The sequence below is a fragment of the Dendrobates tinctorius genome, unplaced genomic scaffold, assembly GCF_039654945.1.
Source record: "Dendrobates tinctorius isolate UK_male_01 unplaced genomic scaffold, ASM3965494v1 ptg000200l, whole genome shotgun sequence".
Classification (NCBI taxonomy): Eukaryota; Metazoa; Chordata; class Amphibia; order Anura; family Dendrobatidae; genus Dendrobates; species Dendrobates tinctorius.
The window spans coordinates 141,367-213,455 of record NW_027361867.1 but is presented as its reverse complement, the minus strand read 5'-3'; the positions used below and the strand labels follow the sequence as shown (position 1 = coordinate 213,455).

At 45.2% G+C, this 72,089-nt stretch overlaps 3 protein-coding genes across 3 annotated transcripts; 1 reads left to right on the top strand and 2 right to left on the bottom strand.

The window, feature by feature from the left end:
* Positions 1 to 26,811: 26,811 nt before the first annotated feature.
* Positions 26,812 to 32,533, top strand: LOC141056840 (uncharacterized). The gene is made up of 2 exons (XM_073553309.1): positions 26,812 to 26,900; positions 31,123 to 32,533. The coding sequence occupies exon 2, from the start codon at positions 31,275 to 31,277 to the stop codon at positions 32,478 to 32,480; it is 1,206 nt and encodes a 401-aa protein (XP_073409410.1). The 5' UTR covers positions 26,812 to 26,900; positions 31,123 to 31,274; the 3' UTR covers positions 32,481 to 32,533.
* Positions 32,534 to 42,601: 10,068 nt separating this feature from the next.
* Positions 42,602 to 55,022, bottom strand: LOC141056803 (uncharacterized). Its single transcript, XM_073553286.1, has 7 exons — positions 54,925 to 55,022; positions 53,061 to 53,210; positions 52,752 to 52,931; positions 52,403 to 52,526; positions 52,222 to 52,319; positions 51,933 to 52,023; positions 42,602 to 44,852 (listed from the first exon to the last, which is right to left on the bottom strand). The coding sequence occupies exons 2-7, from the start codon at positions 53,136 to 53,138 to the stop codon at positions 43,645 to 43,647; spliced, it is 1,779 nt and encodes a 592-aa protein (XP_073409387.1). The 5' UTR covers positions 53,139 to 53,210; positions 54,925 to 55,022; the 3' UTR covers positions 42,602 to 43,644.
* LOC141056839 (gastrula zinc finger protein XlCGF66.1-like) lies at positions 54,952 to 68,062 on the bottom strand. The gene is made up of 4 exons (XM_073553308.1): positions 67,754 to 68,062; positions 60,812 to 60,961; positions 59,768 to 59,947; positions 54,952 to 55,229 (listed from the first exon to the last, which is right to left on the bottom strand). The coding sequence occupies exons 2-4, from the start codon at positions 60,887 to 60,889 to the stop codon at positions 55,089 to 55,091; spliced, it is 399 nt and encodes a 132-aa protein (XP_073409409.1). The 5' UTR covers positions 60,890 to 60,961; positions 67,754 to 68,062; the 3' UTR covers positions 54,952 to 55,088.
* Positions 68,063 to 72,089: the final 4,027 nt, after the last annotated feature.

Genomic DNA, 72,089 nt, shown 5'->3' with positions numbered 1-72,089 from the left:
TTAATGACTTGTATATAAGGCAAAATAATTAACCCCAGACCAAAACGTTCCTCCACCACTTGGGCTATGTTCAGACGCAGTGGTTTTGAAGCGTTTTTCAACTTTTACATTACTTTGAACCAAAACAAATGCATTCACTGGGAAATGTCATTGTAACATTTACCAACCCTAGCTGGCCATGTGGTGTGTGACACATAAGCAGACACATCTTGTTTCCTTTATGAAGGAGGAGCTCTTGCAGTGAGTGGGTGGGCTGCCAAGAATTACGACGCACCCCAATACCCCTTTCATAACTCACCTACTGGAGCATTCACCACAGAAGATAAAAGACTGTAAAGAGGACCTGTCACCAGGACAACAATGGCCAGGTTTACTCTTATTTTCTCCCTGCTGTTCCCCAGAGTGTTCCGTAGCTTTTCTGTATGTATCGGGGATATGGGCCTTTTTATTTAGTACTGACTTTACCATGGGGCGAGGCTCACAGGATCCTCTGGGGCGGGTCTTTGGGCTGCTCTGCATTATATTTCCTTGTAAGTCACCTCTCCTTAGTGAAGAGCATAATTATAGCAAGTAAATAAAAAGGCTCATATTTCTGGAACAGTATAGCAAATTTACAAAAAAATTACATACAACCCCCCGCTACCAAAAAGAGACCAAAAAACTGAGCTGGACTATAAGCTGGCATGTGTGCAAAGTGTAAGAGCAAGTTCACACTGCGGCCATTTCACAGACAGAACCTAGGAAAAAAAGAAAATGAGCCCATACCCTACAGAAAATAAGCAAATACTAACAGCACGTCTTATATATATAACACAGGGGACTGAGCGCTGTTTGGATCAAATACATATTTTGTGTGTTATTTTCCTATGGGTTTTGTCTGTGACATTGCCGCAGTGTGAACGCGCTCTTACACTTATGTACTGGGGATTACACATTATAGTCCAGATCAGGTTTTTTTTTTGCTGAAAAAATAAAATAGGAAAAACTCTCTTGTAACCCTGACAACCCCCCTGTAACTTGTACCCGCGGCTCTGAATATTTCTGGCCATGCATGCGCTGAGAATGATGAAAATGTCTATAGGACGCGGCATCGCCCCCCATCCAGCTCAGGGGGTAGAAGTCTGGGGAAACTGTGGGGTCTTGCAGGGCAATGCAGACAATTCTCCGGGGTTTGGTAAGGGAGAAATAACAGAATAAATGACTCTTTATGCCCCAATATGCGCAGTGATCTTTAGGCTGCTGCCTTCTTATACAATGCCAAACTCCTATAGGGATTTTATGGTTTGTCCATTACACAACGTATATATACACCGATGATATATCGGAGAACACGGGGCACCTGGCGATCAGTGATCAGCTGTGGATCATGTTCTTCTGAACAAAAATCCCCTGCGCCTCGTCCGTTCCCACAGTCCTCCCATCCGGAGAACACAACACCTGCATGTCCTGGGCTATGTAGGACGCTGTGCACTGGAAAGCGAGGCTGTCCCCTCAGACACAACCTGACGATGGGACGGGGTCATGGAAAATGAAGGCAGCTCCAGAGTCTGAAAAGTGGATACAAAAAGTGAAAAAATTTAAAAAAAACCCTAAAATCTTCTGTCACCAAATATAGAAGATTTTATTACCTCGATTGTAAAATCCAGCCGGCTCCAGAGGCGCACGGCGCATGTGCAGAAGTTTGGAAGATAACTTTTGGTCATGCGGAGTGCGTACACCCGGCTTCCGAGACGCAGTGACGTGGCCGGAATGAGCGGCGCATGCGCCAGATCCGCATAAGCGGTGATGACACCGCGTGTGCACATTATGTTATCACGCCCACAGGGGCCCGAGAACATGGAAAGAGGACTGACTAGTCCGGGGCAACGAGCGCCATGTGACTCAAAAAATGTTATCTAGGGCCGGATAGGCCGGGAACTTACTCATAAGTGAGTTAGAGGGAATGGGGACCCGACAGCTTCACTTTACTGGGGTCGCAGCCTCTGTGGACTCTCCGAAAAGGTGTGTGTATACTGACAGACCATGTGACCCTGAGGAAGACCACCTGGGTGCAATCTTTCACTTATGAAAGGAATCGCTTGCACCAGAAAATTTTAGGGGCTTCATGGCAAAAGGCGTGAACACATATGCACAGGTAGATTTTTAGATCCCAACCAAAAAATTATTGTATGCCTATATTGTTCTCACTTCACCAACTTAGACTATTTAGTGCTGATTTATCACCCACAAATCAGATTACAAAAATATTTATACACAGGTAACAAGATAGGTAACAAGCCAAGAGGGGTGAAAACTTTTGCAAATCACTGTATTTCTGTGCAGCTGTGACGCTAGAACCAGGAGAGCAGACGGCCAGTCTTAGCACTCGTCCGAGTTATACGGCGTCTGACTCTTCCCTAACACAGAGAGAAGAGAGGGAGAGCAGTCACAGCCAGGAGCGCCGCCGGATTTGTAGCATTTTTGCAGGGCGCTCTGCTAGATAACAGGACTTGCAGACACTGATGATAGAACATTTCTAATGAAGACTATTTAGAAAGTTGCATTTAGCCAGGAAATATTTATCATCAATGAATTTTCACCTACTAGCCAGCACAGCACTGTATATATCCCCCTGCGGGGACTGTTCACCGTCAGCACGCCATGTTTCCCTACAGTACGTGGCCTCCTGGAGGCGCTCTAGACGTCTAGTCTTCCGTCTGTGCAGATACATATCTCCAGCAAGTCAGGTCCAGTCTACACATATCTCCAGCAAGTCAGGCCTGGTCTACACATATCTTCAGCAAGTCAGGCCTGGTCTACACATATCTCCAGCAAGTCAGGCCTGGTCTACACATATCTCCAGCAAGTCAGGCCTAGTCTACACATATCTCCAGCGAGTCAGGCCTAGTCTATACATATCTCCACCAAGTCAGGCCTAGTCTACACATATCTCCAGCAAGTCAGGCCTAGTCTACACATATCTCCAGCAAGTCAGGCCTAGTCTACACATATCTCCAGGGAGTCATGCCTAGTCTACACATATCTCCAGCGAGTCATGCCTAGTCTACACATATCTCCAGCAAGTCATGCCTAGTCTACACATATCTCCAGCAAGTCAGGCCTAGTCTACACATATCTCCAGCGAGTCATGCCTAGTCTACACATATCTCCAGCAAGTCAGGCCTAGTCTACACATATCTCCAGCAAGTCAGGCCTAGTCTACACATATCTCCAGCGAGTCATGCCTAGTCTACACATATCTCCAGCAAGTCAGGCCTAGTCTACACATATCTCCAGCAAGTCAGGCCTGGTCTACACATATCTCCAGCAAGTCAGGCCTGGTCTACACATATCTCCAGCAAGTCAGGCCTAGTCTACACATATCTCCAGCGAGTCAGGCCTAGTCTATACATATCTCCACCAAGTCAGGCCTAGTCTACACATATCTCCAGCAAGTCAGGCCTAGTCTACACATATCTCCAGCAAGTCAGGCCTAGTCTACACATATCTCCAGGGAGTCATGCCTAGTCTACACATATCTCCAGCGAGTCATGCCTAGTCTACACATATCTCCAGCGAGTCATGCCTAGTCTACACATATCTCCAGCAAGTCAGGCCTAGTCTACACATATCTCCAGCGAGTCATGCCTAGTCTACACATATCTCCAGCAAGTCAGGCCTAGTCTACACATATCTCCAGCGAGTCATGCCTAGTCTACACATATCTCCAGCAAGTCAGGCCTAGTCTACACATATCTCCAGGGAGTCATGCCTAGTCTACACATATCTCCAGCGAGTCATGCCTAGTCTACACATATCTCCAGCGAGTCATGCCTAGTCTACACATATCTCCAGCAAGTCAGGCCTAATCTACACATATCTCCAGCGAGTCATGCCTAGTCTACACATATCTCCAGCAAGTCAGGCCTAGTCTACACATATCTCCAGCAAGTCAGGCCTAGTCTACACATATCTCCAGCGAGTCATGCCTGGTCTATACATATCTCCAGCAAGTCAGGCCTAGTTTACACATATCTCCAGCAAGTCATGCCTAGTCTACACATATCTCCAGCAAGTCAGGCCTAGTCTACACATATCTCCAGGGAGTCATGCCTAGTCTACACATATCTCCAGCGAGTCATGCCTAGTCTACACATATCTCCAGCGAGTCATGCCTAGTCTACACATATCTCCAGCAAGTCAGGCCTAGTCTACACATATCTCCAGCGAGTCATGCCTAGTCTACACATATCTCCAGCAAGTCTGGCCTAGTCTACACATATCTCCAGCGAGTCATGCCTAGTCTACACATATCTCCAGCGAGTCATGCCTAGTCTACACATATCTCCAGCAAGTCAGGCCTAGTCTACACATATCTCCAGCAAGTCATGCCTAGTCTATACATATCTCCAGCAAGTCATGCCTAGTCTATACATATCTCCAGCAAGTCATGCCTAGTCTATACATATCTCCAGCGAGTCATGCCTAGTCTACACATATCTCCAGCGAGTCAGGCCTAGTCTACACATATCTCCAGCGAGTCAGGCCTAGTCTACACATATCTCCAGCGAGTCAGGCCTAGTCTACACATATCTCCAGCAAGTCAGGCCTAGTCTACACATATCTCCAGCAAGTCAGGCCTAGTCTACACATATCTCCAGCGAGTCATGCCTAGTCTATACATATCTCCAGCGAGTCAGGCCTAGTCTACACATATCTCCAGCGAGTCAGGCCTAGTCTACACATATCTCCAGCAAGTCAGGCCTAGTCTACACATATCTCCAGCGAGTCAGGCCTAGTCTACACATATCTCCAGCGAGTCAGGCCTAGTCTACACATATCTCCAGCGAGTCAGGCCTAGTCTACACATATCTCCAGCGAGTCATGCCTAGTCTATACATATCTCCAGCGAGTCATGCCTGGTCTACACATATCTCCAGCAAGTCAGGCCTAGTCTACACATATCTCCAGGAAGTCATGCCTAGTCTATACATATCTCCAGGAAGTCATGCCTAGTCTATACATATCTCCAGGAAGTCATGCCTAGTCTATACATATCTCCAGGAAGTCAGGCCTAGTCTACACATATCTCCAGGAAGTCAGGCCTAGTCTACACATATCTCCAGGAAGTCAGGCCTAGTCTTATTTACCCACCAAGTCCTGTGAATACCAGACACATTCTTCTACCCAGAGGAGGTGAAGTCATGCCTCAGCTCCGTGACAGACATCCACATAGGAGACGTGATGTGTGCAGCTTAGCTGCCGAGGATCAGAAGAAAAAGAAAAGCGCTCGATGGGTGAAACCCGCGCAGGATGATTTACTCTCAGTACAAGTAAGAACCCAGACTTGTGATCTTACAGGAACGGCTCAGTTGCCGGAAACATCAAGGCTGACGTGGTGGTGGATTAGAGAAGAAGTGGATGGAAGCAGCTGTGACGGTGAACGCCACCAGCGTCTATATGTCCTGAAGCCACGTTCTGGAGCCACACACAACCTTCAGGGCATCCTCACAGTGAGCCGTCACAGCTCCACCGCTCTGCCCAGGAAATCTTATTTGTAAAATTCTAGAACGCCTTGAAAATAACAATAAACTGACAACTGGGCGTTACCAGCTAGGGGTGAGTCCCTACACTGGACAATATCATTCAGGAGCGACGATGGCTGCTCTGTGCGCACAGGACCTGTGATGAGGTCACAGGAGGGGAGGAGTCAGGAGTCACATGATCAGGGGCCTCAGTGTGTGCAGGACTCTGCTGTGCTGGTTGTCATGGTGCCAGATGAGGGGAAGTTTCTTTGTGGGGTCAGGAGGGGTTTACAGGGTGGATGTAGCAGAGCCGTGTGTGTACAAGGTGTACGGAGCGGAGCCGTGTGTACAAGGTGTACGGAGCGGAGCCGTGTGTACGAGGTGTACGGAGCGGAGCCGTGTGTACGAGGTGTACGGAGCGGAGCCGCGTGTGTACGAGGTGTACGGAGCGGAGCCGCGTGTGTACGAGGTGTACGGAGCGGAGCCGCATGTGTACGAGGTGTACGGAGCGGAGCCGCGTGTTTACGAGGTGTACGGAGCGGAGCCGCGTGTGTACGAGGTGTACGGAGCGGAGCCGCGTGTGTACGAGGTGTACGGAGCGGAGCCGCGTGTGTACGAGGTGTACGGAGCGGAGCCGCGTGTGTACGAGGTGTACGGAGCGGAGCCGCGTGTGTACGAGGTGTACGGAGCGGGGCCGTGTGTGTACGAGGTGTACGGAGCGGAGCCGTGTGTGTGCGAGGTGTATGGAGTGGAGCCGTGTGTGTACGGAGCAGAGCCGTGTGTGTATGAGGTGTACGGAGCGGAGCCGTGTATGTACGAGGTGTACGGAGCGGAGCCATGTGTGTACGAGGTGTACGGAGCGGAGCCATGTGTGTACGAGGTGTACGGAGCGGAGCCGCGTGTGTACGAGGTGTACGGAGCGGAGCCGTGTGTGTACGAGTTGTACGGAGCGGAGCCGTGTATGTACGAGGTGTACGGAGCGGAGCCCTGTGTGTACGAGGTGTACGGAGCGGAGCCGTGTGTGTGCGAGGTGTATGGAGTGGAGCCGTGTGTGTACGGAGCAGAGCCGTGTGTGTATGAGGTGTACGGAGCGGAGCCGTGTATGTACGAGGTGTACGGAGCGGAGCCGCGTGTGTACAAGGTGTACGGAGCGGAGCTGCATGTGTACGAGGTGTACGGAGCAGACCCCTCAGTTGCAGACCCCTCAGTGTACGCTGTATACACCTGTATTCCCCCAGCTTCGGTCGCAGACCCCTCAGTGTGCTCTTTATACACCTGTATACCCCCAGCTTCGGTCGCAGATGCCTCTGTATACGCTGTGTTCACCAGTATACCCCCAGCTTTGGTCGCAGACCCCTGTGCACACTGGATACACCCATATACCCCCAGCTTCAGTCGCAGACCCCTGTGTATACTGTATGCACCTGTATACACCAAGCTTCAGTCACAGACCCCGCGTCTCTCACACTGTATACACCTGTATACCCCCAGCTTCAGTCTCAGAACCCTGTGTTTATGCTGTATACACCCGTATATCCCCAGCTTCGATCACAGACCCCTCTCTTTACGCTGTATACACCCGTATACCCCCAGCTTCGGTCACAGACCCCTGTGTTCACTGTATACACCTGTTTATCCCCAGTTTTGGTCGCAGACCCCTGTGTACGCTGTATTCATCCATATACCCCCAGCTTCAGACGCAGACCCCTATGTATACTGTATTCACCTGTAAACCCCCAGCTTCAGTCACAGACCCCGCGTCTCTCACACTGTATACACCCGTATACCACCAGGTTCAGTCGCAGACCACTCTGTGTATGCTGTATACACCCGTATACCCCAAGCTTCGGTCACAGACCCCTCTGTGTATGCTGTATACACCCGTATACCCCCAGCTTCGGTCACAGACCCCTCTGTGTATGCTGTATACACCCGTATACCCCCAGCTTCAGTCACAGACCTCTCAGTGGACGCTGTATACACCCGTATACCCCCAGCTTCGGTAACAGACCCCGCATCTCTCACACTGTAGAACTGACGCCGGACACACGCGGTAAAACTGCGGTCGTCGGTCTCTCATCTCTCGCACTTATACTGATAACATAAGATGGAGTCAGACGAACCCTCCTACAAAACGTGAGAACAAAGTCATTACTACAGGACTGTGTGAGAAAGGGATTTATTCTACAAGAAACGCTGGGGCCACAAATGAGAATAACATAATGTCGTTCATCTTCTCTTTCACCATAGATCTTGGCAGTGAGGGCGACTTCCACTTTGCCGTAATGTGGATTTTAGTGGCCATACATAAGTAGTTTACTAGCTTCTGAAAGCTTTCTGGAAGCCGGGAAGGCCTGGTTCCCAGTAAAAGGGTAGAAGGTTCCAGAACAACCGGTCCACCATACATCTGTGCTATCAGACGCTTCACCTTCTCCCAAAGCCCAGAAACCACCATACAAGACCACCAAATATGTCTCATGTCACCAGATTTTCCACAGCCCCCAAAACAGTCTCCCGAGATTTTAGGAAAAATGCTGTGAAATTTTTCCGGTGCATAATAGACTCTGTGCAATAGTTTTAAGGAGGTCTCCACAAGGGAAGTCTGGTGACTACCTTCTGATATGGTGTCACAGCTACGATACCATTCATCAATTGTCTGTTCAAACCCCAGATCCTCTTCCCACTGTAACATATACTTCAATTTTTTATCATTTTGTGGAGAATTTATTGCATAGTAGATCAATGAGATCGTTCCCCTGCCCAAAGGGTCATTTAGACATTAATTTTCAAAGCTGGTTGCCCTGAGAGTAGTAGCGCTCGGGAGGATCTGCTTTGCAAAGTGGGAGATCTGGTTCAATCGAGATGGAATAAGATTCTGCAGGTGAACAACTGGCTACGTCGATGGTGCCGTCAGCAACGATTTGGATTTATGGATCATGGAGTGAATTACCTTTACGATGGATTACTTGCTAGAGATGGGGTGCACCTTACGAAGACTGGAAAGCATGTATTTGGAAGTCGCCTTGCTACACTTGTAAGGAGAGCTTTAAAATAGAACAACATGGGAAGGGAAGCAAAAGACCAGAAAAAGCCATACGCCTGACAAATGCTATTGAGAACTCTGCTATTAGAAGTGGAAGAACAAAGACAAAAGAATCTAATTAATAAAAATATTGGAGAAAGAGAAACCAATCACAAACTAAAATGTTTCTATACTAAGGCACAAAGCATGGGCAACAAACAAGGAGAATTGGAACTACTAACACAGGAAAAGAAATATGATGTAATTGGAATCACTGAAACTTGGTGGGACGATACACATGATTGGAATACAAGACTAGAAGGATACAACTTATTTCCAAGAAACAGACTTGATAAACGAGGAGGAGGTGTCGTATTGTATGTTAGAAAGGCGTATATCTGCACAGAGATTGAAGCTTCAGAGACTGGGAGTTCTGTGGAAACTGTTTGGGTAAGAATACAAGGACAGAACAATGGAAAGGACACCATTGTAGGCATTTACTATAGGCTGCCTGTGCAAGCTGAAGATATGGATGAACTCTTTATGCATCAAATGGCCAAGTTCTCCAAAAAATATGACATAGTGGTCATGGGAGATTTCAACTATCCAGACATTTGTTGGGAATCTCTCTCAGGCAAAACTAACAGGTCAAGGAAATTCTTATCCTCTCTTGCTGACAACTTTATCTTCCAAAAGGTAGGGGAGAAAACAAGGGGAACTGCTACCTTGGATCTAATCCTTATAAACAGGGAGGAAATGGTTGAGGAGGTAAAAGTGGCTGGGACCCTAGGAGGTAGCGACCATGCTATTTTAGAATTTTGGATAACTAGAGGAGGAAGACCTGTGAAGACTCAGACGTCAAGGTTAGATTTCAGAAAGGCAGATTTTAAGGGATTCAGAAAGAGAATTGGAGGGATCCAATGGCTGGATATCCTTAAAGACAAAAATGTCCAGGAAGGATGGGAAATCTTGAAAAATGAAATTCTCAAAGCACAATTGTTAACAATTCCGAAAAGAGGGAAGAATAGGAAGCATTTAAGGAAGCCAGGATGGATGAACACAGAACTTAAGCACATGCTAAAAAGGAAGAAAAAATGTTTATAAAATGGAAAGAGGGAGGCATATCTAAAGAAGAATATAATGCTGTCTGCAGAAACTGCAGGGCACAAATCAGATTATCTAAAGCTGACAATGAATTGAGTCTTGCAAGAGATGTCAAAAGCAATAATAAAGGATTTTGGGGATATGTCAAAAGTAAAAGAAAAGTCAAAGATGCTATAGGATTTTTACAGGATGAAAATGATGAAATGGTAAGACAGGATGTTGAGAAGGCCGAACTTTTAAATTCCTATTTTGCATCTGTTTTCTCTCAGAAAGGAAATGTAACATCAACTGTTCTTCACTGTCCTATTAAGGGAATTAAAGAATCCAGGATATCTATAAACAGAAAGATAGTGAGGAAACACTTAGCTAACCTAAATGAATTCAAGTCTCCAGGTCCAGATGAATTACACCCCAGAGTACTGAAGGAGATAGCAGAAGAAATTTTTGAACCCCTCTCCATAATCTTTGAAAATTCTTGGAGAACAGGAGAAGTGCCAGAAGTCTGGAGAAGAGCAAATGTTGTTCCTATCTTCAAAAGGGGGAAGAAGGTGGACCCAGGCAACTATAGGCCGGTGAGTCTGACTTCTATACCAGGAAAGATCTTTGAACAAATTATTAAACAACATGTATGTCAGTACCTGGATAAGAATGAAGTGATTAAACAGAGTCAGCATGGGTTTGTAACTAATAAGTCATGTCAGACTAACTTAATTTCCTTCTATGACAGAATCACTGATTGGGTGGATCAAGGAAATGCTGTAGATATAGTATATCTTGACTTCAGCAAAGCATTTGATAAAGTATCTCATACAATCCTTGTTGAAAAAATGACTAAGTATGGAATGGACAAGGCAACTGTTAGGTGGATTCATAACTGGCTTAGTGATCGGACCCAAAGAGTGGTCGCAAATGGCTGCACATCCAGTTGGAAGAATGTCTCAAGTGGGGTACCACAGGGCTCTGTCCTGGGCCCTGTATTGTTCAACATCTTTATCAATGATTTAGATGAAGGAATTGAGGGTAAACTGATGAAATTTGCTGATGACACAAAGCTAGGAGGGATAGCTAATACTAGAGAAGAGAGAGAGAGGATTCAAAAAGATATAAATAAACTGGAGAAGTGGGCAGCAACTAACAGAATGGTTTTTAACAGGGAAAAATGCAAAGTACTACATCTAGGCAATAAAAATGAAAAAAGCATATACAGAGTGGGAGGAATAGGCCCAACCAACAGCACATGTGAAAAAGACTTGGGTATACTAATAGATCACAGACTGAATATGAGTCAACAGTGTGATGCAGCAGCAAAAAAGGCAAATGCAATTCTAGGATGTATTAACAGAAGCATACAGTCTAGATCACGTGAAGTCATTATTTCCCTCTACTCCTCTTTGGTCAGACCTCATCTGGAATATTGTGTCCAGTTTTGGGCACCACATTTTAAAAAAGACATCAACAAACTGGAGCAAGTTCAGAAAAGAGCGACCAGAATGGTGACCGGTCTGCAAACCCTGTCTTATGAGGAAAGGTTGCAGGATTTGGGATTGTTTAGTTTGCAAAAGAGAAGACTGAGAAGAGACTTAATAGCTGTCTACAAATATCTAAAGGGCTGTCACATTGTAGAAGGATCAACTTTATTCTCATTTGCACAAGGAAAGACTAGAAGCAATGGGATGAAACTGAATGGGAGGAGACACAGATTAGATATTAGAAAAAACTTTTTGACAGTTAGAGTAATCAATGAGTGGAACAAGCTGCCACGAGAAGTGGTGAGTTCTCCTTCAATGGAAGTCTTCAAACAGAGGCTGGACAGACATCTGACTGGGATGATTTAGCGAATCCTGCTTTGAGCAGGGGGTTGGACCAGATGGCCCAGGAGGTCCCTTAAAAACTCTACGATTCTATGAAATCCCTAGCTAGAGGTTCAAATTTTTGAACAAATTCCTGTCTGTCAAGTAAGATATTAAATGGGGAACACAAATGTTTAAGTATATGAATACCTTTCAGCTTCCACCAAGAAAAAATTTGTGGTTCAAGGCCAGGCAGGAACATGGGGTTTTGTAATATAGCTGTCAGGGGAGAAGGGCTTGATTGTAAGTTATATTTAAACCGGACTTTTCTCCAAAGAAGCAACGAGTGGACTGTAAAAGGAGCCACATTCATTAACCCCCATGGAAGTCGGTCTGTGGTCCACATGAGGCCTGATAAAGAGAATGGTTTGGAGAGAAATGATTCCAGAATAACCCATCTCGGACTATTGGGATATGAACACGCACTTATTAATGGAGCAATCTGTGCCGACTTGTAATAAAGTGTAAAACTAGGGAGGGATAAACCCCCTTCTTTTCTGTGATGGAACATAAGTTTTTGCACAATTCTGGGTTGTTTTCCGAGCCAAAGAAACTTAGACATCATAGAGTGTAACTGAGTGAACGTTTTGGGTGGTACCATAATTGGGAGGGACCTAAATAGATATAAGAAGCGAGGCAGTGACACCATTTTTAATGCATGTGTTCTGCCGAGCCAGGATAACTTTGAGGAAGCCCATCTATCCAGGTCCCTCTGGAAGTTTTGGATCAGTGGAGTGTAATTCCACCGAAACAGAGTTGACCTGTTGGCTGTTAAGTTGATACCCAGATATGTTAGATATTGTTCTTTGTGTATAAACCCAAAATGGGAGGCTATATTAGTTTGCTCTTAGGAAAATTTACCAATAATGCTTCGGGTTTATCAATGTTAATCTTTAACCCTGAGATCTTCTCACATTCGTGAAGGAGGGAAAACAAGTGAGGGAGTGTAGTGTGGGGACTTATTAATGTTAGCAGGAGATCATCCGCAAAGAGGCTGACTTTATATTGGTCTCCCATATTCTCAGGGCCCAGGATATTCTGATCTCTCCTTATTGCTTCCGCAATGGGTTCCATTGCAAGTGCAAAAAGATCCGGAGATAGAGGACAGCCCTGCCTGGTACCCTCTGAATATTAATTGGAGTGGGATGTGGTGACGGGAGTTTTACATAAGCGATAGGGCTATCATATAACAATTGGAGGCACTTTATAAGTTTAGGGGAGAATCCGACTTCCGATAGAACCGTAAAGAGATACGTCCAGGACACCGAATCGAAAGCCCTCTCAATATCTAATGCAAGCAGGAGAAGTCGCTTTCGCTGTAGGTTAGTTGTATGAATAATATTTAACGCTCTCCTAATATTATCTGGGGCCTGTCGCACTGGTATAAAACCAACCTGATCCCGATGGATGAGGTGAGGGAGGATTTTATTGATCCTGTTAGTCACAATGGATGTAAAGATTTTGAAGTCAATGTATAAGAGGGATATAGGTCTATAATTTGTTGTGAGATGATCTTTCTTAGGATTAGGGATTACGGTTACATGCACCACGTAGAGCTCAGGGGGCAGCTGTGAGCCATTTAGTAGTGAATTACAGAGGTTTTTATATGTGGTGTCAGCACATCGCTGCATTTTTTATAATATATTGCTGTAAGACCATCCGGCCCCGGGGCCTTTCATCTTTTTAGTTTTTTGATTGTTGAAACTATTTCCTCCTCAGAGATGTGTAAATGGAGTTGTTGTGCCGCGGACTCAGTCAGGTTAGGTAGATGTAGTGTGTGAAGGAATGACTCCAGTAGTGGGGGGGTGATTGTGGGGGGAATACAAACTCTGGGAGTATTCATTATAAGTAGTGTTGAGCATTCCGATACCGCAAGTATCGGGTATCGGCCGATACTTGCTGTATCGGAATTCCGATACCGACTTCCGATATTTTTTCAATATCGGAAGTCGGCATCGGAATCGGAAGTTCAAAGTTGATTGACAGCCTGACGTCATCATGATGCGCGGTGTGTGCGCATCATGATGCGCCGTCATTTCGGGCCTTCCGGGGGTCTCTGCCGGCCTGCCGGGGGGCTGTGCCGGCCTGCCGGTGGTCTGTGCACCCTGTGGGGGTCTGTACCGGCCTGCCGGGGGTCTGTACCGGCCTGCCGGGGGGCTGTGCCGGCCTGCCGGTGGTCTGTGCACCCTGTGGGGGTCTGTACCGGCCTGCCGGGGGGCTGTGCCGGCCTGCCGGTGGTCTGTGCACCCTGTGGGGGTCTGTACCGGCCTGCCGGGGGGCTGTGCCGGCCTGCCGGGGGGCTGTGCTGATGTCCGGGGGTCTGTGCAAGCATCGTCCGATGGGACAACAAGTCCCATCTGGCGATGCCTGCTACCATGACAGTGAATGACACATTAGCCAATGATGGGACAGTAGTAGTCCCATCATCCGGCTAATGTGTTAAATGTTAAAAAAAAAAAAATACTACATACATACTACATACATACTACATACATACTACATGCTACATACATACTACATATATACTACATGCATGCTACATACATACTACATGCTACATACATACTACATATATACTACATGCATGCTACATACTACATGCTACATACATACTACATATATACTACATGCATGCTACATACATACTACATACATACTACATGCATGCTACATACATACTACATGCTACATACATACCACATACATACCACATATATACTACATGCATGCTACATACATACTACATGCTACATACATACTACATATATACTACATGCATGCTACATACATACTACATGCTACATACATACTACATATATACTACATATATACTACATGCATGCTACATACATACTGCATGCTACATGCATGCTACATACATACTACATGCTACATACATACCACATACATACTACATATATACTACATACATACTACATACATACTACATGCTACATGCTACATACATACTACATATATACTACATGCATGCTACATACATACTGCATGCTACATGCATGCTACATACATACTACATACATACTACATGCTACATACATACCACATATATACTACATACATACAATACATTCATACAATACATACATAGACATACAGTACATATAACATAGAGTAACATACTTACCAATACTTGTCACATTGTTCCCCGAAGCCATTGTCTTTTCCGGAATAAATATTAACATAACAAACCACAAAAATACTCACCCACGATCCGAAGCAGTCCACGAGTGTGTCCCACGACGATCTTGGGTAGAGAACTGCAGCATCAGATGATGCTGCCGTTCTCTACGGGCTGCAGGAATCCAATGACGGAAGGTAGGTATCCTTCCGCACTGTATTCCTCCGCCACTTAAAAAAAAAAAAAGTCCCTAGTCTCACTTTATGCCATTGCTGCGTGGGAAATTCCCACACAGCAATGGCATAAAGTGAGACTAGGGACTTTTTTTTTTTTAAGTGGCGGAGGAATACAGTGCGGAAGGATACCTACCTTCCGTCATTGGATTCCTGCAGCCCGTAGAGAACGGCAGCATCATCTGATGCTGCAGTTCTCTACCCAAGATCGTCGTGGGACACACTCGTGGACTGCTTCGGATCGTGGGTGAGTATTTTTGTGGTTTGTTATGTTAATATTTATTCCGGAAAAGACAATGGCTTCGGGGAACAATGTGACAAGTATTGGTAAGTATGTTACTCTATGTTATATGTACTGTATGTCTATGTATGTATTGTATGAATGTATTGTATGTATGTAGTATATATGTGGTATGTATGTAGCATGTAGTATGTATGTAGTATGTATGTAGCATGCATGTAGCATGCAGTATGTATGTAGCATGCATGTAGTATATATGTAGTATGTATGTGGTATGTATGTAGCATGTAGTATGTATGTAGCATGCATGTAGTATGTATGTAGTATGTATGTAGCATGCATGTAGCATGCAGTATGTATGTAGCATGCATGTAGTATATATGTAGTATATATGTAGTATGTATGTAGCATGTAGTATGCATGTAGAATGCATGTAGTATATATGTAGCATGCATGTAGTATATATGTAGTATGTATGTAGCATGTAGTATGTATGTAGCATGCATGTAGTATATATGTAGTATGTATGTAGCATGTAGTATGTATGTAGCATGCATGTAGTATATATGTAGTATGTATGTAGCATGTAGTATGTATGTAGCATGCATGTAGTATATATGTAGTATGTAGCATGTAGTATGTATGTAGCATGCATGTAGTATGTATGTGGTATGTATGTAGCATGTAGTATGTATGTAGCATGCATGTAGTATGTATGTAGTATGTATGTAGTATGTATGTAGCATGCATGTAGTATGTATGTAGTATATATGTGGTATGTATGTAGCATGTAGTATGTATGTAGCATGCAGTATGTATGTAGCATGCATGTAGTATATATGTAGTATGTATGTAGTATATATGTAGTATGTATGTTGCATGTAGTATTTATGTAGTATGAATGTAGCATGTATGTAGTATGTAGTATGCATGTTGTATGTATGTAGCATGTATGTAGCATGTAATTTTTTTTTTTTTTTTTACATTCAACACATTAGCCGGATGATGGGACTACTACTGTCCCATCATTGGCTAATGTGTCAATCACTGTCATGGTAGCAGGCATCGCCCGATGGGACTTGTAGTCCCATCGGACGATGCCTGCACAGACCCCCGAAGCCTGCACAGCCCCCCGGCAGGCCGGCACAGCCCCCCGGCAGGCCGGCACAGCCCCCCGGAGCCTGCACAGACCACCGGCAGGCCGGCACAGCCCCCCGGCAGGCCGGCACAGCCCCCCGGAGCCTGCACAGCCCCCCGGCAGGCCGGCACAGCCCCCCGGCAGGCCGGCACAGCCCACCGGAGCCTGCACAGCCCCCCGGCAGGCCGGCACAGACCACCGGAGCCTGCACAGACCCCCTGGCAGGCCGGCACAGCCCCCCGAAAGGCCCGTACAGACCCCAGAGAGGCTGTACAAGGCAAAAACAGGGTTTTTCTTATTCCGATACCGGAAGTCCCATAGACTTGAATGGGACTTCCGGTATCGGAATCGGCGATACCGATACTTTTTTTAAAGATCGGCCGATCCATTCCGATCCGATACTTTGAAGTATCGGACGGTATCGCTCAACTCTAATTATAAGTGCTATACATGACATCGGGGTGGGCTGAGATCTGACCCTTAGGGTCTTTTATAGAGGAGATTATATGCAGTGACTCTCTCATTCTGAGCTTACGAGCGGCATCTTATTAGGCTTATTGGCATGGTGATAAAACGCGGCTTTACTCCAAGTTAGCGCCTCTCCGTTCTGGTGGTGAGAATGGCGTCTAATTGTCATTTCATATCTTGTATTTGTGTAGATAAGTATAGGGGTGAAGAGCGCTGATTGGCCAATTCTCACTCCTGCAGTTTCTCCTCCAGTCTGGGCTGTAATTCAGACCTTTCTTCTTCCTGTCGGCCGATAACTTAATCACAGAACCGGGAATAGATTTTCTGTGCGCGAGTCACATTGCTCCAAGTGAGGCCTCCTCCGCTGTGTGAGTTTAGGGGAAATTTGTTATATCTTCTCTAATAGCGGTTACATTAGAGATTTGGGAATTTTAGCTCCTGGTGCGGAGTCGATAGCACAATCATATGCCGCCATATAGTAGACGGTCGGTAACCGGTGAGAATTCCCTCCTGTGTGGGGTCTATTTCCCTCCAGAGAAATCACACGTTACATTCCACACATAACACTGTGTAGAGAAGGCGGCGCGGGGTAATTGTGCCAGTAGTGAGGGGCGAATAATGGCGGGAATGTCACTGACTGAGGAGAAGTCTCCATGGAGGTCTGCACTCCGGAGATCATGTGACCCCTGACTCCTCCCCTCCTGTGACCTCATCACAGGTCCTGTGCACAGAGCAGCCATATATGTGGAGTGCGGCTCTGCAGGTTAGTGATGGGCAGTCCGGCTCTTCTGGCTCCTTTCTCCACTTTTCTACCTCCTGTCCCTTCACTATAAAGCCTGAGCCTCATTATACAGCTGTACAGGGGTCTAGTGAAGGCTTTTTAGCCCTTTCCTCAGACTGTAGCTCCTGGGATCAGGCTCTCACTCCTGTCCCTTCACTATAAAGCCTGGGCCTCATTATACAGCTGTACAGGGGTCTAGTGAAGGCTTTTTAGCCCTATCCTCAAACTGTAGCTCCTAGGAACAGACCCTCACTCCTGTCCCTTCACTATAAAGCCTGGGCCTCATTATACAGCTGTACAGGGGTCTAGTGAAGGCTTTTTAGCCCTTTTCTCAGACTGTAGCTCCTAGGAACAGGCCCTCACTCCTGTCCCTTCACTATAAAGTCTGGGCCTCATTATGCAGCTGTACAGGGGTCTAGTGAAGGCTTTTTAGCCCTTTCCTCAGACTGTAGCTCCTGGGATCAGGCTCTCACTCCTGTCCCTTCACTATAAAGCCTGGGCCTCATTATACAGCTGTACAGGGGTCTAGTGAAGGCTTTTTAGCCCTATCCTCAGACTGTAGCTCCTGGGCACAGGCCCTCAACTCCTGTCCCTTCACTATAAAGCCTGGGCCTCATTATACAGCTGTACAGGGGTCTAGTGAAGGCTTTTTAGCCCTTTCTTCAGACTGTAGCTCCTGGGCACAGGCCCTCACTCCTGTCCCTTCACTATAAAGCCTGGGCCTCATTATACAGCTGTACAGGGGTCTAGTGAAGGCTTTTTAGCCCTTTTCTCAGACTGTAGCTCCTAGGAACAGGCCCTCACTCCTGTCCCTTCACTATAAAGCCTGGGCCTCATTATACAGCTGTACAGGGGTCTAGTGAAGGCTTTTTAGCCCTTTCCTCAGACTGTAGCTCCTGGGATCAGGCTCTCACTCCTGTCCCTTCACTATAAAGCCTGGGCCTCATTATACAGCTGTACAGGGGTCTAGTGAAGGCTTTTTAGCCCTATCCTCAGACTGTAGCTCCTGGGCACAGGCCCTCACTCCTGTCCCTTCACTATAAAGCCTGGGCCTCATTATACAGCTGTACAGGGGTCTAGTGAAGGCTTTTTGTCCCTTTCCTCAGACTGTAGCTACTGGGAACAGATCCTCACTCCTGTCCCTTCACTATAAAGCCTGGGCCTCATTATACAGCTGTACAGGGGTCTAGTGAAGGCTTTTTAGCCCTTTCCTCAGACTGTAGCTACTGGGCACAGGCCCTCACTCCTGTCCCTTCACTATAAAGCCTGGGCCTCATTATACAGCTGTACAGGGGTCTAGTGAAGGCTTTTTAGCCCTATCCTCAGACTGTAGCTCCTGGGCACAGGCCCTCACTCCTGTCCCTTCACTATAAAGCCTGGGCCTCATTATACAGCTGTACAGGGGTCTAGTGAAGGCTTTTTGTCCCTTTCCTCAGACTGTAGCTACTGGGAACAGATCCTCACTCCTGTCCCTTCACTATAAAGCCTGGGCCTCATTATACAGCTGTACAGGGGTCTAGTGATGGCTTTTTGTCCCTTTCCTCAGACTGTAGCTACTGGGCACAGGCCCTCACTCCTGTCCCTTCACTATAAAGCCTGGGCCTCATTATACAGCTGTACAGGGGTCTAGTAATGGCTTTTTGTCCCTTTCCTCAGACTGTAGCTCCTGGGCACAGGCCCTCACTCCTGTCCCTTCACTATAAAGCCTGGGCCTCATTATACAGCTGTACAGGGGTCTAGTGAAGGCTTTTTGTCCCTTTCCTCAGTCTGTAGCTCCTGGGCACAGGCCCTCACTCCTGTCCCTTCACTATAAAGCCTGGGCCTCATTATACAGCTGTACAGGGGTCTAGTGAAGGCTTTTTAGCCCTTTCCTCAGACTGTAGCTCCTGGGCACCATGTGATCTCACCATAACCCTAACAAGCTAATTAAGGTGTGAAATCTTGGTCAAAATTATCTCAGTACACAAATCTCCCAGGGTGCTCAAAGTTTTGCATCGCCCCTTTTTCCTTTTTGAAATTATGAAATTGTAATAAATGTCTCTCTCTCTATATATAATTTTTTATTATTATTTTTGCCTAAAATACAAAGGCCATGTGTCATCTTAGAGGTTCGGCCTTTTAGAGATCATTTCATCTTCATCTTACTACTGCTCACAATAACGGTCATTTTGACCCGGGGCGCCCACACTTTTACATGCCGCTGTCAATGCTTCATCCCGCTGGTGCTCAATATTTAATAGGGTCTTACTATTAAACTTAATGAAAAGTTTGGTGAATTCCTTTGAGCTGTTATTACTAGAGATGAGCGAATATCGTCGGAGAAGTTGTTATTGGCTAATATCACTTACCGAATAGCTGCATCGGGACCCCGGATCCCTGGAGCGCTCCCAATAATCAGCTGCATGTGTCGCCCTCCATGCAGGTGCTGTGACTATCACACAGCGCGACACACGCTGATTATCGGGAGCGCTCCAGCACACTGAGTCCTTCACACACTGAGGCCCCGATCATGTGACCCCTGACTCCTCCCCTCCTGTGACCTCATCACAGGTCCTGTGCACAGAGCAGTCATATATGTGGTGGACACTCCTGGACCTTCTGCTTTCTGGGCCGGTTCCTCCTGTGAGTCCTATTAACCCTTTCGCTCCCTGTATTCTCCTTTCTGACAGGACAATATCTGAATTCGGATAGTGTGACAGGAATTTAAGCAATGTGGAAGGAAAAAATGACAATTTTACTTTATTTCCTCACAAAAATGTGACTTTACCCCAAAATTGTCAGCGTAACAAATCCTTATTTTCCCCACTGTAGTTTGTAGACTCCATATACAGATCCCTTAAGTGTGAAAAGAGCTGAATTCCCCACTTAAGTTATTGCATTTTGGAAATTGCCCCCACTGGGAATTTATCTCCAGGTAAAGGCACAATTGTGTCTCCATGGGGGTTGTGCTCACAGCCCAACATCGTGTGGCCTCCAAAGAAATGCCACCCCACACCATTACTGACCACTGCCAAACCGGTCATGCTGAAGGATGTTGCAGGCAGCAGATCGCTCTCCACGGCGTCTCCAGACTCTGTCACGTCTGTCACGTGCTCAGTGTGAACCTGCTTTTATCTGTGAAGAGCACAGGGCGCCAGTGGTGAATTTGCCAATCCTGGTGTTCTGTGGCAAATGCCAAGCGTCCTGTACGGTGTTGGGCTGTGAGCACAACCCCCATCTGTGGACGTCGGGCCCTCAGACCATCCTCATGGAGTCAGTTTCTAACCATTTGTGCAGACACATGAACATTTGTGGCCTGCTGAAGATCATTTTGCAGGGCTCTGGCAGTGCTCCTCCTGTTCCTCCTTGCACAAAGGTGGAGGTAGCGGTCCTGCTGCTGGGTTGTTGCCCTTACACGGCCCCCTCCACATCTCCTGGTGTACTGGCCTGTCTCCTGGTTTCACCTCCAGCCTCTGGACACTACGCTGACAGACACAGCAAACCTTCTTGCCACTGCTCACACTGATGTGCCATCCTGGATGAGCTGCACTACCAGAGCCACTTGTGTGGGTTGTAGAGTCCGTCTCATGTTACCACAAGTATGAAAGCACAACCAACATTCAAAAGTGACCAAAACATCAGCCAGAAAGCATTGGTACCGATATGTGGTCTGTGGTCCCCACCTGCAGAACCACTCCTTTATTGAGGGTGTCTTGATAATTGCCAATAATTTCCTTCTGTTGTCTATTCCATTTGCACAACAGCATGTGAAATTGATGGTCAGTCAGTGTTGCTTCCTAAGTGGACAGTTTGATTTCACAGAAGTTTGATTTACTTGGAGTTATATTCTGTTGTTTAAGTGTTCCCTTTATTTTTTTGAACCGTGTATATAGATAGAGAGATTTTTTTTCTTTACGATGGAGGGTCCAATTCCAGCTATTGCTGTGTGATCTGTGATTTCTATCTACTCCACTGTGTACAGGATAATAGAGTATAATAAAGTAGTTATGGACGTGACGTAACTAACACTGTGCAGTGACTCTGCTTTCCATATAGTGATGGATATTTCTTGTTGCTGAAGCTGTGATATTTTTTTTTCACTTTAAACCTTTTTTAAACCCCTCTGATCAGTGCGATCACACAACATACAAGCCTCTGATGGCTCCGGTGATGCCCTGTACTACTGTAGTGCCGTGTATCATCACTGCCTGTCAGTGTAATACTAACGGCCCCATACGCATGAGATCAGAGTTGGCTGAAAGGTCATTTGGCAGACGGTGATCTCTCCCGACTCCCCCATACACACAAATATTCCAGCTTTCCTGTGGTCTGTATGAGAGAGTCGCCTCCAGACTCCTCCAGCGGAGGATTATCTACAGGAAGAACAAACGGATTATCCTCTGAAATTCAGGATGCCGGATCCTTCTCTGCCCTGACATCATCTGTCGGGAGGCCCCCAAATACATTATATGGTCGGCCAAACCCCCCGAAATCAGTGCTTTCATGGGACTTTAGCCTAATGTGTATGGGGGCATTATAAGGTAACTTATTGGACGATGCCTCTGGCCCGGCCTAATAGACCTTCATACATTGCAGCCCAGACCCCGTTATTAGGCATGTAAGTATCGCAGTAACTAGGCCGCCCCATACTATCGAGTACTTGGGGCGGGGGGCATTCAGCCAAACTCTGTCACACCTTCTTAGATGCCATGTTTGCTTTTCAGGGTTTTTGTTGATGCCTCATCTGTGCCGTCCCTGCGGTGTACATCTATGTTCTGGGGCCCAAAAAGATTCATTTCTTTTTAATAAATGTTTCACGTTAAAATTTATAAAATGTGTCTTCTGCTTTTTACATATTTTTTTCTTCTTACAAGAATTGTTGGAGCCAATTTTTCTTTAGAAACATTTTAATATCGGCTTTTTCTGGTGTTTTTCTTGTAATATAGGAAAGCCTAAGGCCAGAAATAATCCCCATAAATCACTGTACATGGAGACTTTGGGATCAGATCATTTCTGTCCGTTGTGATTGTGGAAACAAAAAATCTTTTCTAAAAGCCTCAAACTTCTGTGTGTGACTCAGAGCTGAGATCTAATGTGATAGAAGATTCCAGTGAGGGGAAGACGGGAAACCTTCATATAGACGGCCGGTGGGGATGGAGGCAGTGACCGACTCTGGCCAAATCTGTCTCTAGAGCCGCAGTAGAAGATGAAGATGTCGTCCTCATCATGAAGGAGTTATTTCTCATGTCGCGTGTAATGAATATCTCCTGCAGTATTGCTAATGCCGATTCCAGTGTCGGTAATGAGACGAGAATTAGCGTTATGGAAGATGAGTCTATGAGGAACGTGTTCAGCTGCCGACTCCGAGGAGGAAACTGCTTGTTGTCTGTGGCCTAAATATATAGGTTTTATTAGTAGATGTCAGGGAAGAAAACAAAACCCTGTAAGATAATAAATCTCCTCATATGTTTCCCTTATTATCTCCAGTAATTGTATTATTACACAGGATTCTTATGATGTTACATCGGATCATCTTCTTCTCATTCAGGTCTCTACAATATCGGATCCTCTCAGTGAAGATCTTCTACAAAAGAGAATTTTCCTGATTTACCCATCAAGGATGGATATGGACAGAGACAAGATGACGGAGAGGATGTTACACCTCACCCTAGAGATCCTCTCCCGTCTCACTGGAGAGGTGAGAGATTCTGATGACGTCATGGATCGCCCTCACCCAGGGCGGCGGGGTACTCGGTACCGGGCCCGTTGATCTCAATGGGAGTTGTCACGGTAGCTGTGACCCGGTCCGTGGCCCTGGGCGTCCATTGTAAAAGGGGGATGATTGCAAGTACTTGTGGATAATGATTAAAGTTTATGAGTGGATGATTCGTGATGCCACCTGTGGTGTTCGGCAATGAAGATTTTAAGCCGACGTTGCAGACAGATCCTCTGGGACAGATGGTGTGGTGCAGCAATGATGTTGTGGCCCTCCACAGGTAGGGCTGCAGTCCCAGGGCAGAGTAGACATAGAGACAGTGAAAAGAGGGAGATGGTGCGGTGTTAAGCACAGAGATGTACCAGTGCTGAGTGTGTTGGTGCAGGAATAAGTGGAGGACACCAGGGCATGTAGTTCCAAAGCTTTACTCACAGTCTGTTGTGCATACAGGTGCCCGCATCCATGCCGTGTCCTCCAGGTCAGGAGCTCAGCCAACCTCCAGGCAAGATGAAGTACTCCATTCCAACACTCCGCCAACATATGTCTTTTCTGAACATCTCCCTTATAGCGCCTATTTGAAGTACTCCTAGTACTGAGTTACACTGGAGTTCCTCCTGTCAGATGTTCCTATGAACTCTACTTGTACGGCAGACAGCTGTAGCCTGCTTCGGGGACTAATTGCTACAAAGTCCCGGCTCACTCACGTTGCTGTTGTGCCCCCAAGTCTTGTGTGGGAATAAAGTGGTGACAACTTCTATTCCTCCGGTGTCTGCTGCAGGACCATTAGTATCCATACAACCTCAGGGACCGGACCCCGGCCATTCGCTTAGAACTTGAGGAAGGCCTCTGCTCTAACCCTAGTCCTTAGTTCTCTTCTTCTCCTTACGTTCCGAACAAAACTATCTTTCCTATGGAGAATTAGGCTTTCTGAATATCTCTTTCCTGTGCCAGCAGACACAGGTCACTGAGGTCTGCTGCAGCACTTCCTTCAATCCATCCCACTCAGAGGATCTTATCTCACAGACTACTTAGTCAGACCGCTGATGCCTGGTTCGTCACCTGTATTCAAATCTTTATTCAAATTTTACACATCCTTATCAAAGTGCTACCATAAGTCTAAATTCTGTAAAATATTCACTCCTAATCAGATACCTAGATATTACTACCAGCTAAACTCTATATAAAATCTGTTCTATTGCTATCAACATTTTTATTAAAGACCACTATAAAGTTCTATAACTATACTCTATTGCTATTAATATTTTTAAGGCACATCATATAATACTTCACATTAAGACGTCAATAATTCTTGCACTTGTTGGACACCGCTCCCAGCCGGGATTTCTTGCAGTGTCCTTTGGGTGGGAGCCATGCTCCAAGATGAGGTAGTTCTTATCTATAAAAGACTTATGTAAAACCAAGAGAGGGCACCTTAAGAGGCTCAACTATTTACAAGGACAGTTTGTGGATCACTCATTGTCCATGATCTCTGCAGTTCAATAAGAAATGCTGCCAACGCAACTAAGCAAAAAGAAAACTGAAGAAAACATGATAACAAAAAGGCACAACGGTGCTAATACCCTCCTGGGTAACAGTTAGTTATCGTGGACATGTTCCTTAATGTGGGTCTCCTCCTTGGGTGGTGGAAGCAGGTTTCTTGGGCTGCTTCCAGGGGAAAACTTCAGTTTTTCCTCTTCCTGTTGATGATCTACAAATTGCAGGTATTCCTGCTCCCAAGGAGTTAAGGTGGTGGCTGGTGCTGCCTGTGTAGATGGGGTGGCAGCTGATGGAACCATTGCCTGGGGTACAGCAGGGGTGGCAACTTGTACCAATGTGTGTTGTTCCTCAGCTTCAGGTGATATCTCCGCTGCTCTGCTTTTTGGTCTGACAGCTGGTGAAACTTGAGTGCTGCCGCTTAAGACCTGAGCAAGCACTGGACCATTTTGGTCCACAGGTACAGTTCCCAGCACCAGGATCATGGCAGGGGCAGTGATCATACCTGGTGCCTCCTGGTGATGTTCTGGCTCCGATGCAGGTACCGGGTGGTGAACGGTGGCAGCTGCAACCTCCGGAGCTGCTTGGTGAGCGGGTGACAGCTGGATCTGAGCGGGCACAGGACTGGTGCCTGCCGATGCCTCCGGTAGGGACCTGCGCGGCCACGCCGGGTCCGGGCGGGGACACAGCCCTTGCCCCACAGGCTGCTCTGGGACTCTCATGTATCTCCTCCTGGCAGGCCGCATCCAGTGGCAGTATCGACTTGGAGGTTGTGGCGGGTCCTGCAACTGGTATCGCAGCGGCCGTGGGCTCCGCAGGTGCTGTCTCGGAGAGAGTTGTTTTTCTCCACCGTTTTCTCCTGGCCTCCATCCTTCTTCCATCATGGTGTCCTGGCATTCTCTCTCCTTCCTGGGCTCCTTTCCCACCATGGGGCTTCACTCCTCCTTCTGGGGGCGGCATCTTCTTCCTACTCCTCCATAACAGGCCAGTATACGAACCCCTCTGGGGGTGGGCCATGTTGCTGTAGCATAGAAGTTTAGGCAGGGGAGGCCCAGAACAGTTTGCGCGCTTTTCTTAGGACCACCCATGTTGTTCGTGTTCCAAGCAGGGAGCCACCAAAGGTGCTTTGCTACACTACTATGTTGTGTGGGATGCAGGTGTTGGAGCGTGGTCAGGTGTCTCCACCTTACCTGGATGGTGGGGCACCACACCTCAGGAGGAGGTGCAGTACCTCTGTGACGACTGAACCCTCAGGGGCACCACAGTCACATTGCATCATTCTTATCTATGGGAATAACAGATGGACAGAACTGGAGAGGTGAGGACTCTGGAAATGTCTTTAGTGAGATTTATTAATGTGTCTCTCCATAACCAGGATTACACAGTGGTGAAGAAGACCTCTAGTGATCGCTGTCAGGACCCTGTGTCTGAGGGATGGGGAAGACCCCTGAGCCCAATCACAGGGCCTCCACCTCACCCCCTGATCCATGAGGACATCAATGACCAGAAGATCCTAGAACTCATCTACAAGATGATTGAGCTGCTGACTGGAGAGGTGACACTGCTGGGAATGCTGGGACATTATACAGTAACGCTATGAAGGGATCGGGGGATGACGGTATCATTGTATGTGTCAGGTTCCTATAAGGTGTCAGGATGTCGCTGTCTATTTCTCCATGGAGGAGTGGGAGTATTTAGAAGGACACAGAGATCTATACAAGAATGTCATAATGGAGGTTCCCCAGCCCCTCACATCACCAGGTAATAGACAGGACTAAATACACACGGCCTATAATTATCTGTATGTAGAGAATGAATTCAGTCCCTGTATGTGTTTCCTCCAGATCTATCCAGTAAGAGGACAACACCAGAGAGATGTCCCCGACCTCTTCTTCCACAGGACTGTAACCAAGAAGATCCCAGTGCTCCTCAGGATCATCAGGTAGATGGAGAGAAGGTGTCAGGAGATCTCCCCTATGATGTGTAGACGGCTGTGAAGGTCTTGTGCTCAGTCTTGTTTTATCCACCAGTATTATATGTTTTATACTTGTGTAATGAGAGCGGTGGAGATGGCAGGATTAGAGCTGATCATAGATGGGACTTCTCCATCTGTCTGTGACTTTTACAATATTTGTTTCAGGGTGAAGATCTGACCCATATTAATACTACAGAGACATATGTGAGGGGTGATGAGTGGTGTAAAGAGGAGATTCCCACATATGACTACCCAGGTGAGTAGTAACCACTGAATGCAGAGAAGTCACAGATTCCTCTCAGTCACCGGCTGTGGCTGCTTTATCGGTGTGGTTGTCCGGCCGTATTACCATGATCACCATTTTGCCTCTAGACCACAACATTCTCCTCCACCCAAAACTGTTCAAATGACTTTGGGCAGTGAAAGCCCTTTTCTATAGAACTTACAACCTGGAGGATCCACCTACTCCCTGGTATTAGTGTGAGGGTGATCCCTTAAAGCGAGATCTATATGATTGCTTGTATCTGACCCAATATAGGCCGAGTGCGCGCTTAAAGAGTCACACCGAACACAGAGTTAGGCCGGATTCACACTACCTTGTGTGATACGAGAAACTCGCACGAATCTCTCGTAATCAACATCCGGTGCTACCGCTGGTACTCAGGACCGGAGATGCGGCTGCATAGAAATCAGCAGACTTAATCTTCTGCTCAGGATCCATAGTAGCTCCAATGATCCACCATAAATGAGAGCAACTCTGGTTTACTGTTGTTTAATTTGCATTTGTAGTTTTCAGTTAATGAGATTCTCGTGCTCTGGGGCGGGGCTGTGGGTGGGGCTTTATGTGGTGCTCTGATTACATATTCATCTGTATTGGCTTATGACAGGTCGCTGACCCCTCACTGACCTGCCCCCATTATTACATAATGCATATAATAGCATTGATATTATTGGTGATAATTCCTATAATATTGTGGCTATTGTGATGCTTAGAAAAAAATTACATCTAGCAAAATGACACCAGCAGCGCCTGTCCAGTAGCCTCTATCTCTTACTTATATATGCTACTGCGCAGGCGCCGCCATTTTACTTTTGAATGTAAAATATGCTGGACTAATTAGCGGTTGCCATGTCACATTTCGAGAGCCCCTAATGTGCCTAAACAGTGGAAACCGCCAACAAGGGACCCCATTTTAGAAACTAGACCCCTTAGGAAACTTATATAGATGTGTATGGAGCACGCTGAAACCACTGGTGCTTCACAGAAGTTTATAACGTAGAGCCGTGGAAATAAAAAATACAATTTTTCACAAATCTTTTCATCTCCATATTTTGCATTTTCATAAGGGTAAGAGGAGAAATTGCTCCATGCAATTTCTCCTGAACACGTAGATACCCCATATGTGGGAGAATACTACTGTTTGGGAGCATGGCAAAGCTTGGAAGTTAGGGAGACACCATATTGGAGAGAAGATTTTGCTGGAATTGTTTGTGGGTGACATGTCACATTGTCAGAGACAATGACGTGTCTAAACAGTGAAGTGACCCCATTTTGGAAACTAAACCCCCCCAAGGAACTTATCTAGATGTGTGGTGAGCACTGTGAAGCCCCAAGTGCTTCACAGAAGTTAGTTACATAGAGTTGTGAAAATAAAAAATCATATTTTTTGGACAAAAAATGAACTTTTCGACCTCAAATGTTTTTTCCAAAATGGTAACAGTAGAAATTGGACCCAAAAAGTTGTTTTGCAATTTGTCCTGAGTATGCTGACACCCCATATGTGGGGGTAATCCACTGTTTGGGCGCATGGCAGAGCTCGGTAGGGAAGGAGCGCCATATTGGAGAGCAGATTTTGCTGGAATTGTTTGTGGGTGACATGTCACATTGTCAGAGCCCCTGAGGTGCCAGAACAGCATAAGCCCCCAAAAGTGACTGCATTTTACCAAATACTTCCCTGAATGAATTCTTCTAGTGGTGCAGTGAGCATACTGACCCCACAGCTGTTCCATAGAAAATTATACCATTGGGCAGTGAAGAAAAAATAATTACATTTTTACCACTAAAATGTTTTTAACCCCAGATTTTACATTGGAAAATAGGTAGATAGGTAAATGGTCACTACACCCAGAGATGAATTACCTCCTGAAGTGACCCCATTTTGGAAATGACACCCCTCTGGGAATTCATCTATGGATATAGTGACCATTTTCACTACATGGATGATTTCCAGAAACACGTAGAAGTTTCAGAGCAAAAATTGCAGCAATGTTATGGTAGTGCCCAATATATTGTGCCCAGCTTGTGTCTCTGGAGACCTCCCCCCACCTACCCCCGGAAATTGTTAAGTCAGCTCCACTCAAATGTGTCTGTCACTAAATAAACCAAATGCTTGAATCTCAAAACAGTTCAAAACCGTGGTTCTGTGTGGAAGATTGTAAAGCCGTCATGGAGGCATAAGGCTGGCAGTGATGGGCATTGTGGGTAATAATAGCGGGTATCATGCCTCATTCCTCTCTAGGAACATACACGACATCTTCTCTGAGGTTCTTTCTTGTCTCAGTTACTGGGATGAGTGCAATAAAATGTCGCTCAGTGAGTCTTCTGACATCTTCACATTCTAAAGGATTGGCGGGGAAAGAATTATCAAAAACAAGATTTTCAGTGACCTTTTCCTGATAATCAAGGAAAGTGTCTGCATTTCCGGCTTTTTTGTATAACACAAAAGAATTATATGTGGCCACCTGCAACAAATACATGACTAACTTTTTATACCAGAGATATGATTTGTCTGATACCTGGTATGGCTGTAGAACCTGATCTGCAAGGTCCACACCCCCATATATTTGTTGTAGTCAGTGACAGACACAGGTTTTGGAGTAGTGGATCCCTGTTGGTCTGAAGTGGCACTTGTGGCATCTGTGTGGATCGAGCTCAGGATAAAAATATCTTTTTTATCCTTATACTTAATGGCAAGCAGCTGTCCATTGCGGAAAGCCCCTGACTGCCCCTTTCAGAACTTTTTGCTGACCATTGATTGTGGAAACCCCTGATGGTTTTTGCGAATGGTCCCACAAGCCCCTAATGTTCAACCAGACTTTTTAATAGAGATATGCTGGTGTAATAGTTATCAACATACAGAATGTAGCCTTCTTGTAAAAATGGAGTTATCCGCTCCCAAACGATTTTTCCAGATGTCCACAGATAAGTAGGGCATCCTGGTGGGTTTAGTTGGCTATCATTCCCCTCATAAATACGAAAAGCTTTCATAATAGGTCCTAGGAAGAATGGAAGAAAACATAGCGGTGGCTTGAACAGGGCGGTTGGACCAATAGGACCGAATGCTCGTTTTTTTAACAAGCCACATAGAGAATGTAAGTCCTAAAAATGTTTTCATTTCTAGGAAATTAGTTGGTGTCCATAAATTTGATCTAGCATAATAGGATCGTGGATTCTGGCTGATGAATTGGGACACATATAAATTTGTAGGACAATATGCTCTAGCAAGCTATCTGTCATAAACAAATTAAAAAAAATAATTGGTCCAAAATGTTCCACCTCCACATTTATACCAGGAATGGCATTAAAATTAGGGATGAATGGAGTAGCCGAATCTGAAGCCTCCCATCTGGGAAATGCTACATCAAGAGGCAAAGCCCCTTGGACATTGGTGTGCGCCAATTCACGAGCACTAGGGACAGCGCTAGTACTGGGCATTGTTCCCTGAGTTGGAGACATTTCTCCAGAAGCGCTATTTGTCCTTTTTGTTGTACTGGTCCTTGTGTGTGAGGATGGACCAGAATCACTGCTCATTTCTGAGCTATCACTGTCGCTGCTACTAAAACCCTCGAAATCCACATCCCCATCTGACACTGCACTTTCTTCACTGTCAGAACATAAAAGTGCATAAGCCTCCTCTGCACTATAATACTGACGGGACATTTTATTTGTTTTTATTTTTTTTTTCTGGAAATAGAAAACTCTGACATGACTGACGTGACCAAATTATTTGGGAGACAATTGAGAAAAGCCTAATTCTTTAGCCTACCCCTAACTTTAGAATAAACCCTAACTTTAGCCTAACAGTAACCCTAACAGTAACCCTAACTTTAGCCCCAACACTAACCCTATCTATAGCATTAACTGTAACCTGCCTTATCTGTTTTCCCATTAACAAATGATGGACCTGAGTGGGGACTTGTTTTTTGTGAGATGAGAATTGGTATTACTTTCGACTACATAACATTGATTGGTTTCTTTTTATTCGATATTTGGGAGGCAGAATGAACAAACAGTTGAACACCACAAACTACTGGCTCATCCAACACGGTTTTCTATTAGACTGTGAACTGTCATTGTCTTGGTAAATAATTAAAGTTTTTTACATAGCTTGCAATTTTTATGGACAGTTTAAGTAGAAATGTTCAAAAATATAAAACTCAAGGATATTTTATTAAAAAAAATTGTTTTTTTATCTTAGCAGATGACTATAACAGGAGATCAGATGGACAGCTGACATCTTCAATTTTTAAATCTGATAATCTTGAGATCCTACAAGATACAAGTGAAGTGATTGCTGTTACTCCAGATATATCATCATCTATTTACAGCAAAGATCTGTCATCTGGTCCTATGAAACAGGTCCCATCTCTTGACTCATTACTGATTACTAAGGGAAATCAAGGTCACAAAAAAAGCAGTAAAAAACAAACTTCTCCTAAAGTAAATAAGTCATTTTCATGTTCAGAATGTGGGAAATGTTTTAACAAGAAATCTCTTGTTACTCACCAGAGAATTCACACAGGGGAGAAGCCTTTCTGCTGTTCAAAATGTGGGAAATGTTTTAACAGTAAATCAGAATGTGTTAAGCACCAGAGAATCCACACAGGAGAGAAGCCTTTTTCATGTTCTGAATGTGGGAAATGTTTTAGCCAGAAAGTGATTCTTGTTAGACATCAGAGCAGTCACACGGGGGAGAAGCCTTTTTCCTGTTCAGAATGTGGGAAATGTTATAGTCAGAAAGCGATTCTTGTTAGACATCAGAGCAGTCACACAGGGGAGAAGCCTTTTTCCTGTTCAGAATGTGGGATATGTTTTAGCCGGAAAGCGATTCTTGTTAGACATCAGAGCATTCACACGGGGGAGAAGCCTTTTTCCTGTTCAGAATGTGGGAAATGTTTTAACCGGAAATCAGATTTGTTTAATCACCATAGAACTCACACGGGGGAGAAGCCTTTTTCCTGTTCAGAATGTGGGAAATGTTTTAACAAGAAAGAGCATCTTATTACTCACCAGAGAACTCACACAGGGGAGAAGCCTTTTTCCTGTTCAGAATGTGGGAAATGTTTTAACCGGAAATCACAATTGGTTAATCACCAAAGAACTCATACAGGGGAGAAACCTTTTTCATGTTCAGAATGTGGGAAATGTTTTAACCGGAAATCACAATTGGTTAATCACCAGAGAACTCACACAGGGGAAAAGCCTTTTTCCTGTTCAGAATGTGGGAAATGTTTTAACCGGAAATCACAATTGGTTAATCACCAAAGAACTCACACAGGGGAGAAACCTTTTTCCTGTTCAGAATGTGGGAAAACTTTTAACCAGAAATGTCATCTTTTTAGTCACCAGAGAATTCACACAGGAGAGAGGCCTTTTTCCTGTTCAAAATGTGGGAAATGTTTTATCAATAAATCAGAATTGGCTAGGCACCAAAGAAGTCACACAGGGGAGAAACCTTATTCATGTTCAGAATGTGGGAAATGTTTTAACCAGAAAGCGCTTCTTGTAAGACATCAGAGCAGTCACACAGAGGAGAAGCCTTTTTCATTTTCTTAAGATAGGAAATATTTTACTTGGCAATCAAGTGTTAATAAACATCAGAGACGTCACATAGGGGAGAAGCCTTTTTTATGTTCATAATGTTGGAATAGTTTTAACCAAAATGAATCTTCTTAAATGGGTTGTCTCTTGTCATTCCTCATGTTTGCTGACAAAAGGATAAAACTAAACATTATTAATTCCAAAAGTAAAACTATACCCATAATTCACCCCCTGAAGGTTAGTCAGTAGGTGACTAATAGAAAAAACATGTACCCCACAGTTCAGTATATAGGGTGAGGTGACGTATACACACTCACTCTCCAAGCCTCTCATTTCTATGGGTTTCATCGTCCTCTCCAAAGGCGACTCATAAGGAGACTATTTAATATTGACCTATATTCAAGCGAGACTAGACAAAAAACTAAAATCATGTATCATGTTATCTGAAAAAGTCAGAAAACTAGCCACATATTGGCAGATCCCAGACCTCAAACTATATACTGTGTAAGTTTATAAGCCCCTCCAGTGTCAGGAATAGATAGTATGTGACAATACAGTATAATTCTTGTGTTTTTCTCCTATAGGGACTGCCCTAGTTTGGTAATGTAACTGCTGTTAATTAGTAGTGCAGACAAATTGTCCTAGACTAAACTCAGTCTTCAGACGGCCCAATATGTACCACTCAGGGAAAACTTACCTGCTCCAAAGATCATTAGCAGCTTCTAACTAATGGCCATGCTGCGGTCTGTCAGGGAATGAGTGCAATATCGGTATAAAGACTAGGGATATGTGCAATCATAATGTCTGGGAGATCTGTGCCATTATTTAGTATGAATATGGAAATTATCTCTGAAAGGTAAGTGTTCCCTGAGCAGTATATACTGTATTCTCACATACTATCTATTCCTGACACTGGAGGGGCTTATAAACTTACAAAGTATATAGTTTGAAGCTGGAGTCTGCCAATATGTGGCTAGTTTTCTGACTGTTTCAGATAACATGATACATGATTTTAGGGTTTTCTTCGTCTAGTTTCGCTTGAATATAGTTCAATATTAAATAGTCTCCTGATCAATGAATCCAATGAATATTCATTTCTCATAAGTAGCGGCACACATGACCACCGGCAGCAGCAGGATGCCGGTGGCTGACTCTGCACGCTACTGAAGAGCAATGAGTACTCACTGCGATCTCCGATGAACAGTCCTGGCGAGTACTCCGGCAGCTGTGCTCTGCTTGTGAGCAGCGTATGATGTCCCTGCCATGTGCTGCTTACAAGCATATAGCAGTTACTGACACTGGAGCAGGACGCTGTGAGGGAGCGCCGGGTAGGTAAGTGTAATTTTTTTTAATGTTTTCTGATGGTGCCATGCATACCAGGATGGGGGAGGAGGCCCTGCATACCAGGACGAGATGGGGGCCCTGCATACTAGGACGAGATGGGGGCCCTGCATACCAGGATAGGGATGGGGGGGTTGTGTATCGGATGGGGGTGAGGGGACCATATATACCAGGATGGGGGATATTAAGTACAGAATTGACCACATTTTTTGCATTAATTTATTTTCCTAATTTCCTGCTCTAAAACCAAGTGCGTCTTATAGTCCAAAAAATACGGTATATACATCTTTTTTTTTTCTCAGTGAACTCGTTCCTCATGTTTGGCCTCTTTAAAATAAAAACACACATACTCCGCTGGCGTGCCGGCTCCACTTCAGTGGTGTTGAGACTCACTGTCCCGGGGCCTATGTGAGGTTCTCACATCACACGAGCCCTGCACCCAATCAGCGGCAGCTTCACTGTTCCTTCCTTCGGACGTATTGAACATGAACATGAAGCCAGGGCTGCGGCTGCTCTCTGACGGCCTCATGATGCTTGATTTGTCCGAAGGTGGGGACAGTGACGTCAGCGCTGATTGGGCACAGGGCTCACATGACGTAAAAACCTCAAAAGAGACCAAAGAACGCAAGTGCCGACACCACTGAGACGGTGCCAGCATGGGAGGTTTGTGTAAGTGTTTTTATTCTAACAGGACCAAACATGAGGAATGAGAAGGGGTTGTCCAACTAGTTGTCAACCTTTTTATCAAAAATCCCACAAAGGGAAAAGTCATTATATAGGTATTATTATACCTAGAGTGAATTTAGACTTTTCAGACCATTTTACATCTTTCATATAATCTATTACTGATGACGGATCTTTTATAACCTGGGCTTCTGGGAATGAATGGCTGTAGATAAAAATCTACCCATCGGCTTAAATTCTCATTCAAGGAAGACATGCTTGAAGTAATGGGACGCAGGGGTGTAGGAAATTCTAATTTATGGGTTTTTGGAAGCCCATGAAATATTGGTGTTTTTCCTCTATGGTTAGATTATTTCTTTTGAGTGATACATTCTGTTTATTTTTTTGGAGAAAGTTCTATCAAATCTCTTTCAATTAAAGACTGAAAAGTTGAAATACATTCTACCTTGGAATCTTTTCGGTAAAATAAGAAAAAAGCAATCACCAGCTTATCCCAAAGAGATGACCTGGTGATTAAGAAATCCGATAAAGCCGACTGCATGGTCCTTATGGATAAGAAACTTTATGGAAAATGGGTTTATGATATCCTGGATTCAATTTGACCCTACAGAATCGTGCAGAAAAACCCTGGGTAAACTGGTAGAAGATGGAGGGAAAATGGGGGTGTTCTCTAATAAAATAAGTTGCAGTATTATACCTGATAATCCGATAACACCAATATTCCATGGGCTTCCATAAATTAGATTTCCTACACCCTGCGTCCCATTATATCCAGCATTTCTTCCTTGATTTTTATCTACAGCCATTCATTCCCAGAAGCCCAGGTTATAAAAGATCCGTCATCAGTAATCGATTATATGAAAGATGTAAAATGGTCTGAAAAGTCTAAATGCCCGCTGTGTGATGTGGTGAACCTGTTCTCATCTATTCCACAGAATTTAGCACTGCTGTGTTCCATAACCTACAAAAATACAGCGGATACACGGATGAAACAAAGGAAGTTATTCTCCGCAGCACTGAATATCTGTTAGAGCATAACTTTATGTTCAATGAGGAATATTACTTCCAAATCAGAGGTTGCCCAATGGGCTCGTGCTTCGCTCCATCTTTAGCGGTACTTTTTGTATCGTGGTGGGAAGAAAACATTATTTTTACAGACAAAAATCCATTCAAAATTGACCTTGAACTATATGTGAGATATCTGGATGATGTTCTATTAATATGGGTCGGGCAAGTGGAGAAAATCCCACATTTTGTATCCTATATCCATGCCAATGATGTAAATGTAAAATTTACATATACCGAACCACAGGGTAAAATCAGTCTCTTGGATTTGTTTCTTATGGGAGATGTAAAACAACAAAAAGTCAGATATCGGAACTATAGAAAACCAGTGGGAACACCACCCTTAGAGCGGACAGCTGCCACCCTGCACACACTGCGAATTCATCCCTTATGGGGACTAAATAGAATCTATAGAAACCGCTCTGACATCACACTACGCCATGAGCAAGCAGAGACAGCGACATCGAGACTGATGGGGACACAGGAAGAAACAAACTGATACAGCAATAACAAAAGTTCTTGTAAGAAACACTCGAGATGACGGTATAAATAGTAATAACAAACTAATAACATGAAAAATAAAACCATTTTTAGTTCTCCATATAGTGGCCAATTTCAGGAAATAAAAACATTGTACATAGATATGTCCCTATATTATTCCAAGGTCAGGACTTATATAAAATCCTGGAAAATGGATTAGTATGTGTGCCGAGAATAGGGCGGTCAGTAGGTGCTACTCTTTCCCCAAGTCTATACAGGCCTCCAATAAGTGATAAAGAACCTTGGCTAAGCTGCGGAGGTTTATTAAATGTGCATGTCCCAAATGCGCCATGTGTCAGTATACCCTGCAAACGCCAAAGATTGATGCCGCCAATGAGATCAAACGATTCATCAATTGTAGCACAAACCATGCTGTGTATTGTATATTCTGCAAAGAACGTAAAATGAAATCCATGGGCCGCACAATGCGTAAATTACAGAAAAGGACACAGAACATGTTACCAACATCAGAGATAAGAAGGCCTCCTACTCAGGAGCAGGAAACACTGTACAGAGAGACAGAAGGGGGAACAACCAATGTTTCACTCTATGGGATAGAAAGAGTGGAGAATCCTATCAGAGGCGGTGAGTGGAAGAAAAACTCCTCCGAAGGGAACGATTTTGGATCATCAGACGTGACACAAAATGCCCCAATGGTAAGAGTGATAGAAATGACACTATCTAGATTAAATTCCGGTGGTTTGATTATGGAGTGTGATTTTTTTTTTCCTTGGGATCTAGCTTGCTGATTATGCAAATTATTCTCAAAATGTGATTGATTGCTAACATGTGTGTTCATTGATCAGCGGTTGGTTACCATTTGTTTTTAGACCATGTATCATAAGGAATCTGTATCTCAGTGAATAAGGGCTTTTGCCAGAAACGCGTTGAGATGTATCCCCAACCTGTATGAGCTTTTAAAATATTTGAAATAAATTTGAGGATTTTGTCCATTTTTGGGACTCGCCAAGATTTCTTTCTTGTGATAAGTCGCAAGTCACGACTATTGGCTGGAGACCCACTACATTGCAAGACGGACTGAATCCTAATATAGGACACAGTGAGGCTAATTTTTTTGTTTGTTTTACCTTGTTGTTAATGTGACTTTATTTAAATTTAAATAAAATCTTATGGAAAAAAACAGAGTTCTATGCCTCCAGGAGACTCATTTACAGAGGGAAAAGGTGGAGGTGGAAGAGGAGGTGGATTGGGAGAGCCTATCATTCCACGTATTCTTCATATGCTAGAGGGGTCTCGCCATTAATAGGAGCTTCTACGCCATGTGAAGAAATTGAAAGCCATGTTGATAGTGAAGGACAGTATATTTTTGTTATTTGTAGAATCTATGGGCAATCACTATGTATAGCAGCTATGTACATACCACCGCCATATAGCGGGAAAAAGCTATGTGAGGTTATGGAATTATGTAAGCGGGGTACGGGATTACCACTACTTATTATTGGTGATGTCAATAATGTTATAGATGAGGGGTGGGATAGACCTAAACAGAGTGCAGGTAAAAGCATTAGGAAACTGACAGCATTTGGGAATTATATTACAGAGATTGGAATGATGGACCTGTGGAGGGTGAGTAATGAGAACGCGGTGTGCTACTCTTGTTATTCGGCGACACATGGGTCTCTCTCACGAATAGATATGGCACTGGGACATGAACTAATGACACAACTGGTCTGTGGAGTGGAATACCCCCCAAGGGTGATTCCAGACCATAAGCCTATAGAATTGTCCATTAGACTGATGGGGGGGAAGAATGGGAAGGGAGGTGGGTGGAAGTTGAACCCAGTGTGGCTGGAATATATTGATATGAATACTATAAAGGAAGAACTGGAGGAGTACTGGCGGATTACTGAAGGCAGTGCTGATAGTCGGGTGGTGTGGGACGCTATGAAAGTGGTCCTAAGGGGTCTTTTGTTTCAAGAGATGTCCAGGTGTAGGTCGAAATCTCAGCTAGAAGACAGGAAAATAATAGAAACTTGGGAGAGGGTGGAGAGGGATGTGGTACTGGACCGTCAGCAGAAAATCAGAGTAGGCCAAGGGGTGCACAGGAAGAGGTTAATAAGGTGTATCTGAGGAAAGCAGAGAGGAGGAGGGCCTTCCAGAAAACACAATTTTATGATGAAGGTGAAAAAGCGGGGCTCTGTTGTCAGTGGTGGTGGTGGCGCAGAGGGAATCGTCTTATGTATATAAATTGAAGACTGATGAGGGAAGGGAGGTGGGGGACACAGAGTATTTTGGAGGAATTTAGACGATTCTATAATCAGTTATATTCTTCGGGATCGGGGGACTCATTTAGGGACATAGAGGGTTTTCTTCAGGAAGCAGGGCTCCCGAGGATTAAAGACAGTGATAGGGGGAGACTGGAGCTGCCCATAACAAAAGAAGAGATAGAAATGGCTATTACATCTATGGCTAATAATAGGGCCCCGGGGCAGATGGTATCCGAGTGAAATCTACAAACAATTGAGATGGTGACACTCAGACTGCAAAAGGTTTTTGAAGAGACTCTTCAGCAGAGTGAATTACTGGCGTCCATGAGGGAGGCGGTGGTGGTGGTTATTCCGAAAGAGGGAAGAGATCCGGGGTTGGCAGAATCTTATAGGCCCATCTCGTTGCTGACGGTGGATGTAATGATTTTGGCTAAAATTTTGGCTAGCCGTTTGGCGAGTGTGGTTCAGGATCTTGTCCATCCGGACCAATACGGTTTTATGCCAAAAAAGTCTACGGCGATTAATTTGCGTAGAATTTTTCTGAACTTGCAGCTGCCGTCACACAATAGGGGCAGTAGGGTTGTGGTATCATTGGATGCGCGTAGAGCATTTGATAGTGTTGAGTGACAGTATCTTTGCAGGGTATTGGAACGCTTTGGTTTTGGGCCAACCTTTATTTCATGGATACGGTTGCTATATACTTTCCCGACCGCTAGGGTCAAAGTTAACGGGCAAATGTCTGGGAGTTTTTCGCTTCATAGGGGGACTAGGCAGGGGTGTCCACTGTCCCCCTACTTTTTGTATTGGCAGTGGAGCCCCTGGAGCAGACAATTAGGAGGACGGCTTCGGTTAAAGGGTTCAGATATGGCTTGGTAGAAGAAAAAGTATAACTGTATGAAGATGATGTGTTGCTTTTTTTGGAGGATTCCGGAGAGTCGTTGTTGAGAGCAATGGATATTATTAAAACATTTGGGTCCATATCGGGATTAGAAATTAACTGGGAAAAATCCACTGTCATGGCTGTAGATGATTGTATTGTTGATTTGCCAGTGTTGGGGGAGGGTAGTAGGTTGGCAGTGGTGTGACACTTTAAATACCTGGGCATTCAGGTGGCACTTCTGATTTTGAGCTAGGCAGATTTGAATCTGATTCCACTGCTGAGTAAGTTTTGGAGTAAAGTAGGGGCGTGGTGTAAACTGTATCTTTCAGTAGTGGGAAGAATTAATCTGATTAAGATGATTTTGATGCCCCAACTGCTATACATCTTGCACAATGCCCCTATCTGGTTCCCTAAGCGGTGGTTTCGTACTATTGACTCTATATTTAGGGATCTTGTGTGGGAAAATAGCAGCCAAGGATCAGACTTGAGATATTACAGAGGCCCAAGGATGGAGGGGGACAGGTGCTTCCGAACCCTTGGATTTATTACTTAGCTGCTCAGGGCCAACAGATGAGGGGGTGGAAGGATGTGTCTGGGGCTGGTTCAATACAAAGGGTCTTGGTCCAGGTGACGGGGAGGGATCCCTTGGTTCAGGGGTTGGAGGCAGGAAGGTTTAGGAAGTTGGGTTTGATGTATCCTACTTTAGCGCTGATACATAAAGTCTGGGAGGCAATTAAAAAGATGAGGGGTTTGGAACACTTGACAAATTTTTCCCCGATATAGCAAAACGAGACTCTACCGGAATTTGTTAAAATGGGAGAATTTAAAAAATGCATGAGACTGGGAATACAGTACATGGTTCAGGTGCAGGACGCACAGAGACTGGTGCCGTTTGGAAAGTTCCAGGAAGATTATGGGCTACGGGAGGTCTGCAGATTTCAATATGGGCAGTTTAGGCATGCTTATGTTACGCAGAGTAGGACGATGAATATGGAGATTCACAAGGATATATTGATTATGTCTGTGCAGAGGGGGGAACAAAAGGGGTAGTGTCGGGCATTTATAAGGATCTAATGCATACTTTTTTAAATAATTATCCTATTAGAGCACAGGGGAAATGGGAGGAGGAGTTGGGTAAAATAGAGGAAGATAAATGGGAAGTGATTATGGAATATATACCCCAATTATCGCTGAGTGAACCGGGCAGACTCTCGCAGATATATGTACTCCATAGAGTATATAGGACTCCTGGATGGCTGTATAGAGCGGGTCTGAGACAGACTTCTGGGTGTCCTCGGTGCCGAATGGAGGGGGCTGGAGTTCTCTATATGTTATGGCAGTGTCCAAATCTGAACCCATATTGGACGGCGGTGCGTAATGCCATAGGAGGCGCGTATGGTTGTAGGATTGAGAGGGATCCTGTGGTGTGTATACTGGGATATGTGGAGGAGGTCCAGGTACATAATAAATATAAGGTGGCTATAGCTAGATTATTATATATTGCGCAAAAACTGATCGTCAGACACTGGATAAATGAAGATCCGCCGACACTGAGGGAATTTTTCAGACAGTCTGACTATATTAAAACAAAAGGAAAAAACAATGTGTGTATACCCTAATGAAAATAAATAAGTAAAAAAGCAAGTGCATTAAATAACATAGGGTACTTAGTAAACACTATTTTGATCAAAAAAGTATAAAGCTGTCCCACCACGGCAAGGTGTACCCATTTGAGACAGTAACTACACTAACGGTTAAAACCTACCTAGTGTGAACAGTGGCAGAGTCTCTGGGTCCCCACGGACACCCAGCTTCAGAGGGACTATAAGTGAACTACACAGCTCAGTATATTTTTTTGATCAAAACAGTGTTTACCAAGTACCCTATGTTATGTAATGCACTTGCTTTTTTACTTATTTTCATTAGGGTATATACACACATTGTTTTTTCCTTTGTTTTGCTTGCTTTTATGGCCAGTGTGAACATGCTTTTACATCATGCATCTCATTCAAGTCTACTCCAGTTCAGTTTTTTTGTTTTTTTTAGTCTGACTATATTGTGAATATGGAAAAACATTTACATTAAGAGAAAAGGCATAAGAACATCTGAGACACTGTGGACAGCTTGGGTGGAGAGAAGATGACCCTGAACTTAGGTTACACCATGCATTATTTGCTGCTCTTGTATGTAATGGGGGGAGGGGAAGGAATTTCTGAAACTAATGCCCATTGTTAATGCTGTTCTCATTGCGATTTTTGTTCTTTTGTTTTGTACCTTAAATTTGGTTAAATAAAAATTTATCTTATTTAAAAAAAACTATATGGGCCCACTCACCCTGATAGTGCGTTTGTTCGGAGGTCTGGGCAGGTCAGCATCTCTGCTTTTTGCTGTTTTTGAACATTTGACATTTGCCTGAATTTTTATATCTACACATGGTTTACATAAATTATATTTTCTTGTCTTAACTCTATACTATTTAACATTAGAAGCTGTGTATTTTTGTAATTATTTGTATATATACATGATTGATTACCACTTCTGTCTCTGTAAAAACAATCCCTTTTAACCCCTTTCTGACATCGGGTGTAAATGTACGCTGATGCCGGACTCCCTCCTTTTGATGTGGGCTCCGGCACTGAGCCTACATCTTTTCTCACACATGATGGGCCAGAAACCCCGCACATTGGTGACCCTGTCACGTGATCGCTGGTCACCGATGAGTTGGCATGACAACCAGAGGTCTCCAGCAGACCTGTATGGTTGTCACTTCCGGATCCTATGAGCGCAGCCCAGTGGTCGGCGCTCATAGCAAGTGAGCAACTCTGCTACATGCAGGTGATCTGAGCATTGCCTGTATGTAGCAGAACCGATCGGGTTATAGCAGCTTCTAGCCTCCCATTGAGACTATTGAAGCATGCCGGTGGAGACATGGGGTGGTCAGCGGGTGCCGCGGTCCGCTGGCTGAAACCACATGAATCAGGGATTGCCCACCGAGCGCCAGATCTCCCTTTAACATGGGCATAACGCTACTCAGACAACACACAGTGAGGGTAAAACAGTGTGGCAATGCTTTATTGTACCACAAAACAGGCAGCTAACACATAGAACAGTCCCAGCAAAATACCCAACAGAGTGCACATTACAGAGTCTCACCCTTCCGCTGATTCGCTCCCAGGGTCGCTACCCCACCTGTGGCACGCACAGAGAGGAGGTAATGACAAGTGTAGGAAGATGACAATCCATTCAGTCCATACAAGGTAAAAGGCCAGTTGATCCGAGGATCACAACCTGGCATCTCCAAACATATCCATGGTTCAGCGATGGTGAATGGAGCAGATCTGTGTTCTTCCAACCGAGGCTAAAAACCCCTAGGTTGTTTCCTGTAGAATGATAGATCCGTGTCCCTCGTGATGTAAAAACTATGAAGTATATAGTTTGAAGTCTGGGATCTGCCGATATGTGGCTAGCTTTCTGTTTCAGATAACATGATACACGATTTTAATTTTTTTTTGTCCAGTCTCGCTTGAATATAGGTCAATATTAAATAGTCACCTGATGAGTCTCCTTTGGTGAGGACGATGAAACGCATAGAAATAAGAGACTTGGAGAGTGAGTGTGTATACATCACCTCACCCTATATACTGAAATGTGGGGTATATGTTTTTTTTCTCTTAGTCATCTACTGACTAATATTCAGGGGGTGAATTATGGGTATAGTTTTACATTTGGAATTAATAAAGTTTCGTTTTATCCCTTTGTCAGCAAACATGAGGAATGACAAGAGACAACCCATTTAACAAAATTCAAGTTTGGTTAAAACTATTCCAACATTATGAACATAAAAAAGGCTTCTCCCCTATGTGACATCTCTGATGTTTATTAACAGCTGATTTCCAAGTATAATATTTCCCACATTAAGAAAATAAAAAAGGCTTCTCCCCTGTGTGACTGATCTGATGTCTAACAAAAACCGCTTTCCGGTTAAAATATTTCCGAGATTCTGAACAGGAAAAAGGCTTCTCCCCTGTGTGGGTTCTCTGGTGTTGTGGCTCAGTAGTTATCTCTGCAGCCTTGTAGTGCTGTAGTCCTGGGTTCAACTCCCACCAAGACAACATCTGCAAGGAGTTTGTATGTTCTCCTCGTATTTGCGTGGGTTTCCTCACACATTCCAAAGACATACTGATAGGGAATTTACATTGTGAGCCCTATTGGGGACAGTGATGATAATGTGTGCAAACTGTAAAGGGCTGCGGAATATGTTAGCACTATATAAAAAGAAAGATTATTATTATTAGTAAGATTCCATTTCTGGTTAAAACATTTCCACATTATGAACAGGAAAAATGGCTTCTCTGATGTGATCAAGATTTATTTTCCATTTAACAAGAAAGAAGTTTCTCCCCTGTGTGTTATTTGGTGTGGAACAAGACTCGCTTTCTGGTTAAAAATTGTTAGACATTCTGATCATGAAAAAGATTTCTCCCTTTGGGTGCGTTCTCTGGTGCCTAACACAATCTGATTTAGTGCAAAAACATTTCCCACATTCTGAACATGAAAAAGGCTTCTCCCCTGTGTGAATTTTCTGGTGTCTAACAAAATGTGATTTATGTGCAAAACATTTCCCACATTCTGAACAGCAAAAAGGCTTCTCCCCTGTGTGAGTTTTATGGTGATTAACCAAATCTGATTTCTGGTTAAAACATTTCCCACATTCTGAACAGGAAAAAGGCTTCTCCCCTGTGTGAGTTCTATGGTGATAAACCAATTGTGATTTCCAGTTAAAACATTTCCCACATTCTGAACAGGAAAAAGGCTTCTCCCCTGTGTGAGTTCTATGGTGATTTACCAAATCTGGTTTCTGGTTAAAACATTTCCCACATTCTGAACAGGAAAAACGCTTCTCCCCAGTGTGAGTTCTGTTGTGATTAACCAAATCTGATTTCTGGTTAAAACATTTCCCACATTCTGAACAGGAAAAAGGCTTCTCCCCTGTGTGAGTTCTATGGTGATTAACCAAATTTGATTTCTGGTTAAAACATTTCCCACATTCTGAACAGGGAAAAGGCTTCTCTCCTGTGTGAGTTCTCTGGTGAGTAACAAAATGTGATTTCTGTATAAAACATTTCCCACATTCTGAACAGGAAAAACGCTTCTCCCCTGTGTGAGTTCTATGGTGATTAACCAAATCTGATTTCTGGATAAAACATTTCCCACATTCTGAACAGGAAAAAGGCTTCTCCCCTGTGTGAGTTCTATGGTGATTAAGCAAATTTGATTTCCGGTTAAAACATTTCCCACATTCTGAACAGGAAAAAGGCTTCTCCCCTGTGTGAGTTCTTTGGTGTCTAACAAATTGTGATTTCCATGTAAAACATTTCCCACATTCTGAACATGAGAATGACTTCTTTGCTTTAGGAGAAGTTTGTTTTTTAATGGCTCTTTTGTGACATTGATTTCCCTTAGTAGTCAGTAATGAATCAGAAGATGGGACCTGTTTCATAGGATCAGATGACAAATCTTTGCTATGAATGGATGATGATATATCTGGAGTAACAGCAATCACTTCAGTTGTATCTTGTAGGATCTCGAGATCATCAGATTTAAAAATTGAAGATGTCAGCTGTCCCTCTGATCTCCTGGTACAGTCATCTGCTAAGATAAAAAACAATTATTATTTATTAATAAAATATCCTTAAGTTTTATATTTTTGAACATGTCTACTTAAACTGTCCATAAAAATGGCAAGCTATGTAAAAACCTTTAATTATTTACCAAGACAATGACAGTTCACAGTCTAATAGAAAACCTTGTTGGATGAGCCAGTAGTGTGTGGTGTTCAACTGTTTGTTCATTCTGCCTCCCAAATAACAAATATAAAGAAACCAATCAATGTTATGTAGGCGAAATAATACCAATTCTCATCTCACAAAAACAAGTCCCCACTCAGGTCCATCATCTGTCAATGGAAAAACAGAGGTTCCCGCACTATTAGTGGCTCAAAGGCTGCTGAAAAGGAACAAGGTTTCTATAAACCAATCCAGCAAAATCCGCTCTCACTCCGGAGTCTTGCAGTGTGTGCAAACAACATTTAGGATTCCTGTATTTAGCAATATTATAGTGAGAAGAACCCACTTAATTTGCGATGTGTGTCTCCTGGAGCACAATCTGGGCACTATGTGCTGGGTAAGAAAATGGCAAATGTGTAATTTTCACTCTCCAACATCCACTGCGTGTTAATTTCCGGAAAGTGTCTGTGGAGTCAAAATATTCACTCCTCCTACACGTGGTCAAAATTGTTGGTACCCCTCGTTTAATGACAGAAAAACCCACAATGGTCACAGAAATAACTTGAATCTGACAAAAGTAATAATAAATAAAAAATTTATGAAAATTAACAAATGAAAGTCAGACATTGTTTTTCAGCCATGCTTCCACAGAAGTAAAACTCATGAAATAGGGCTGGACAGAAATGACGGTTCCCTTAACTACAATATTTTGTTGCACAACCTTTTGAGGCAATCACTGCAATCAAACGATTTCTGTAACTGTCAATGAGACTTCTGCACCTCCCGACAGGTATTTTGGGCCACTCCTCAAGAGCAACTTCTCCAGTTCTCGTGTTTGAAGGTTGCCTTTTCCAGATGACATGTTTCAGCTCTTTTCAAAGATGCTCATTAGGATTTAGGTCAGGGTTCATAGAAGGCCACTTCAGAATAGTCCAATGTTTCCTCTTAGCCATTCTTGCATGTTTTTAGCTGTGTATTGTGTGTCATTATCCTGCTGCAAGATCCATGACCTGCAACTGAGATCAAGATTTCTGACATTGGGCAGCACATTTCTCTCTAGAATCCCTTGATAGTCTTGAGATTTCATTGTACCCTGCAGATTCTAGACACCCTGTGCCAGATGCAGCAAAGCAGCCCCAGAACGTAACAGAACCTCCTCCATGTTTCACAGTAGGGACAGCATTCTTTCTGTGATATGTTTCATTTTTCCATCTGAGAACATAGAGCTGATGTGCCTTGCCAGATAGTTCCATTTTATCTCATCTGTCCATAGGAAATTCTCCCAGATTTGTAGCTTGTCAACATGTAGTTTAGCAAATTTCAGTCTGTTTTTTTATGATTTTTTTTCAACAATGGTGTCCTCCTTGGTCATCTCCCATGAAGTCCACTTTGGCTCATACGACAGATGGTGGTATCTGACATTGATGTTCCTTGAGCTTGAAGTTCACCTTTAATCTGTTTAGAAGTTTTTCTGGGCTCTTTTGTTACCATTCGTATTATCCGTCTCTTTGGTTTGTCACCAATTTTCCTCATATGGCCATGTCCATGGAGGTTGGCTACAGTCCTATGGATATTAAATTTCTGAATAATATGTGCAACTGTACTCACAAGAATATGAAGCTGCTTGGAGATGGTCTTATAACTTTTACCTGTAACATGTTTGTGTATAATTTTCTTTCTAATCTCCTGAGACAACTCTTTCCTTCGCTTCCTCTGGTCCATGTTGAGTGTGATACCCACCATGTCACCACACAGCACAGTGAGTATCTGTAGCCTCTATACAGGCCACTCACTGATTGCAGGATTGTAGACACCTGTGATGCTAATTAGTGGACACACCAAGATTTACACATTCTGTGGAAGCTTGATTGAAAAGCAATGTCTGACTTTCATTTGTTCATTTTCATAGATTTTTTATTTATTATTACTTTTGTCAGATTTAAGTTATTTCTGTGACCATTGTGGATTTTTCTGTCATTAAACGAGGGGTAACAACAATTTTGACCCCGTGTGTATAGATTATAACCTTCGGTGAATTAGTTAATAACATGGAATCACTTTATGGGGATTTTGACTGTTCTGGTTTTCTGTCATTTAGTTATATTAGGGCTTCTGCATATGGTGTGTCCAATCTCATCTGGGATCTGTTCCTGCTGTCCAGCTGGAGTAATCTACTCCATACTTCAGCCAACTGGAAAGTACCACACCCTACTAAAGCGCAAAGCACATGGCCGGAATCTGCCAGATACAGCGCTGTCTCCTCTGGTTCAGTCCTCTGTGCTCAGCTTGTGGCTTGTGTATTTGTGTCCTGTTGTGACCGTGGCCCGTTTACTGACTACTCTTGTGTCTTCTGATTCTGTCCTTCTGGTTCTGACCCAGCTACCTGACTATTCTCCTTGCCATCTAATACTACAGAATAGCAGGTAACACCATGGTCCAAGCCTAGGGGTCCCAGTGTAAGTCCAGATCCATGTGAGGGTGTTAAAGGGCGATGAGCAAGTCAATCCTTGGGATATGGAAAGCAGAGAAGATAGAGCCAAGCATGTTCATGGTGGACATCTTTTGAGCTGCCAGGTGACCATGAACAGTGCTCCCAATACATTGTGTCTGCAAACTATTCCAGCAAGATCTGCATTCAAATAGCTAAATGGCGCTCCTTCCCTTCTGAACACTGCCATGTGCCCAGACAGTAGTGTACAACCGTATATAGAGTATAGTGCGAAGATGGAAAATAATTTGTAAGATCCATTTGTTTTCTATTATCCTTTGTGAATAATTTACCACCACATAAAGTGACACACGTCAGATATTAATAATGGGGCCTGATTAACACAAAACTGGCTGCGGGAAGAGGTTAAATCAGAGTATATTGGACACTACTGTAATCAAACACTGTGACTATAGACAATAACATCTACTGAAATGATCAAACTCCACAGTCACCATCAGTAATAAATGAGCAGCTGGTGGTGAAACCTCTCTGGGTAATTAGAGTATGGGGCTCGGTGACCTCACAATCTATACTATCGTAAGGGCCAATATTTTCTGTCAGATGAGCTTCATGAAGAAATATTACACATTTATAGAGAACTGTGTATAATAGTGCAGAGCTGAGATGTCTTAAAGGGAACCTGTCAGCAGGATTGTGCTCAGTAACCTACAGACACTGTCAGGTCGGCGCCGTTATACTGATTACAGTGATACCTGGTGATGAAATCCGTCTTGTGGTTGTTGTGTAATCTGTATTTGTAGTTTTCAGTTAATGAGATTCTCGTGCTCTGGGGCGGGGCTGTGGGCGGGGCTTTATGTGGTGCTCTGATTCCATATTCCTCTGTACTGGCTTATGACAGGTCGCTGACCCCTCACTGACCTGCCCCCATTATTACATAATGCATATAATAGCAATAATAATATATTATTGCTGATAATGCCTATAATATTGTGGCTATTGTGAGGCTTAGAAAAAATTACATCCAGCACAATGTCACCGGCGATGGCGGCGCCTGTCCAGTGGCATCTATAAGTAAGAGATAGAGGCTACTGGACAGGGGCCGCTGGTGTCATTTTACAGGATGTAATTTTTTTTCTAAGCCTCACAATAGCCACAATATTATAGGCATTATCTATATATATATATATTTACCTAAAATTGTCTGTCATCCACTTCCATCTGGATGTCCTCGAATCCCACAATCCACCGCGCCGCACCGGAAGTACGCCAACCACCATATTGGAATACCAAAGTGATGGGTATTCCAATATGGCACCTGCTGGTGATACCAGGCCCTTCCACAGTACCACCAGTGGGATACCACCGGGACCCTCCCGCCACCACCGGACCCGCCGCTGCCTGCCCACCCACCTCTGTCACAGCTGGCAGGAAAGACCGCAGCTTGCCGCCTGTGCTGGAGATGGGGTGCGGGCGCCCTCTGGTGACGCCACACCCCAACTACAGCACAGGCCGCAACCCGCAGTCTTTCCTGCCAGCTAGCCGCTGCTAGAACCCCCCCGCCGCTGGACCCGCCGCTGCCTGCCCACCATGTACATACACACACATACTTACATACACACATGTACTCACACACACACACACACATACTCACATGTACTCACATACACACACATACTTACATACACACATGTACTCACATACACACACATACACACATGTACTCACATACACACACATGTACCCACATACACACACATGTACCCACATACACACACATGTACCCACATACACACACACACATCTCCAGCACAGGCCGCAAACCACCCTCTTTCCTGCCGGCTGGCCGCTGCTAGAACCCCCCCGCCGCTGCCTGCCCAACATATACATATACACACACGTACGTACTCACATTCACATACACACACACACACACACATACACACATGTACTCACACACACACACATCTCCAGCACAGGCCGCAAACCACCCTCTTTCCTGCCGGCTGTGACTGCACGGTGGTGGGTGCACAGGCAGCTGCGGGACACACACACGTACACACACCCCCACATGTACACACACATACACTTCCCTCTCGATGCGATAACATCGGGCACACCTCTAGTTAACAATAATATCAACACTATTATATGTATTATGTTATAATGGGGGGCAGGTCAGTGAGGGATCAGCGACCTGTCATAAGCCAATACAGATGAATATGTAATCATAGCACCACATAAAGCCCCGCCCACAGCCCCGCCCACAGCCCCGCCCCAGAGCACGAGAATCTCATTAACTGAAAACTACAAATACAGATTACACAACAGTAAACCAGAGTTGCCCTCATTTATGGTGGAGCATTGGAGCTACTATGGATCCTGACCAGAAGATTAGAGAAAATAATATTGCTCCCCATTTCAGGAGAGACTGTGCAGTAATCTGAATTCCTTAGGATCAGAAACAATGTAATGTATGACGTGGAGTGACTCCATGACACCAGGGCTGGAGCCAACACATCTCCTGCAGGCGGGAATAAATGTATATTACAGCCCTCAGCCACGCACAGCTTAGAGATCTATCATGGCACAGGTGGAATGTTTGTCCTGGAGATTATCACAATCCTCCTTTAAGTTAGTTGGTTTTAATACAAATGGAAAAGTCAGGATAAAGGGAAACTCTGCTGTTATTGGACAGAAATTCACACTTGGCCTAAATGTGCAGTGAGGTTATGTGCACATGTTGTGGAACTCCCGTGGAAGTTACCGCGAGAATTCCGGAATTCCATTCCGTGGGAAAATCGCATTTTTAATTCCCGCGATTTTCCGTCGGAAAAACTAGCGTTTTGCAAGCGTAATTAGCTTGCAGAATGCTAGCGTTTTCCAAGCAATCTGTAGCATCGCTTGGAGAACTGATTGACAGGTTGGTCACACTCGTCAAACATAGTGTTTGACAAGTGTGACCAACGTTTTACTATTGAGGCTGCCTATGCGGCATCAGTAGTAAAAGATAGAATGTAGAAAATAGTAAAAAAATAAAAAATACAAAAATCGGGCCATATTCACCTTCCGGCGTCCCGCGCAGCGTCCCCAGGCCTCCGCGATCCTCCGGCAGGTCCCGTTCCCAGTGATGCATTGCGGCAATGACCTTTGACGTCGCGGTCTCGCGAGATCGCTACATGATCGCAACACGCGACGTCAGCAAAGGCATCGCAATGCATTACTGGGAACGGGAGCTGCCGCGTGTATTGCTGAGGCCTGGGGATGCTGCGCGGGATGCCGGAAGGTGAATATAACCCGATTTTTTTATTTTAATTCTATTTTTTACAGGGATATGGTACCCAGAGCCTGGAGGACAGTCTCCTCTCCTCCGAACCGTGGGTACCATCCGCAAATGTTCTGCTTACTTTTCGCATGGTGGGCACAGCCACATGCGGAAAGTAAGCAGAACAATGCATCCCTATGTGGGCGGAATCGCCGCGATTCCGCAAATTAATGAGCATGCTGCGGATTTTACCGCGAAGCGATTCCGCCGCGGGAAAAGCCGCAGCATTAGCACAGCATTGCAGAATCCCATAGAATAGCATGGGTTGCTGTTTTTTGCGTTTTTGCGGTAAAAACTGCCGCGAAAAAAACGCGATGTGTGAACGCAGCCTTACTGTTGTTAATCATAAAAGGGAAGTTTGGCCAGAAAGACTGGACCTGGTCTTGTAGGGACCATGAGACATTCAGCAGCACAGAAGGGAGAGAAGATTCATCCGATAAGATCTCAGGGATCTAGGAAACCAACAGCATCATTACCCTCCGCTTTCTCTTACAGGCCCAGCATAAGATTTTTCTACAAGTGATTTTCTATCTTGTCAGCACATTCTACGTACGCTGTCATTTGGCTTTATAGTTACAGATCTGGGCAGGTAACGGTCAGCGTCTCCTAATGTGGAGGAGAGAATAGCTAATTCCTGTCTCTTTGTCTTGAGAATAAACTTCAGTTGTGTGCAAGTCTTTACTGAGAAAAGAGTAGACATGTAAGGCCGGGATCACACTACTGTGTGTGATGTGAGAAACTCGCACGAGTCTCTCGCATCAACAGCCATGTATTTCTATGCAGCCGCAGCTCCAGTCCTGAGAGTCATGCGTTTCTTGCATCACACACGGTAGTTTGATTCCGGCCTAACTCTGTATTCGGTGTGACTCTTTAAGCGCGCACTCGGCCTATATTGGGTCAGGTACAAGTAATCATATAGATATCGCTTTAAGGGATCACCCTCACACTTATCCCAGGGGGTAGGTGGATCCTCCAGGTGGTAAGTTCTATAGAAAAGGGCTTTCACTGCCCAAAGTTATTTGAACAATTTTGGGTGGAGGAGAATGTTGTGGTCTAGAGGCAAAATGGTGATCATGGTAATACGGCCGGACTACACCACCGATAAAGCAGCCACAGCCGGTGACTGAGAGGAATCTGTGACTTCTCTGCATTCAGTGGTTACTACTCACCTGGGTAGTCATATGTGGGAATCTCCTCTTTACACCGCTCATCACCCCTCACATATGTCTCTGTAGTATTAATATGGGTCAGATCTTCACCCTGAAACAAATATTGTAAAAGTCACAGACAGATGGAGAAGTCCCATCTATGATCAGCTCTAATCCTGCCATCTCCACCGTTCTCATCACACAAGTATAAAACATATAATACTGGTGGATAAAACAAGACTGAGCACAAGACCTTCACAGCCGTCTACACATCATAGGGGAGATCTCCTGACACCTTCTCTCCATCTACCTGATGATCCTGAGGAGCACTGGGATCTTCTTGGTTACAGTCCTGTGGAAGAAGAGGACGGGGACATCTCTCTGGTGTTGTCTTCTTACTGGATAGATCTGGAGGAAACACATACAGGGACTGAATTCATTCTCTACATACAGATAATTATAGGCCGTGTGTATTTAGTCCTGTCTATTACCTGGAGATGTGAGGGGCTGGGGAACCTCCATTATGACGTTCTTGTACAGATCTCTGTGTCCTTCTAAATACTCCCACTCCTCCATGGAGAAATAGACAGCGACATCCTGACACCTTATAGGAACCTGATACATACAATGATACCGTCATCCCCCGATCCCTTCATAGTGTTACTGTATAATGTCGGTCTGTCATTCCAAGGATGTTGTTCTAAGGATAACATCTGAAATATGCCTGAAAACGACTCCCTGCTATAGATGCTTCATTATTATTATTACTATGCTTCACTATTACTATCACTCTGACAATACTGTTACTGTATAATGTCCCAGCATTCCCAGCAGTGTCACCTCTCCAGTCAGCAGCTCCATCATCTTGTAGATGAGTTCTAGGATCTTCTGGTCATTGATGTCCTCATGGATCAGGGGGTGAGGTGGAGGCCCCGTGATTGGGCTCAGGGTTCTTCCCCATCCCTCAGACAGAGAGTCCTGACTGCGATCACTAGAGGTCTTCTTCACCACTGTGTAATCCTGGTTATGTAGAGGCACATAAATAAATCTCACTACAGACATTCCCAGAGTCCTCATCTCTCCAGTTCTGTCCATCTGTTATTCCCATAGATAAGAATGATGTAATGTGACGTCATCAGAATCTCTCACCTCTCCAGTGAGACGGAAGAGGATCTCTAGGGTGAGTTGTAATATCCTCTCCGCCATCTTGTCTCTGTCCATATCCATCCCTGATGGGTAAATCAGGAAAATTCTCTTCTGTAGAAGATCTTCACTGAGAGGTTCCGATATTGTAGAGACCTGAATGAGAAGAAGATGATCCGATGTAACATCATAAGAATCCTGTGTAATAATACAATGACAGCAGCAATCTGCAGAGTCGGGAGATATGACTCTGCCAAATATATATATATACATACACACACATATCTATCTATCTATCTATATATAATTTCACCAAAGAAAGTAAGGACTGCAACACTCACTGATCCATATTGAAAGTACATAGTTTATTTGTAGCAAAAGTGTAAAACTTCATGGCCGGGAGGCTGAAGAAAGGAGTGAGCAAACTGACGACAGCCTAACAGCGCTTCCACGGGTTAGCTCTATATAATCGTCTAATTCTGTCTGTAACGGAAATCCCGCGTTGCTGATTGGTCACGCCTGGGGACATCACTGAAGGTGGAGGAAGATGGCACCCGCAGCAGTCCTCCACAGAAACTCCAGCGATGTGCCCTGCCTTAACTTGAGCAGAGGAGGGCGAAAAACCCCCGGTCAGCAAGGGGCAAGCCTAAGGCAGGACGCAGATGCTGTTCAGAAGGAAATCTCCACACCGCCCGAACACCGGGTAGCGGTGATGTCACCACAGAGAAGGAAGATGGCGCGTGCAGCAGGCAGACACGGAACCTTCACCAGCGGTGTGCCCATGGAAAACAAGGTCAGATGAGGGTCCAGCCCCCCCGGTCTGCAAGGGGCAATCTCAAAGTCGATCCCAGAAGCCTTTCGAAAGCAATTTTCTACACCACCCGTTAAATATATATTTGGCAGAGTCATATATCCCGACTCTGCAGATTGCATGCTGTCGTAGTAGGCCCAGACCAGATGGTATGGAGATGAATGAGGGAGACCAAAGTTCAAAAATAGACTTTCCTTCACTTAACAAGACCTTGATGAGAAGTATATACATCAGATGGCAGGCACAACACTTTATGAATGCTTCTTCTGCATTATGCAGTCAGGAACTTTCCGGTTACATGCGGCAGTACATAACCTTTGCTATAAGCCACAATAGTGCAGCAAACCTGAGCTAATGACCTCTTCCTGCTCTGTGTCTCCGCTATGTTCCCTGCCTGGAATCCGAATTCTTACTGCCATTATATCTTTGCTTTCCTTCAGAACGTACTATCTGATGTCTCCCTCCTGGCACACAACACCATATCAATTCAGGAGGACGGCAATCAGATAGACCAAAGGCCTGGATTTCTCACTTTCTATCTGACTCATCACAAGGAAATTGTTCTCCTGTGTGGCCATGTAGCTCAGTATGAGGTCTCCCACACAGTATGACGACCCCCCAGCACCTCACACAGTATTATGGCGAGAGATGAGCGAATATTTCGATGCTCGGTTCACGATCGCCTAATTTGCAATATTTGCTGATTTAATCGCAGAATATAGCCAAATATGCACAGCACAAAAGCCGGTGTTTCCCAAGCTGTGTGGCAGTGTGGTAAACACCGGTGTAGCACTTCTGATTGGTGGTAAAATCCTCCCTGCCGGTCACAGAGCCGCGGTTCCCACGCTGTCAGAACACAGCATGACTGCTCAGTTGTGATCGGAGGTAAAAAGTTTACCTCCGGTCACTGGTGTCAGCTGTAATCCTGCCATCTCCACCGCTCTCATTACACAAGTATAAAACATATAATACTGGTGGATAAAACAAGACTGAGCACAAGACCTTCACAGCCGTCTACACATCATAGGGGAGATCTCCTGACACCTTCTCTCCATCTACCTGATGATCCTGAGGAGCACTGGGATCTTCTTGGTTACAGTCCTGTGGAAGAAGAGGACGGGGACATCTCTCTGGTGTTGTCCTCTTACTGGATAGATCTGGAGGAAACACATACAGGGACTGAATTCATTCTCTACATACAGATAATTATAGGCCGTGTGTATTTAGTCCTGTCTATTACCTGGAGATGTGAGGGGCTGGGGAACCTCCATTATGACGTTCTTGTACAGATCTCTGTGTCCTTCTAAATACTCCCACTCCTCCATGGAGAAATAGACAGCGACATCCTGACACCTTATAGGAACCTGACACATACAATGATACCGTCATCCCCCCGATCCCTTCATAGTGTTACTGTATAATGTCGGTCTGTTATTCCAAGGATGTCGTTCTAAGGATAACATCTGAAATATGCCTGAAAATGACTCCCTGCTATAGATGCTTCATTATTATTATTACTATGCTTCACTATTACTATCACTCTGACAATCGATCTGCTTCATCCACAGGTATGTGTTCTGGCTGCAAAACCATCATCACCCATCTTTCCTGAACCCCAATCACCCCTGTATCTGTCTGCTATCACTGGTATGTGTTCTGGCTGCAATACTATCTCCCTTTGCATTTCCTCTTGTGACTTCTAATTAATCATCTCCTGTGTCTGGATCCAGTCCCCCTACTGCTCCTCACTTTCTGATCACACCTGGGCCCTTTCAGGTGCTGTTAAGTTAGTATAAATACAGACTAAAGCTCCCGTCACACATAGCGACGCACCAGCGATCCCGACAATGATATGACCTTGTCAGGATCGCTGATGTGTTGCTATATGATCGCTGGTGAGCTGCCAAACAGGCAGATCTCATCAGCGATCAGGACCAGCGACACGGGGGTAACAAGCATGCGCGTCGCTTAGTTACCCGCTGTGTACCTTGGATACCAGCGTGCTGGCGCTGGGAGCTGGTATCCAAGGTACACAGCGGGTAACTAAGCGACATGCGCGCTTGTTACCCGCGGTTTACCTTGGATACCAGCTCGCTGATGGATCGTCTCCCGCTGCCACACGCAGCGATGCGTGCTGGCCAGCGGGAGACCAACGATCAAAAAAATGTCCAGGGCATTCGAGCACGATCAGCGATACCCGGCGGGGGGGGGCGGTCGCTGATACGTCATACACAGCGAGATGGCTGATGAGATCGCTGTTGCGTCACAAAACTTGTGACACAGCAGCGATCTCGCTGTGTGTGACGGGGGCTTAAGAGGTCAGCCTGACCTCGGTCTGTTATTCCAAGGATGTCTTCTAAGGATAACATCTGAAATGAGCCTGAAGTGACCAGAAGGTACGACTAACCGCTGCGTTTACATGTTCTAAATTTCTTTTGCCTTCTAAATTACTCTCACCATGCTGACATACGCACAAACAGTTTTGGCTCCACTACTCCTCACTCTCCGCTATCCGCAAACCCCAGCACCCGCTAACCAAATAATAATCTCTTCTTCCCTCTTGCCTCCCCACCTGACCTCCTCTGCTGACCTGCTCCTCGACCTCAGAGCTCTCCTAATAAAATACAAAACAAGCCACCCACCCTCCTCCCACATGCTCTCCCTCTTTCTGCTTCTCCTCACTGCTGGCGACATATCTCCCAACCCTGGACCCCAACAGCCCATACCTCCCATTATTACCCCTTTCTATCGTTCCCAAATCAACACAAACACCAGAAATCTTTCCCACCTCAAATCCGTGCCCTTGACACCCACCACCCTGCTCCCACTCTCTGGATCACTCTGGAATGCCCGCTCCATCTGCAATAAACTCCATGTGATTCACAACCTCTTTACCTCTCATAATTTTTCCTTCCTTGGCCTCACCGAAGAATGGCTGACACCCTCTGACACAGCCTCCCCTGCTGCGCTGTGTTACGGCGGCTTCCACTTCACCCACACTCCTCGCCCTGGCAACAGACATGCGGGAGGAGTGGGCCTTCTCCTTTTTCCAACTGCACCTTCAACCCAATCCCACCTCTACCCCCCCTTATCGTCCCCTCTTTTGAAGTCCACTCTGTCTGCATCTACTTTCCCTCCAACCTCCAAGTGGCCGTCATATACCGACCTCCAGGCCCGACCACTGCCTTCATTGACCAATTCTCCACCTGGCTCCTTCACTTTCTCTCTGCTGACATTTCCACCATCATCATGGGTGACTTCAACATCCCCAATGACACCCACCATTCAGCAGCCTCCAAACTCCTGTCCCTTACTTCATCTTTTGGACTTACTCAGTGGTCCTCCTCAGCCACCCACACAGACGGACATACATACATTAGACCTGGTGTTCACCCGCCTCTGCTCTTTCTAACTTCACCACCTCCCCTCTCCCTTTATCTGACCACCATCTATGCACTTTCTCATCCCTGTCCTCCTCCTGTCACCCATGTCCAGCAGCATGCGCACCCCCGCAGAAACCTCACATCTAGACACTCGCTCACACTCTGACTCTATTTTACCACTGTCCTCCATATCTTTACTCCACGACACTGACAATGCCACTACTTTCTATAATGCCACTCTTGCATCAGCCATCGACTCGATCGCCCCTATCATGCATAACAGAGTGCGACGAATCAACAGACAACCCTGGCACAATAACACCACTAAAAAGCTTTGGCAAGCATCCAGAATTGCTGAACGGCGCTGGAAGAAAACGCATTCGCAAGACGACTTCACTGCACTCAAACAAGCAACACTCGCATTCAAATCTGCCCTCACATCTGCTAAACAGGCCTTCTTTACATCCCTTGTATCTTCCTTATCCCACAACCCCAAACAGTTGTTCAGTACTTTTAACTCCCTCCTCCGCCCACCACTGCCCCCTCCAACCTCCCTCATCTCTGCCGAGGACTTTGCCGCACACTTCAAAAACAAGATAGACCAAACATGGCAAGTCTTTATTGCTCAACTACCACAACCTTTTTGCACACCAGACCAATGCCCAAACCCCATAACCTCCTTATCCAACATCACTGAAGGGGAGCTTGCTCATCTTCTCTCCAAATCACACCTCACCACTTGTGCACTTGACCCCATTGCCATCCCACCTCCTCCCCAACCTCACCACCACACTTATCCCATCCCTAACCCACCTCTTCAACCTATCACTAACTTCTGGTACCTTCCCTTCCGCTTTCAAACATGCCACAATCACGCCTATCCTTAAAAAGCCAACCCTCGACCCAACAGTCACGTCCAGCTATCGCCCAATATCGCTGCTCCCATTCACTTGTAAACTCCTGGAGCAGCATGTCCACGCTGAACTTTCCTTCCACCTCTCATCTAACTTGCTCTTTGACAATCTAAAATCTGGCTTCCGTCCCCATCATTCCACTGAGACAGCCCTGACCAAAATTACCAACGACCTACTTACAGCCAAAGCTAACGGACAATACTCTATACTCCTCCTTCTAGATCTGTCCTCTGCTTTCGACAGTTGACCACTGCCTCCTACTACAGATCCTCTCCTCCTTCAGCATCAAAGACCTCGCCCTATCCTGGAATTCCTCATACCTTTCCAACCGCACATTCAGCGTCTCCCACTCCCACACTACCTCCTCATCCCACCCTCTCTCTGTTGGAGTCCCCCAAGGCTCTGTTCTAGGACCCCTACTCTTCTCAATCTATACACTTGGCCTGGGGCAACTCAGTCCCACGGATTCCAGTACCACCGTTATGCCGATGATACTCAGATCTACCTCTCTGGCCCAGACATCACCTCTCTGCTCTCCAGAATCCCGGAGTGTCTATCACCTATATCCTCCTTCTCCTCTCGCTTCCTCAAACTCAACGTGGACAAATCTGAACTAATCATCTTTCCCCCCATCTCACAGATCTTCCTTACCCGACCTTTCCATAACAATTGACATCACGCTTTCCCCCCTACCGGAGGTCCGCTGCCTTGGAATAACCCTTGACTCTACCCTTTTCTTCAAACCAAAAAAAAACTCACATTCAAACTCTCTCCATCTCCTTTCGCCTCCAGCTCAAATATTTCCAGAATCCGTCCCTTCCTGAACCCTCAATCTACTAAACTACTTGTGCATGCCCTCATCATCTCCCGCCTCGACTACTGCAACATCCTTTTCTGTGGCTTCCCTGCTAAAACCCTTGCACCTCTCCAGTCCATCCTTAACTTTGCACCTGACTAATTCATCTCTCTCCTCGCTACTCCTCCGCTTCTCCCCTCTGCAAATCTCTTCACTGGCTCCCATTCCCTCAGCGTATCCAATTCAAATTGCTAATACTGACCTACAAGGCCATCTATAACCTGTCTCCGCCATACATCTCTGAACTAATCTCCCGATACCTTCCATCACGTAATCTCTGGTCCTCCCAAGACCTCCTTCTCTCCTCCACACTTATTCGCTCCTCACCCAACCACCTCCAAGACTTCTCCCGAATAGCCCCCATCCTCTGGAATTCCCTGCCACAACACGTCCGGCTATCATCCACACTCGGATCCTTCAGACGGAACCTGACAACCCACCTCTTCAGGAAAGCCTACAGCTTACAATGATCCCCGCTGCCTCCTCACCACTACCGGAGATATCACCTCACCATCACTGGAGCTGCTGCAACCCCCCCAACCTACTGTCTCCTTCCCCACCATCCTGTAGCATGTAAGCCCGAAAGGACAGGGTCCTTTCCCCTCTGTATCAGTCGGTCATTGATAGTTTGCTTACTGTAAGTGACATCTGTAATTTGTATGGAACCCCTTCTCATGTACAGCACCATGGAACCAATGGTACTTTATAAATAAATAATAATAATGTTCCAGCATTCCCAGCAGTGTCACCTCTCCAGTCAGCAGCTCAATCATCTTGTAGATGAGGTCTAGGTTCTTCTGATGATTGATGTCCTCATGGATCAGGGGGTGAGGTGGAGGCCCCGTGATTGGGCTCAGGGGTCTTCCACATCCCTCAGACACAGGGTCCTGACAGCGATCACTAGAGGTCTTCTTCACCACTGTGTAATCCTGGTAATGGAGAGAAACATTAATAAATCACTAGACATTTCCAGAGTCCTCACCTCTCCAGTTCTGTCCATTTGTTATTCCCATAGATAAAAATGATGTAATTGTCACATGGACCCGTCCTGTGTGACATGGCTCGCAGGCCGGTAACTAAAACAAGACAAGGGGTAGGGAAACAGTTTCAACGGTGGGCCCTGCGATAGGGAAAGGGGACGTGGAGACCTCCTGCACTCCCCTGAGTCAGTGTCCCTAAAGTTCCCTATACCGGTTCCGCACCGGGCGCCGATCAGGAACCTGTCGCCCCAGCACACCCTACACCTATCCCTTGCTAGGGAGCTGGGTGGCGCAGGCACTGGCCCCCCCGCTGTACTAATACACACTAAGGAAAAACACAAACAGGGAAACACCACTTAGCTTTACTCTGTTACACCGCAGCTCTCCTACTGAATCGCTGCCTCCAAGCTCTGTCAGAGCTAGGGAAATCCCCTATAACTCCTTTCACACCAGGGCTAAGACAGTGTTGCCAGGACCTCGCTCTAGATCCTTCCTCCACCAAGGATGGTTGAAATGAACACTATCACCAACACTGATTGCAACACCTGTGACTCTTTTATAGCAGAGCCAGCAATCACACCTGCATTATAATCATGTGCACTTAACTAAAGAAACAAGAGTGCAATGACGCTCACCACCACCGGGGGGCAAACTTAAAACAAACGACACCACAGTGCAATAATCCTAATGGCCACCGGGGGCAAAAACCAAACTTAAGCACAGCTTTGGGAAAAAAAAAGGTTACCTGTGCTCTCATATGTCCTGATCCAGCATGGATCAAGACAGTAATGTGACGTCATCAGAATCTCTCACCTCTCCAGTGAGACGGAAGAGGATCTCTAGGGTGAGGTGTAATATCCTCTCCGCCATCTTGTCTCTGTCCATATCCATCCTTGGTGGGTAAATCAGGAAAATTCTCTTCTGTAGAAGATCTTCCCTGAGAGGATCCGATATTGTAGAGACCTGAATGAGAAGAAGATGATCCGATGTAACATCATAAGAATCCTGTGTAATAATACAATTACTGGAGATAATAAGGGAAACATATGAGGAGATTTATTATCTTACAGGGTTTAGTTTTCTTCCCTGACATCTACTAATAAAACCTATATATTTAGGCCACAGACAACAAGCAGTTTCCTCCTCGGAGTCGGCAGCTGAACATGTTCCTCATAGACTCATCTTCCATAACGCTAATTCTCGTCTCATTACCGACACTGGAATCGACATTAGCAATACTGCAGGAGAGATTCATTACACGCGACATGAGAAATAACTCCTTCATGATGAGGACGACATCTTCATCTTCTACTACGGCTCTAGAGACAGATGTGGCCAGAGTCGGTCACTGCCTCCATCCCCACCGGCCGTCTATATGAAGGTTTCCCGTCTTCCCCGCACTGGAATCTTCTATCACGTTAGATCTCAGCTCTGAGTCACACACAGAAGTTTGAGGCTTTTAGAAAAGATTTTTTGTTTCCACAAACACAACGGACAGAAATGATCTGATCCCAAAGTCTCCATGTACAGTGATTTATGGGGTTTATTTCTGGCCTTAGGCTTTCCTATATTACTGGAAAAACTCCAGAAAAAGCCGATATTAAAATGTTTCTAAAGAAAATTGGCTCCAACAATTCTTGTAAAAAGAAAAAAATATGTAAAAAGCAGAAGACACAATTTATAATTTTTAAACATGATAAAGATTTATTAAAAAGAAATTAATCTCTTTGTGCCCCAGAACATACATGTACACCGCAGGGACGACACAGAGGAGGCTTCAACAATAACCCTGAAAAGCAAACATGGCATCTAAGAAGGTGTGACAGAGTTTGGCTGAATGCCCCCCGCCTCCAAGTACTCGATAGTATGGGGCGGCCTAGTTACTCCGATACTTACATGCCTAATAATGGGGTCTGGGCTGCAATGTATGAAGGTCTATTAGGCCGGGCCAGAGGCAGCGTCCAATAAGTTACCTTATAACGCCCCCATACACATTAGACTAAAGTTCCATGAAAGCACTGATTTCGGGGGGTTTGGCCGACCATATAATGTATTTGGGGGCCTCCCGACAGATGATGTCAGGGCAGAGAAGGATCTGACATCCTGAATTTCAGAGGATAATCCGTTTGTTCTTCCTGTAGATAATCCTCCGCTGGAGGAGTCTGGAGGCGACTCTCTCATACAGACCACAGGAAAGCTGGAATATTTGTGTGTATGGGGGAGTCGGGAGAGATCACCGTCTGCCAAATGACCTTTCAGCCAACTCTGATCTCATGCGTATGGGGCCGTTAGTATTACACTGACAGGCAGTGATGATACACGGCACTACAGTAGTACAGGGCATCACCGGAGCCATCAGAGGCTTGTATGTTGTGTGATCGCACTGATCAGAGGGGTTTAAAAAAAGATTTAAAGTGGAAAAAAATCACAGTTTCAGCAACAAGAAATATCCATCACTATATGGAAAGCAGAGTCACTGCACAATGTTAGTTACGTCGCGTCCATAACTACTTTATTATACTCTATTATCCTGTACACAGTGGAGTAGATAGAAATCACAGGTCCCACAGCAATAGCTGGAATTGGACCCTCCAATGTAAAGAAAAGAAAAATCTATCTATATACACTGTTCAAAAATATAAAGGGAACACTTAACCCCTTTCCTGACATCCGACGTACTATCCCGTCCACGGTACCCGGGCCCGTATGACCGTGGACGGGATAGTACGTCTACCGCGATCAGCGGCGCCCACGTAGTGAGCGCCGCTGATCGCGGACGGGTGTCAGCTGATTATCACAGCTGACACCCGGCACAATGTGTCAGGGGCGGTCACGGACCGCCCCCGACACGTTAACCCCTTGCACACCGCGATCAAACATGATCGCGGTGTACCGGGAGTTAAAGGGAAGCATCGGCAGGGAGGGGGCTCCCTCCGTGCTTCCCTGAGCCCCCCACGGCAGCGCAATGTGCAGCGCTGCTGCAGGGGGCTCTTTCCCTACAGGCCCCCGGATCCAAGATGGCGACGGGGGCCTTCGGGGGCCTGCAGGAATCTGGCTTCCTCAATGCCTGCAAAGCGCAGGCATGAGGAAGCCTTCGGCACTGCCAGTGACAGATCGCTGTCACAGGACAGTGATGTCCCACCTGGGACGATGTAATAAAGTAAAAAAAAAATTAAAAAAAACTGTAAAAATAATTTAAAAAAAAAAAAAAAAAAAAAAAAAAATCGCCAAATAAATTAGTAAAAAAAAAAAAAAAAAAAATATTCCCCAATAAATTCATTTTTTTAAAATAAAATAAAAAAAAAAAAACAATAAAAGTATACATATTAGGTATCGCCGCGTCCGTAACGACGCGCCCTATAAAACTGTCCCATTAGTTAACCCCTTTAGCGAACCCCTTAAAAAATAAAAATAAAAAATGAAGCAAAAAATAATGATTTATTATCATACCGCCAAACAAAAAGTGTAATAACGTGCGATCAAAAAGACGCATATAAATATCCATGGTACCACTGAAAACGTCATCTTGTCCCACAAAAAAACGAGCCGCCACACAGCATCATCAGCGAAAAAATAAAAAAGTTATAGCTCGCAGAATAAAGCGATGCAAAAATAATTATTTTTTATATAAAATAGTTTTCATTGCATAAAACCGACAAAACATAAAAAAACGACCTAAATGAGGTATCGCTGTAACCGTACTGACCCGAAGAATACAACCGCTTTATCAATTTTACCGCACGCGGAACGGTGTAAACGCACTCCCCCAAAAGAAATTCATGAAACGCTGGTTTTTGTTCATTCTGCGTCCCAAAAATCGATCAAAAAATGTCACATGCCCGAAAATGGTACCGATAAAAACGTCAACTTGTCCCGCAAAACATAAGACCTCACATGACTCGGTGGGTCAAAATACGGAAAAATTATAGCTCTCAATATGTGGTGATGCAAAAACTAGTTTTACAATAAAAAGCGTCTTTTAGCGTGTGACAGCTGCCAAATATAAAAACCCGCCATAAATAGTAAATCAAACCCCCCGATATCACCCCCTTAGTTAGGGAAAAATAATAAAATAAAAAAAAATGTATTTATTTCCATTTTTCCATTAGGGCTAGGGTTAGGGCTAGGGTTAGGGCTTGGGTTAGGGCTAGGGGTGTGTTGGGGTTCGGGTTGGAGTTAGAATTGGGGGTTTCCACTGTTTGGGCACATCAGGGGCTCTCCAAATGCAACATTGCGTCTGACCTCAATTCCAGCCAATTCTGAGTTGAAAAAGTCATATGGTGCTCCTTCCCTTCCATGCCATGCGCCCTCTGCCATGCGCCCAAACAGTGTTTTACCCCCACACATAGGGTATCAGCCTACTCAGGACAAATTGCAAAACAATTTTTGGGGTCCAATTTCTCCTGTTACCCTTAGGAAAATAAAAAATTGGGGGCAAAAATATCATTTTTGTGGAAAAAAATGATTTTTTTTATTTTCACGTCCAAGCGTTATAAACTTCTGTGAAGCACTTGGGGGTTCAAAGTGCTCACCACACATCTAGATAAGTTCCGTGGGGGGGTCTAGTGTCCAAAATGGGGTCACTTGTGGGGAGTTTCAATAGTTTAGGTACATCAGGGGCTCTCCAAACGCACATGACACCCGCAGACCATTCCATCAAAGTCTGCATTCCAAAACGTCACTGCTTCCCTTCCGAGCCCCGACGTGTGTCCATACAGTAGTTTTCTCCCACATATGGGGTGTCAGCGTACTCAGGACAAATTGGACAACAACTTTTGGGGTCCAATTTCTCCTGTTACCCTTGGGAAAATTAAAAAATTGGGGACTAATTGATCATGTTTGTGGAAAAAATACGATTTTTTTATTTTCATGCCCGGGCATTATAAACTTCTGTGAAGCCCTTGGGGGTTCAAAGTGCTCACCACACATCTAGAAAAGTTCCTTAGGGGTTCTCGTTTCCAAAATGGGGTCATTTGTGGGTGTTTCCACTGTTTAGGTACATTAGGGGCTCTCCAAAGGCAACATGACACCCGCAGACCATTCCATCAAAGTCTGCATTCCAAAACGTCACTACTTCCCTTCCGAGCCCTGACGTGTGTCCATACAGTAGTTTTCTCCCACATATGGGGTGTCAGCGTACTCAGGACAAATTGGACAACAACTTTTGGGGTTCAATTTCTCCTGTTACCCTTGGGAAAATGAAAAAATTGTGGACTAATTGATCATGTTTGTGGAAAAAATACGATTTTTTTATTTTCATGCCCTGGCATTATAAACTTCTGTGAAGCCCTTGGGGGTTCAAAGTGCTCACCTCATATCTAGATAAGTTCCTTAGGGGGTCTAGTTTTCAAAATGGTGTCATTTGTGGGGGGTTTCCACTGTTTAGGTACATCAGGGGTTCTCCAATCGCGACATGGTGTCCGATCTCAATTCCAGCCAAAAACGTCAAATGGCGCTGCTTCCCTTTCGAGCTCTGCCATGCGCCCAAATAGTGGTTCACCCCCACATTTGGGGTATCAGCGTACTCAGGACAAATTGCACAATAACTTTTAGGGTGCTGTTACCCTTGGAAAAATAAGAATTGAGGGTGAAAAGATCATTTTTGTGGAAAAAATATGATTTTTTAATTGTACGGCTTTATGTTATAAACTTCTGTGAAGCCCTTGGGGGTTCAAAGTTCTCACCACACATCTAGATAAGTTCCTTAGGGGGTCTAGTTTCCAAAATGGTGTCATTTGTGGGGGTTTTCCACTGTTTTGGTACATCAGGGGTTTTCCAATCGCGACATGATGTCCGATCTCAATTCCAGCCAAAAACGTCAAATGGCGCTGCTTCCCTTCCGAGCTCTGCCATGCGCCCAAATAGTGGTTTACCCCCACATGTGGGGTATCAGCGTACTCAGGACAAATTGCACAATAACTTTTAGGGTGCTGTTACCCTTGGAAAAATAAGAATTGAGGGTGAAAAGATCATTTTTGTGGAACAAATATGATTTTTTAATTGTACGGCTTTATGTTATAAACTTCTGTGAAGCACTTGGGGGTTCAAAGTTCTCACCACACATCTAGATAAGTTCCTTAGGGGGTCTAGTTTCCAAAATGGTGTCATTTGTGGGGGGTTTCCACTGTTTTGGTACATCAGGGGTTTTCCAATCGCGACATGATGTCCGATCTCAATTCCAGCCAAAAACGTCAAATGGCGCTGCTTCCCTTCCGAGCTCTGCCATGCTCCCAAATAGTGGTTTACCCCCACATGTGGGGTATCAGCATACTCAGGACAAATTGCACAATAACTTTTAGGGTCCTGTTACCCTTGGAAAATAAAAATTGGGGTGAAAAGATCATTTTTGTGGAAAAAATATGATTTTTTAATTGTACCGCTGTACGTTATAAACTTCTGTAAAGCCCTTGTGGGTTCAAAGTTCTCACCACATATCTAGATAAGTTCCTTGGGGGGTCTAGTTTCCAAAATGGGGTCACTTGTAGGGGGTTTCCACTGTTTAGGTACATCAGGGACTCTCCAAACGTGACATGGCGTCCGATCTGAATTCCAGCCAATTTTGCTTTGAAAAAGTCAAACGGCGCTCCTTCCATTCTGAGCTCTGCCATGCTCCCGAAACAGTCGTTCCCCCCCACAAATCAGGTATCTGCGTACTCAGGACAAATTGCACAATAACTTTTGCAGTTCAATTTCTCCTGTTACCCTTGGTAAAATAAAAAAAATTGAACCTGAAGTATTTTTTTTATGAAAAAAAGTTAGATGTTCATTTTTTTTTAAATATTCAAAAAACATTCACTAGACCCCTGTACAGCTGTATTAGTGATGGGTAGCTCCCGAAGGAGCCGGCTCTAAGAGCCAGCTCTTTATAGTGAATCATATGAGCCGGCTCCTGGCATGGAGCCAATTGAAATTTAAACGGCTCTTTGCCAGTTCACGTTCCACAGTCAGTCCCCTCTTGCCCCGCCCCTCCCGGCAGTAGTCACTCTGATCTTATCCAGGAGACTGAGAAAGAATGCATGCTCCTCCTGCTGCCACACATAGCACTGACTCACAGCCCCGCCCCCCTCCAATCTGTGACAAGCATTCCTTGCCCTCTTGTGATTGTTTTTAAGTTAACACACACACAGTTAACATGTTGCACTTTTAAAAATGGTTTTCTGCTGCTGTTTTGAGCATTTGTTATATTTTTGCACATTTTATATTTGTTAATATTTTCATACTAAACAGAATACACAAAATGTTATTTTGGAAATTATCAGGTTTAAAGGGGTAGGCTCAATTCTTACCTTTCCCGGCTCCAGCGCTGCATTTTCTCTTATGCCCCTGCCTCAGGGGGCGGGGCCGGAGATGCGACAGGCAGTTCTGTGCGCACGCATGACATGCGCACAGAACTCCGTGATTGACCTCCGGGGACCGATCGCACAGCTCCGTGCTGTCACCGCCCGACCCACAACGGCACAAATTCCTTATCTAAATCCGCCTGGATGCAGATGCGACATGTGACACTGCAGTTTTGCTGCAGACTGTTTGCAGCAGACAGCCCACAGCGAACTTGCCAAGTGTGAAGGTAGCTTTAAAATGTGGCACTGATAATTAGGATCTTGTTGCTATTTTGCATGTTCATTTTGTGTTTGTTAAAGTTTTTACAGCAAATAATATAAAATCTGGTTATTCTGGAAACTATTCTGTTTTATGTCATAAATTGGCACGTGTAGATTTTTACTAAAAGGTATACAATCATGGGTTAACACATACCAGAATTTGGCTTCAATTTGAAAGCCAAAGGTAATATGAAATGAAGAGCCGTTTTTGGAGCCAATAGAGCCGTCTTTTTTTGGTGTGCCGATCCAAAAGAACCGGCTCACCAAAAAAATCACATTTTACCCATCACTAAGCTGTATAATGAGGCCCAGGCTTTATAGTGAAGGGACAGGAGTGAGGGCCTGTTCCCAGGAGCTACAGTCTGAGGAAAGGCCTAAAAAGCCTTCACTAGACCCCTGTACAGCTGTATAATGAGGCCCAGGCTTTATAGTGAAGGGACAGGAGTGAGGGGCTGTTCCCAGGAGCTACAGTCTGAGGAAAGGGCTAAAAAGCCTTCACTAGACCCCTGTACAGCTGTATAATGAGGCCCAGGCTTTATAGTGAAGGGACAGGAGTGAGGGCCTGTTCCCAGGAGCTACAGTCTGAGGAAAGAGCTAAAAAGCCTTCACTAGACCCCTGTACAGCTGTATAATGAGGCCCAGGCTTTATAGTGAAGGGACAGGAGTGAGGGCCTGATCCCAGGAGCTACAGTCTGAGGAAAGAGCTAAAAAGCCTTCACTAAACCCCTGTACAGCTGTATAATGAGGCCCAGGCTTTATAGTGAAGGGACAGGAGTGAGGGCCTGATCCCAGGAGCTACAGTCTGAAGAAAGGGTTAAAAAGCCTTCACTAGACCCCTGTACAGCTGTATAATGAGGCCCAGGCTTTATAGTGAAGGGCAGGAGTGAGGGCCTGTTCCCAGGAGCTACAGAATGAGGAAAGGGCTAAAAAGCCTTCACTAGACCCCTGTACAGCTGTATAATGAGGCCCAGGCTTTATAGTGAAGGGACAGGAGTGAGGGTCTGTTCCCAGGAGCTACAGAATGAGGAAAGGGCTAAAAAGCCTTCACTAGACCCCTGTACAGCTGTATAATGAGACCCAGGCTTTATAGTGAAGGGACTGGAGTGAGGGCCTGTGCCCAGGAGCTACATTCTGAGGAAAGGGCTAAAAAGCCTTCACTAGACCCCTGTACAGCTGTATAATGAGGCCCAGGCTTTATAGTGAAGGGACAGGAGTGAGGGCCTGATCCCAGGAGCTACAGTCTGAGGAAAGAGCTAAAAAGCCTTCACTAAACCCCTGTACAGCTGTATAATGAGGCCAAGCCTTTATAGTGAAGGGACAGGAGTGAGGGCCTTATCCCAGGAGCTACAGTCTGAGGAAAGGGCTAAAAAGCCTTCACTAGACCCCTGTACAGCTGTATAATGAGGCCCAGGCTTTATAGTGAAGGGCAGGAGTGAGGGCCTGTGCCCAGGAGCTACAGTCTGAGGAAAGGGCTAAAAATCCTTCACTAGACCCCTGTACAGCTGTATAATGAGGCCCAGGCTTTATAGTGAAGGGACAGGAGTGAGGGCCTGTTCCCAGGAGCTACAGTATGAGGAAAGGGCTAAAAAGCCTTCACTAGACCCCTGTACAGCTGTATAATAAGGCCCAGGCTTTATAGTGAAGGGACAGGAGTGAGGGCCTGATACCAGGAGCTACAGTCTGAGGAAAGGGCTAAAAAGCCTTCACTAGACCCCTGTACAGCTGTATAATGAGACCCAGGCTTTATAGTGAAGGGACTGGAGTGAGGGCCTGTGCCCAGGAGCTACATTCTGAGGAAAGGGCTAAAAAGCCTTCACTAGACCCCTGTACAGCTGTATAATGAGGCCCAGTCTTTATAGTGAAGGGACAGGAGTGAGGGCCTGATCCCAGGAGCTACAGTCTGAGGAAAGAGCTAAAAAGCCTTCACTAAACCCCTGTACAGCTGTATAATGAGGCCCAGGCTTTATAGTGAAGGGACAGGAGTGAGGGCCTGTTCCAAGGTGCTACAGTCTGAGGAAAGGGCTAAAAGCCTTCACTAGACCCCTGTACAGCTGTATAATGAGGCCCAGGCTTTATAGTGAAGGGACAGGAGTGAGGGCCTGTGCCCAGGAGCTACAGTCTGAGGAAAGGGCTAAAAAGCCTTCACTAGACCCCTGTACAGCTGTATAATGAGGCCCAGGCTTTATAATGAAGGGACAGGAGTGAGGGCCTGATCCCAGGAGCTACAGTCTGAGGAAAGGGCTAAAAAGCCTTCACTAGACCCCTGTACAGCTGTATAATGAGGCCCAGGCTTTATAGTGAAGGGACAGGAGTGAGGGCCTGTTCCCAGGAGCTACAGTCTGAGGAAAGGGCAAAAAAGCCTTCACTAGACCCCTGTACAATTGTATAATGAGACCCAGGCTTTATAGTGAAGGGACAGGAGTGAGGGTCTGTTCCCAGGAGCTACAGTCTGAGGAAAGGGCTAAAAAGCTTTCACTAGACCCCTGTACAGCTGTATAATGAGGCCCAGGCTTTATAGTGAAGGGACAGTAGTGAGGGCCTGTTCCCAGGAGCTACAGTCTGAGGAAAGGGCAAAAAAGCCTTCACTAGACCCCTGTACAGCTGTATAATGAGGCCCAGGCTTTATAGTGAAGGGACAGGAGTGAGGGTCTGTTCCCAGGAGCTACAGTCTGAGGAAAGGGCTAAAAAGCCTTCACTAGACCCCTGTACAGCTGTATAATGAGGCCCAGGCTTTATAGTGAAGGGACAGTAGTGAGGGCCTGTTCCCAGGAGCTACAGTCTGAGGAAAGGGCAAAAAAGCCTTCACTAGACCCCTGTACAGCTGTATAATGAGGCCCAGGCTTTATAGTGAAGGGACAGGAGTGAGGGCCTGTGCCCAGGAGCTACAGTCAGAGGAAAGGGCTAAAAAGCCTTCACTAGACCCCTGTACAGCTGTATAATGAGGCCCAGGCTTTATAGTGAAGGGACAGTAGTGAGGGCCTGTTCCCAGGAGCTACAGTCTGAGGAAAGGGCTAAAAAGCCTTCACTAGACCCCTGTACAGCTGTATAATGAGGCCCAGGCTTTATAATGAAGGGACAGGAGTGAGGGCCTGATCCCAGGAGCTACAGTCTGAGGAAAGGGCTAAAAAGCCTTCACTAGACCCCTGTACAGCTGTATAATGAGGCCCAGGCTTTATAGTGAAGGGACAGGAGTGAGGGCCTGTTCCCAGGAGCTACAGTCTGAGGAAAGGGCAAAAAAGCCTTCACTAGACCCCTGTACAGCTGTATAATGAGACCCAGGCTTTATAGTGAAGGGACAGGAGTGAGGGTCTGTTCCCAGGAGCTACAGTCTGAGGAAAGGGCTAAAAAGCCTTCACTAGACCCCTGTACAGCTGTATAATGAGACCCAGGCTTTATAGTGAAGGGACAGGAGTGAGGGTCTGTTCCCAGGAGCTACAGTCTGAGGAAAGGGCTAAAAATCCTTCACTAGACCCCTGTACAGCTGTATAATGAGGCCCAGGCTTTATAGTGAAGGGACAGGAGTGAGGGCCTGTTCCCAGGAGCTACAGTATGAGGAAAGGGCTAAAAAGCCTTCACTAGACCCCTGTACAGCTGTATAATGAGACCCAGGCTTTATAGTGAAGGGACTGGAGTGAGGGCCTGTGCCCAGGAGCTACATTCTGAGGAAAGGGCTAAAAAGCCTTCACTAGACCCCTGTACAGCTGTATAATGAGGCCCAGGCTTTATAGTGAAGGGACAGGAGTGAGGGCCTGATCCCAGGAGCTACAGTCTGAGGAAAGAGCTAAAAAGCCTTCACTAAACCCCTGTACAGCTGTATAATGAGGCCCAGGCTTTATAGTGAAGGGACAGGAGTGAGGGCCTGTTCCCAGGTGCTACAGTCTGAGGAAAGGGCTAAAAAGCCTTCACTAGACCCCAGTACAGCTGTATAATGAGGCCAGGCTTTATAGTGAAGGGACTGGAGTGAGGGCCTGTGCACAGGAGCTACAGTCTGAGGAAAGGGCTAAAAGCCTTCACTAGACCCCTGTACAGCTGTATAATGAGGCCCAGGCTTTATAGTGAAGGGACAGGAGTGAGGGCCTGTGCCCAGGAGCTACAGTCTGAGGAAAGGGCTAAAAAGCCTTCACTAGACCCCTGTACAGCTGTATAATGAGGCCCAGGCTTTATAATGAAGGGACAGGAGTGAGGGCCTGATCCCAGGAGCTACAGTCTGAGGAAAGGGCTAAAAAGCCTTCACTAGACCCCTGTACAGCTGTATAATGAGGCCCAGGCTTTGTAGTGAAGGGACAGGAGTGAGGGCCTGTGCCCAGGAGCTACAGTCTGAGGAAAGGGCTAAAAAGCCTTCACTAGACCCCTGTACAGCTGTATAATGAGGCCCAGGCTTTATAGTGAAGGGACAGGAGTGAGGGCCTGTTCCCAGGAGCTACTGTCTGAGGAAAGGGCTAAAAAGCCTTCACTAGACCCCTGTACAGCTGTATAATGAGGCCCAGGCT

Bases quoted from the DNA above. Each gene is read 5' to 3' on its own strand.
- LOC141056840 (XM_073553309.1), top strand. From the start codon at position 31,275: ATGAAACAGGTCCCATCTCTTGACTCATTACTGATTACTAAGGGAAAT.
- LOC141056803 (XM_073553286.1), bottom strand. From the start codon at position 53,138: ATGGATATGGACAGAGACAAGATGGCGGAGAGGATATTACAACTCACC. The intron at 52,932-53,060 runs GTGAGAGATTCT...CTACATAACCAG, and splicing joins TCTTCCGTCTCACTGGAGAG to GATTACACAGTGGTGAAGAA. The intron at 52,320-52,402 runs GTAATAGACAGG...TGTTTCCTCCAG, and splicing joins CCAGCCCCTCACATCTCCAG to ATCTATCCAGTAAGAAGACA.
- LOC141056839 (XM_073553308.1), bottom strand. From the start codon at position 60,889: ATGGATATGGACAGAGACAAGATGGCGGAGAGGATATTACACCTCACC. The intron at 59,948-60,811 runs GTGAGAGATTCT...CTCCATTACCAG, and splicing joins TCTTCCGTCTCACTGGAGAG to GATTACACAGTGGTGAAGAA. The intron at 55,230-59,767 runs GTGACACTGCTG...TGTATGTGTCAG, and splicing joins TTGAGCTGCTGACTGGAGAG to GTTCCTATAAGGTGTCAGGA.